The sequence below is a fragment of the Triticum aestivum genome, chromosome 5D, assembly GCF_018294505.1.
Source record: "Triticum aestivum cultivar Chinese Spring chromosome 5D, IWGSC CS RefSeq v2.1, whole genome shotgun sequence".
NCBI classification, from domain to species: domain Eukaryota; kingdom Viridiplantae; phylum Streptophyta; class Magnoliopsida; order Poales; family Poaceae; genus Triticum; species Triticum aestivum.
In genome coordinates this window covers 359147370-359219458 of record NC_057808.1, presented here as the reverse complement: position 1 = coordinate 359219458, position 72089 = coordinate 359147370, and the positions used below count along the sequence as shown (strand labels likewise).

Sequence of the window (72089 nt, the reverse complement as noted above, 5' to 3'; positions counted from 1 at the left end):
GATAAAAAGATGGGGTTTATATCATATTGCATGAGTTTATCCCTCTACATCATGTCATCTTGCTTAAAGCGTTACTCTGTTCTTATGAACTTAATACTCTACATGCATGTTGGATAGCGGTCGATGTGTGGAGTAATAGTAGTAGATGCAGGCAGGAGTTGGTCTACTTGTCACGGACGTGATGCCTATATACATGATCATACCTAGATATTCTCATAACTATGCTCAATTCTATCAATTGCTCGACAGTAATTCGTTTACCCACCGTAATACTTATGCTATCTTGAGAGAAGCCACTAGTGAAACCTATGGCCCCCGGGTATATTTTCCATCATATTAATCTCCCAACAACAAGATATTTCTAGCGCCGTTTATTTTGCTTTCTTTACTTTTAGTCTTTATCATAAAAATACCAAAAATATTATCTTTATCATCTCTATCATATCTCACTCTCGTAAGTGACCGTGAAGGGATTGACAACCGCTTTATCGCGTAGGTTGCGAGATTCTTATTTGTTTCTGTAGGTGCGTGGGACTCGAGCGTGGTCTCCTACTGGATTGATACCTTGGTTCTCAAAAACTGAGGGAAATACTTACGCTACTTTACTGCATCACCCTTTCCTCTTCAAGGGAAAACCAACGCAGTGCCCAAGAGGTAGCACATGCTATCATGGAGCGGCATCAACATGTCGTGGTACAAATTTTGTCCCATTTGGGGCAGGTTTGGGTATATGCTTCTCACAAACCGGAGCTTCTCACAACAAGCATGATGGTTTTCGGTAGGGAACGTCCCACCTTTGGGGACGAAACGATATCCACTGCCTCTTATTGCTTTCAAATTTTTTTCTCGTGTTAACATAGAACAACAGGAGTGTTGTGTGATTTTTTGTGATTTTTCGTGGTTCGTTCGGACATTTTTATGCATTAACTGAGTTTTCAATGCATTTTATGTGCATAATTAAAATTTGGAGTACATAAACATCCTCCAGTGCATATAAATTGGTTGAAAAATCAAATATGTGTCCTTGGGTGCATGCTTAGGTCCCATGCAAGAAATGGGAATGAATTTCAAACACCAGGGCACCGTTCATTGCCGGCAAAACATTGAGATGCCTGGTTTTTAAATTCTAGTAAATACAAAACTCGTCTGAAATTCATGAAACTTGGCATGCAATCATGGAGCGGCATCAACATGCCGTGGTACAAATTTTGTCCCATTTGGGGCAGGTTTGGGTATATGCTTCTCACAAACCGGAGCTTAACACAACAAGCATGATGGTTTTCGGTAGGGAACGTCCAACCTTTGGGCACGAAACGATATCCACTGCCTCTTATTGCTTTCAATTTTTTTCTCGTGTTAACGTAGAACAAAAGGAGTGTTGTGTGATTTTTTGGGGTTCATTTGAACATTTTTATGCATTAACTGAGTTTTCAATGCATTTTATGTGCATAATTCAAATTTGAACTGCATGCACATGCTCCAGTGCATATAAATTAGTTGGAAAATCAAATATGTGTCCTTGGGTGCATGCTTAGGTCCATGCAAGAAATGGGAATGAATTTCAAACACCGGGGCACCGTTGATTGCCGGCAAAACATTGAGATGCCTGGTTTTTGAATTCTAGTAAATCCAAAACTCGTTTGAAATTCATGAAACTTGGCATGCTATCATGGAGCGGCATCAACATGCCATGGTACAAATTTTGTCCCATTTGGGGCAGGTTTGGGTATATGCTTCTCACAAACCGGAGCTTCCCACAACACGCATGATGGTTTTCGGTAGGGAATCCCACCTTTGGGGACGAAACGATATCCATTGCCTCTTATTGCTTTCAATTTTTTTTTCTCGTGTCAACATAGAACAACAGGAGTGTTGTGTGATTTATTGTGATTTTTTAGGGTTCGTTTGGACATTTTTTATGCATTAACTGAGTTTTCAATGCATTTTAGGTGAACAATTCAAATATGAACTAATGCACATGCTCCAGAGCATATAAATTGGTTGAAAATCAAATCTGTGTCCTTGGGTGCATGCTTAGGTCCCATGCAAGAAAGGGGAATGAATTTCAAACACCGGAGCACCGTTGATTGCCGACAAGACATTGAGATGCCTGGTTTTTAAATTCGAGTAAATCCAAAACTCGTCTGAAATTCATGAAACTTGGCATGTTGTCATGGAGCGGCATCAACATGCCGTGGTACAAATTTTGTCCAATATGGGGCGGGTTTGGGTATATGCTTCGCACAAACCGGAGCTTCTCACAACAAGCATGATGGTTTTCGGTAGGGAACATCCCACCTTTGGGGACGAAACGGTATCCATTTCCTCTTATTGACTTCAAATTTTTTTCTCGTGTCAACATAGAACAACAGGAGTATTTTGTGATTTTTCGGGGTTCGTTTGGACATTTTTATGCATTAACTGAGTTTTCAATGCATTTTATGTGCATAATTCAAATTTCAACTACATGCACATGCTCAAGTGCATATAAATTGGTTGAAAAATCAAATATGTGTCCTTGGGTGCATGCTTAGGTCCCATGCAAGAAATGGGAATGAATTTCAAACTCCGGGGCACCATCGATAGCTGGCGAAACATTGAGATGCCTGGTTTTAAATTCTAGTAAATCCAAAACTCGTCTGAAATTCATGAAACTTGGCATGCTATCATGGAGTGGCATCAACATGCCCTGGTACAAATTTTGTCCCATTTGGGGCAGTTTTGGGTATATGCTTCTCAGAAACCGGAGCTTCTCACAACAAGCATGATGGTTTTCGGGAGGGAACATCCCACCTTTGGGGTTGAAACAATATCCATTGCCTCTTATTGCTTTCAACTTTTTTTCTCGTGTCAACATAGAACAACAGGAGTGTTGAGTGATTTTTTGTGATTTTTCGGGGTTCGTTTGGACATTTTTAGGCATTAACTGAGTTTTCAATGCATTTTAGGTGAATAATTCAAGTTTGAACTGCATGCACATGCTCCAGTGCATAAAAATTGGTCGAAAAATTAAATCTGTGTCCAAGGGTGCATGCTTAGGTCCCATGCAAGAAATGGGAATGAATTTCAAACACCGGGGCACCGTTGATTGCCGGCAAAAGATTGTGATGCCTGGTTTTTAAATTCTAGTAAATCCAAAACTCGTCTGAAATTCATGAAACTTGGCATGCTATCATGGAGCGGCATCAACATGCCGTGGTACAAATTTTGTCCCATTTCGGGCAGGTTTCGGTATATGCTTCTCACAAACGGGAGCTTCTCACAACAAGCATGACGGTTTTCGGTAGGGAACGTCCCACCTTTGGGACGAAGCGATATCCATTGCATCTTATTGCTTTCAATTTTTTTTCTCGTGTCAACATAGAACAACAAGAGTGTTGTGTGATTTTTTGTGATTTTTCGGAGTTCGTTTGGACATTTTTATGCATTAACTGAGTTTTCAATGCATTTTATCTCTATAATTCAAATTTGAACCACATGCACATGCTCTAGTGCATATAAATTGATTGAAAAATCAAATCTGTGTCCTTGGGTGCATGCTTAGGTCCCATGCAAGAAATGAGAATGAATTTCAAACACCAGGGCACCGTTGATTGCCGGCAAAACATTGAGATGCCTGGTTTTCAAATTCTAGTAAATCCAAAACTCGTCTGAAATTCATGAAACTTGGCATGCTATCATGGAGCGGCATCAACATGTCGTGGTACAAATTTTGTCCCATTTGGGGCAGGTTTGGGTATATGCTTCTCACAAACCGGAGCTTCTTACAACAAGCATGATGGTTTTCGGTAGGGAACGTCCCACCTTTGGGGACGAAACAATATCCATTGCCTCTTATTGCTTTCAAAAAAAATTCTCGTGTCAACATAGAACAACAAGAGTGTTGTGTGATTTTTTGTGATTTTTCGGGGTTCGTTTCGACATTTTTATGCATTAACTGAGTTTTCAATGCATTTTAGGTGAATAATTCAAATTTGAACTACATGCACATGCTCCAGTGCATATAAATTGGCTGAAAAATCAAATCTGTGTCCTTGGGTGCATGCTTAGGTCCCATGCAAGAAATGGGAATGAGTTTCAAACACTGGGGCACCGTTCATTGCCGGCAAAACATTGAGATGTCTGGTTTTTAAATTCTAGTAAATACAAAACTCGTCTGAAATTCATGAAACTTGGCATGCTATCATGGAGCGGCATCAACATGTCGTGGTACAAATTTTGTCCCATTTGGGGCAGGTCTGGGTATATGCTTCTCAAAAACCGGAGCTTCTCACAACAAGCATGATGGTTTTCAGTAGGGAACGGCCCACCTTTGGGACGAAACGATATCCATTTCCTCTTATTGCTTTCAAATTTTTTTCACGTGTCAACATAGAACAACAGGAGTGTTGTGTGATTTTTGTGATTTTTGGGGTTCGTTTGGACATTTTTATGCATTAACTGAGTTTTCAATGCATTTTCGATGAACAATTCAAATTTGAACTACATGCACATGCTCCAGTGCATATAAATTGGTTGAAAAATCAAATATGTGTCCTTGGGTTCATGCTAAGGTACCATGCAAGAAATGGGAATGAATTTCAAACACCGGGGCAGCGTAGATTTCCGGCAAAACATTGAGATGCCTGGTTTTTAAATTCTAGTAAATCCAAAACTCGTATGAAATTCATGAAACTTGGCATGCTATCATGGAGCGGCATCAACATGCCGTGGTATGAATTTTGTCCCATTTGGGGCGGGTTTGGGTATATGCTTCTCACAAACCGGAGCTTCTCACAACAAGCATGATGGTTTTCGGTAGCGAACGTCCCACCTTTGGGGACGAAACGATGTCCATTGCCTCTTATTGCTTTCAATTTTTTTCTCGTGTCAATATAGAACAACAGGAGTGTTGTGTAAATTTTTGTGATTTTTCGGGGTTCGTTTGGACATTTTTATGCATTAACTGAGTTTTCAATGCATTTTCTCTGCATAATTCAAATTTGAACTACATGCACATGCTCCAGTGCATAATAGTTGGTCGAAAAATCAAATCTGTGTCCAAGGGTGCATGCCTAGGTCCCATGCAAGAAATGGGAATGAATTTCAAACACCGGGGCACCGTTGATTGCCGGCAAAACAATGAGATTCCTGGTTTTAAATTCAAGTAAATCCAAAACTCGTCTGAAATTCATGAAACTTGGCATGCTATCATGGAGCGGCATCAACATGTTGTGGTAAAAAATTTGTCCCATTTCGGGCAGGTTTGGGTATATGCTTCTCACAAACGGGAGCTTCTCACAACAAGCATGACGGTTTTCGGTAGGGAACGTCCCACCTTTGGGACGAAACGATATCCATTGCCTCTTATTGCTTTCAAAATTTTTCTCGTGTCAACATAGAACAACAGGAGTGTTGTGTGATTTTTTGTGATTTTTCGGGGTTCGTTTGGACATTTTTATGCATTAACTGAGTGTTCAAGGCATTTTAGGTGAACAATTCAAATTTGAACTACATGCACATGCTCTAGTGCATATAAATTGGTTGAAAAATCAAATTTGTATCCTTGTGTTCAAGCTTAGGTACCATGCAAGAAATGGGAATGAATTTCAAACACCGGGGCACCGTTGATTGGCGACAAAACATTGAGATGCTTTGTTTTTAAATTCTAGTAAATCCCAAACTCGTATGAAATTCATGAAACTAGGCATGCTATCATGGAGCGGCATCAACATGCCGTGGTATAAATGTTGTCCCATTTGGGGCAGGTTTGGGTATATGCTTCTCACAAACCGGAGCTTCTCACAACAAGCATGATGGTTTTCGGTAGCGAACGTCCCACCTTTGGGGGCGAAATGATGTCCATTGCCTCTTATTCCTTTCAAAAAAAATTCTTGTGTCAACATAGAACAACAGGAGTGTTGTGTCAATTTTTGTGATTTTTCGGGGTTCGTTTGATCATTTTTATGCATTAACTGAGTTTTCAATGCATTTTATCTCTATAATTCAAATTTGAACTACATGCACATGCTCCAGTGCATACAAATTGGTTGAAAAATCAAATCTGTGTCCTCGGGTGCATGCTTAGGTCCCATGCAAGAAATGAGAATGAATTTCAAACACCGGGGCACCGTTGATTGCCCCCAAAACATTGAGATGCCTGGTTTTTAAAATCTAGTAAATCCAAAATTCGTCTGAAATTCATGAAACTTGGTATGCGATCATGGAGCGGCATCCACATGCTATGGTACAAATTTTGTCCCATTTGGGGCAGGTTTGGGTATGTGCTTCTCACAAACCGGAGCTTCTCACAACAAGCATGATGGTTTTCGGTAGGGAACATCCCACCTTTGGGGACGAAACAATATCCAATGTCTCTTATTGCTTGCAATTTTTTTTCTCGTGTCAACATAGAACAACAGGAGTGTTGTGTGATTTTCTGTGATTTCTCGGGGTTCGTTTGGACATTTTTATGCATTAACTGAGTTTTCAATGCATTTTAGGTGAACCATTCAAATTTGAAATACATGCACATGCTCAAGTGCATATAAATTGGTTGAAAAGTCAAATATGTATCCTTGGGTTCATGCTTAGGTCCCATGCAAGAAATGGGAATGAATTTGAAACACCGGGGCACCGTTGATTGCCGGCAAAACATTGAGATGCCTAGTTTTTAATTTATAGTAAATCCAAAACACGTCTAAAATTCATGAAACTTGGAATGCTATCTTGCCGCGGCATCAACATGTCGTGGTATAAATTTTGTCCCATTTGGGGCAGGTTTGGGTATATGCTTTTCACAAACCGGAGCTTCTCACAACAAGCATGATGGTTTTCGGTCGGGAACATCCCACCTTTGGGGACGAAACGATATCCATTGCCTCTTATTGCTTTCAATTTTTTTTCTCGTGTCAACATAGAACAACACGAGTGTTGTGCGAATTTTTGTGATTTTTCGGGGTTCGTTTGGACATTTTTATGCATTAAATGAGTTTTCAATGCATTTTATGTGCATAATTCAAATTTGAACTACATGCACATGCTCAAGTGCATATAAATTGGTTGAAAAATCAAATATGTGTCCTTGGGTACATGCTTAGGTCCCATGCAAGAAATGGGAATGAATTTCAAACACCGGGGCACCGTTGATTGCCGGCAAAACATTGAGATGCCTAGTTTTTAAATTCTAGTAAATCAAAAACTCGTCTGGAATCCATGAAACTTGGCATGCTATCATGGAGCGGCATCAACATGCCGTCGTACAAATTTTGTCCACTTGGGGTAGGTTTGGGTATATGCTTCTCACAAACCGGAGCTTCTCACAACAAGCATGATGGTTTTCGGTAGGGAACGTCCTACCTTTAGGGACGAAACGATATCCATTGCCTCTTATTGCTTTCAATTTTTTCTCGTCTCAACATAGAACAACAGGAGTGTTGTGTGATTTTTTTTATTTTTCGGGGTTCGTTTAATCATTTTTATGCATTAACTGAATTTTCAATGCATTTTAGGTGAATAATTCAAATTTGAACTACATTCACATGCTCCAGTGCATATAAATAGGTTGAAAAATCAAATATGTGTCCTTGGGTGCATGCTTAGGTCCCATGCAAGAAATGGGAATGAATTTCAAACTCCGGGGCACCGTTGATTGCCGGCAAAACATTGAGATGCCTGGTTTTAAAATTCTAGTAAATCCAAAACTCGTCTGAAATTCATGAAACTTGGTGTGCTATCATGGAGCGGCATCAACATGCCGTGGTACAAGTTTTGTCTCATTTGGGGCAGGTTTGGGTATATGCTTCTCACAAACCGGAGCTTCTCACAACAAGCATGATGGTTTTCGGTAGGGAACGTCCCACCTTCGAGGACGAAACGATATCCATTTCCGCTTATTGCTTTCAAAAAATTTTCTCGTGTCAACATAGAACAACAGGAGTGTTATGTGATTTTTTGTGATTTTTCGGGGTTCATTTGGACATTTTTATGCATTAACTGAGTTTTCGATGCATTTTATGTGCATAATTCAAATTTAAACTACATGCACATGCTCCAGTGCATATAAATTGGTTGAAAAAACAAATCTGTGTCCTTGGGTGCATGCTTAGGTCCCACGCAAGAAATGGAAATAAATTTCAAACACCGGGGCACCGTTGATTGCCGGCAAAACATTGAGATGCCTGATTTTTAAATTCTAGTAAATCCAAAACTCGTCTGAAATTCATGAAACTTGGCATGCTATCATGGAGCGGCATCAACATGCCGTGGAACAAATTTTGTCCCATTTGGGGCAGGTTTGGGTATGTGCTTCTCACAAACCGGAGCTTCTCACAACAAGCATGACGGTTTTCGGTAGGGAACGTCCCACCTTTGGGGACAAAAACGATATCCATTGCCTCTTATTGCTTTCAATTTTTTTCTCGTGTCAACATAGAACAACAGGAGTGTTGTGTGATTTTTTGTGATTTTTTGGGGTTCGTTTGGACATTTTTATGCATTAACTGAGTTTTCAATACATTTTATGTGCATAACTCAAATTCGAACTACATGCTCATGCTCCAGTCCATATAAATTGGTTAAAGTCAAATCTGAGTCCTTGGGTGCATCCTCAGTTCCCATGCAAGAAATGGGAATGAATTTCAAACACCTGGGCACCGTTGATTGCCGGCAAAACATTGAGATTCCTGGTTTTAAATTCAAGTAAATCCAAAACTCGTCTGAAATTCATGAAACTTGGCATGCTATCATGGAGCGGCATCAACATGCCGTGGTACAAATTTTGTCCCATTTGGGGCAGGTTTGGGTATATGCTTCTCACAAACCGGAGCTTCTCACAACAAGCATGATGGTTTTCGGTAGGGAACGTCCCACCTTTGGGGACGAAACAATATCCATTGCCTCTGATTCCTTTCAAAAAAAATTCTCGTCTCAACATAGAACAACAGGAGTGTTGTGTGATTTTTCAGGGTTCGTTTGGACATTTTTATGCATTAACTGAGTTTTCAATGCATTTTAGGTCAATAATTCAAATTTGAACTACATGCACATGCTCCAGTGCATAAAAATTGGTTGAAAATATAATTTGTGTCCTTGGGTGCATGCTTACGTCCCATGCAAGAAATGGGAATGAATTTCAAACACTGGGGCACTGTTGATTGCTGGCAAAAGATTGAGATGCCTGGTTTTTTAATTATAGTAAATCCAAAACTCTTCTGAAATTCATGAAACTTGGCATGCTATCATGGAGCGGCATCAACATGCCGTGGTAAAAATTTTGTCCCATTTGGGGCAGCTTTGGGTATATGCTTCTCAAAAACCGGAGCTTCTCACAACAAGCATGATGGTTTTCGGTAGGGAACATCCCACCTTTGGGACGAAACGATATCCATTGCCTCTTATTGCTTTCAAATTTTTTTCTCGTGTCAACATAGATCAACAGGAGTGCTGTGTGATTTTTTTGTGATTTATCGGGGTTCTTTTGGACATTTCTATGCATTAACTGACTTTTCAATGCATTTTAGGTGAACAATTCAAATTTGAACTACATGCACATGCTCAAGTGCATATAAATTGGTTGAAAAGTCAAATATGTATCCTTGGGTTCATGCTTAAGTCCCATGCAAGAAATGGGAATGAATTTCAATCATCGGGGCACCGTTGATTGCCGGCAAAACATTGAGATGCCTAGTTTTTAAATTATAGTAAATCCAAAACTCGTCTAAAATTCATGAAACTTGGCATGCTATCTTGGAGCAGCATCAACATGCCGTGGTATAAATTTTGTCCCATTTGGGGCAGGTTTGGGTATATGCTTCTCACAAACCGGAGCTTCTCACAACAAGCATGATGGTTTTCGGTCAGGAACATCACACCTTTGGGGACAAAACGATATCCATTGCCTCTTATTGCTTTCAATTTTTTTTTCTCGTGTCAACATAGAACAACACGAGTGTTGTGTGAATTTTTGTGATTTTTCGGGGTTCGTTTGGACATTTTTATGCATTAACTGAGTTTTCAATGCATTTTATGTGCATAATTCAAATTTGAACTACATGCACATGCTCCGGTGCATATAAATTGGTCGAAAAATCAAATTTGTGTCCTTGGGTACATGCTTAGGTCCCATGCAAGAAATGGGAATGAATTTCAAACACCGGGGCACCGTTGATTGCCGGCAAAACATTGAGATGCCTAGTTTTTAAATTCTAGTAAATCCAAAACTCGTCTGAAATTCATGAAACTTGGCATGCTATCATGGAGCGACATCAACATGCCGTGGTACAAATTTTGTCCCATTTGGGGCAGATTTGGGTATATGCTTCTCACAAACCGGAGCTTCTCACAACAAGCATGATGGTTTTCGGTAGGGAACGTCCTACCTTTCGGGACGAAACAATATCCATTGCCTCTTATTGCTTTCCATTTTTTCCTTGTGTCAACATAGAACAACAGGAGTGTTGTGTGATTTTTTTATTTTTCGGGGTTCGTTTAGACATTTTTATGCATTAACTAAATTTTCAATGCATTTTAGGTGAATAATTCAAATTTGAACTACATGCACATGCTCCAGTGCATATAAATTGGTTGAAAAATCAAATATGTGCCTTGGGTGCATGCTTAGGTCCCATGCAAGAAATGGGAATGAATTTCAAACTCCGGGGCACCGTTGATTGCCGGCAAAACATTGAGATGCCTGGTTTTAAAATTCTAGTAAATCCAAAACTCATCTGAAATTCATGAAACTTGGTGTGCTATCATGGAGCGGCATCAACATGCCATGGAACAAATTTTGTCCCATTTGGGGCAGGTTTGTGTATATGCTTCTCACAAACCAGAGCTTCTCACAACAAGCATGACGGTTTTCGGTAGGGAACGTCCCACCTTTGGGGACAAAAACGATATCCATTGCCTCTTATTGCTTTCAATTTTTTTTCTCCTGTCAACATAGAACAACAGGAGTGTTGTATGATTTTTTGTGTTTTCTCGGGGTTCGTTTGGACATTTTTATGCATTAACTGAGTTTTCCATGCATTTTATGTCCATAATTCGAATTTGAACTACATGCACATGCTCCAGTCCATATAAATTAGTTAAAATCAAATCTGAGTCCTAGCGTGCATGCTCAGTTCCCATGCAAGAAATGGGAATGAATTTCAAACACCGGGGCACCGTGATTGTCGGCAAAACAATGAGATTACTGGTTTTAAATTCAAGTAAATCCAAAACTCGTCTGAAATTCATGAAACTTGGCATGCTATCATGGAGCGGCATCAACATGCCGTGGTACAAATTTTGTCCCATTTGGGGCAGGTTTGGGTATATGCTTCTCACAAACCGGAGCTTCTCACAACCAGCATGATGGTTTCGGTAGGGAACGCCCCACCTTTGGGGACGAAACAATATCCATTGCCTCTTATTGCTTTCAAATTTTTTTCTCGTCTCAACATAGAACAACAGGAGTGTTGTGTGATTTTTCAGGGTTCGTTTGGACATTTTTATGCATTAACTGAGTTTTCAATGCATTTTAGGTGAATAATTCAAATTTGAACTACATGCACATGCTCCTGTGCATAAAAATTGGTTGAAAATCAAATTTGTGTCCTTGGGTGCATGCTTACGTCCCATGCAAGAAATGGGAATGAATTTGAAACACCGGGGCACCGTTGATTGCTGGCAAAAGATTGAGATGCCTGGTTTTTTAATTATAGTAAATCCAAAACTCGTCTGAAATTCATGAAACTTGGCATGCTATCATGGAGCGGCATCAACATGCCGTGGTAAAAAATTTGTCCCATTTGGGGCAGCTTTGGGTATATGCTTCTCACAAACCGGAGCTTCTCACAACAAGCATGATGGTTTTCGGTATGGAACATCCCACCTTTGGGACGAAACGATATCCATTGCCTCTTATTGCTTTCAAATTTTTTTCTCGTGTCAACATAGATCAACAGGAGTGCTGTGTGATTTTTTGTGATTTATCGGGGTTCGTTTGGACATTTCTATGCATTAACTGAGTTTCAATGCATTTTAGGTGAACAATTCAAATTTGAACTACATGCACATGCTCAAGTGCATATAAATTGGTTGAAAAGTCAAATATGTATCCTTGGGTTCATGCTTAGGTCCCATGCAAGAAATGGGAATGAATTCAAACACCGGGGCACCGTTGATTGCCGGCAAAACATTGAGATGCCTAGTTTTTAAATTATAGTAAATCCAAAACTCGTCTAAAATTCATGAAACTTGGCATGCTATCTTGGAGCGGCATCAACATGCCGTGGTATAAATTTTGTCCCATTTGGGGAAGGTTTGGGTATATGCTTCTCACAAACCGGAGCTTCTCACAACAAGCATGATGGTTTTCGGTCGGGAACATCCCACCTTTGGGGACAAAACGATATCCATTGCCTCTTATTCCTTTCAAAAAAAAATTCTCGTGTCAACATAGAACAACACGAGTGTTGTGTGAATTTTTGTGATTTTTCGGGGTTCGTTTGGACATTTTTATGCATTAACTGAGTTTTCAATGCATTTTATGTGCATAATTCAAATTTGAACTACATGCACATGCTCCAGTGCATATAAATTGGTTGAAAAATCAAATATGTGTCCTTGGGTACATGCTTAGGTCCCATGCAAGAAATGGGAATGAATTTCAAACACCGGGGCACCGTTGATTGCCGGCAAAACATTGAGATGCCTAGTTTTTAAATTCTAGTAAATCCAAAACTCGTCTGAAATTCATGAAACTTGTCATGCTATCATGGAGCGGCATCAACATGCCGTGGTACAAATTTTGTCCCATTTGGGGCAGATTTGGGTATATGCTTCTCACAAACCGGAGCTTCTCACAACAAGCATGATGGTTTTCGGTAGGGAACGTCCTACCTTTCGGGACAAAACGATATCCATTGCCTCTTATTGCTTTCCTTTTTTTTTCTTGTGTCTACATAGAACAAGAGAGTGTTGTGTGATTTTTTTTTATTTTTTGGGTTCGTTTAGACATTTTTATTGATTAACTGAGTTTTCAATGCATTTTAGGTGAATAATTCAAATTTGAACTACATGCACATGCTCCAGTGCATATAAATTGGTTGAAAAATCTAATATGTGTCGTTGGGTGCATGCTTAGGTCCCATGCAAGAAATGGGAATGAATTTCAAACTCCGGGGCACCGTTGATTGTCGGCAAAACATTGAGATGCGTGGTTTTAAAATTCTAGTAAATCCAAAACTCATCTAAAATTCATGAAACTTGGCGTGCTATCATGGAGCGGCATCAACATGTCGTGGAACAAATTTTGTCCCATTTGGGGCAGGTTTGGGTATATGCTTCTCACAAACCAGAGCTTCTCACAACAAGCATGACGGTTTTTGGTAGGGAACGTCCCACCTTTGGGGACGAAAACGATATCCATTGCCTCTTATTGCTTTCAATTTTTTTCTCCTGTCAACATAGAACAACAGGAGTGTTGTGTGATTTTTTGTGATTTTTCGGGGTTCGTTTGGACATTTTTATGCATTAACTGAGTTTTCAATGCATTTTACGTCCATAATTCGAATTTGAACTACATGCACATGCTCCAGTCCATATAAATTGGTTAAAATCAAATCTGAGTCCTTGGGTGCATGCTCAGTTCCCATGCAAGAAATGGGAATGAATTTCAAACACCGGGGCACCGTTGATTGTTGGCAAAACATTGAGATTCCTGGTTTTAAATTCAAGTAAATCCAAAACTCGTCTGAAATTCATGAAACTTGGCATGCTATCATGGAGCGGCATCAACATGCCGTGGTACAATTTTTTTCCCATTTGGGGCAGGTTTGGGTATATGCTTCTCACAAACCGGAGCTTCTCACAACCAGCATGATGGTTTTCGGTAGGGAACGTCCCACCTTTCTGGACGAAACGATATCCATTTCCTCTTATTGCTTTCAATTTTTTTCTCGTGTCAACATAGAACAACAGGAGTGTTGTGTGAATTTTTGTGATTTTTCGGGGTTCGTTTGGACATTTTTATGCATTAACTGAGTTTTCAATGCTTTTATGTGCATAATTCAAATTTGAATAACATGCACATGCTTCAGTGCATATAAATTGGTTGAAAAATCAAATATGAGTTCTTGCGTGCATGCTTAGGTCCCATGCAAGAAATGGGAATGAATTTCAAACACTGGGGCACCGTTGATTGCCGGCAAAACATTGAGATGCCTGGTTATTAAATTCTAGTAAATCCAAAACTCGTCTGAAATTCATGAAACTCGGCATGCTATCATGGAGCGGCATCAACATGCCGTGGAACAAATTTTATCCCATTTGGGGCAGGTTTGGCTATCTGCTTCTCACAAACCGGAGCTTCTCACAACAAGCATGATGGTTTTCGGTAGGGAACGTCCAACCTTTGGGGACGAAACGATATCCATTGCCTCTTATTGCTTTCAAATTTTTTTTCTTGTGTCAGCATAGAACAAAGGGAGTGTTGTGTGATTTTTTGTGATTTTTCGGGGTTCGTTTGGACATTTTTATGCATTAAATGAGTTTTCAATGCATTTTATGTGCATAATTCAAATTTGAACTACATGCACACATGCTCCAGTGCATATAAATTGGTTGAAAAATCAAATATGTGTCCTTGGGTACATGCTTAGGTCCCATGCAAGAAATGGGAATGAATTTCAAACACCGGGGCACCGTTGATTGCCGGCAAAACATTGAGATGCCTGGTTTTTAAATTGTAGTAAATCCAAAACTCGTCTGAAATTCATGAAACTTGGCATGCTATCATGGAGCGGCATCAACATGCCGTGGTACAAATTTTGTCCCAATTGGGGCAGGTTTGGGTATATGCTTCTCACAAACCATAGCTTCTCACAAAAAGCATGACGGTTTTCGGTAGGGAATGTCCCACCTTTGGGGACGAACCGATATCCATTGCCTCTTATTGCTTTCAATTTTTTTCTCGTGTCAACATAGAACAACAGGAGTGTTGTGCGATTTTTTTTATTTTTCGGGGTTCGTTTGGACATTTTTATGCATTAACTGAGTTTTCAATGCATTTTATGTGCATAATTCAAATTTGAACTACATGCACATGCTCTATTGCATATAAATTGGTTAAAATCAAATCTGTGTCCTTGGGTGCATGCTTAGATCCCATGCAAGAAATGGGAATGAATTTCAAACACCGGGGCACCGTTGATTGCCGGCAAAACATTGAGATGCCTGGTTTCAAATTCAAGTAAATCCAAAACTCGTCTGAAATTCATGAAACTTGGCATGCTATCATGGAGCGGCATCAACATGCTATGGTACAAATTTTGTCCCATTTGGGGCAGGTTTGGGTATATGCTTCTCACAAACCGGAGCTTCTCACAACAAGCATGATGGTTTTCGGTAGGGAACGTCCCACCTTTGTGGATGAAACGATATCCATTTCCTCTTATTGCTTTCAAAAAAAAATTCTCGTGAGAACATAGAACAACAGGAGTGTTGTGTGAACTTTTGTGATTTTTCGGGGTTCGTTTGGACATTTTTATGCATTAACTGAGTTTTCAATGCTTTTATGTGCATAATTCAAATTTGAACTACATGCACATGCTCAAGTGCATATAAATTGGTTGAAAAATCGAATATGTGTCCTTGGGTGCATGCTTAGGTCCCATGCAAGAAATGGGAATGAATTTCAAACACCGGGGCACCGCTGATTGCCGGCAAAACATTGAGATGCCTGGTTTTTAAATTCTAGTAAATCCAAAACTCGTCTGAAATTTATGAAACTTGGCATGCTATCATGGAGCGGCATCAACATGCCGTGGTACAAATTTTGTCCCATTTGGGGCAGGTTTGGGTATATGCTTCTCACAAACTGGAGCTTCTCACAACAAGCATGATGGTTTTCGGTAGGGAACGTCCCACCTTTGGGGATGAAACGATATCCATTGCCTCTTATTGCTTTAAATTTTTTTCTCGTGTCAACATAGAACAACAGGAGTGTTGTGTGATTTTTTGTGATTTTTCGGGGTTCGTTTGGACATTTTTATGCATTAACTGAGTTTTCAATACATTTTAGGTGAATAATTCAAATTTGAACTACATGCACATGCTCCAGTGCATATAAATTGGTTGAAAAATCAAATATGTGTCCTTGGGTGCATGCTTAGGTCCCATGCAAGAAATGGGAATGAATTTCAAACACCAGGGCACCGTTGATTGCCGGCAAAACATTGAGATTCCTGGTTTTTGAATTCTAGTAAATCCAAAATTCTGTTAACCATTCACGTGACGCCACGTGTCTTGGTTTTAATGGTTGTAGGAGGTGTCGTGCGGATAGGTGCTTGACCTTGACTGAACCAGAGGCGTGCGAGTGCCGTCTGGTGTGCAGGCTGACCGAGAGGCGTGCAAGCTGTCCTTGAGTGCGCAGGCTCACCGGGAAGCGTGCGAGCTGTACGCTGTGCAGGCTCACTGGGAAGCGAGCCCTTTGACTTCCATGGCCGCCCGCCTTGCTCGCATTTTTTCCATTAATGGCGCCCAAGCCGCAGTTTAATTCTCTTTTTAAATATAAAACAGTCATCGCAAACATTTTAGTTAGAACACCCGTATGCAAACCGACAGCTACTACCTCTTGAGCACTGCGTTGGTTTTCCCTTGAAGAGGAAAGGGTGATGCAGTAAAGTAGCGTAAGTATTTCCCTCAGTTTTTGAGAACCAAGGTATCAACCCAGTAGGAGACCACGCGCGAGTCCCACGCACCTACACAAACAAATAAGAACCTCGCAACCAACGCAATAAAGGGGTTGTTAATCCCTTCACGTTTACTTACGAGAGTGAGATCTGATAGATATGATAAGATAATATATTTGGTATTTTTATGATAAAGAGTAAATAAAATGCAAAGTAAAATAAACGGCGCCAGAAATAGCTTGTTGTCGGGAGATTAATATGATGGAAAATAGACCCGGGGGCCATAGGTTTCACTAGTGGCTTCTCTCAAGATAGCATAAGTATTACATGGGTAAACGAATTACTGTCGAACAATTGATAGTATTGAGCATAGTTATGAGAATATCTAGGTATGATCATGTATATAGGCATCACGTCCGTGACAAGTAGACCGAAACGATTCTGCATCTACTACTATTACTCCACACATCGACTGCTATCCAGCATGCATCTAGAGTATTAAGTTCATAAGAACATAGTAATGCTTTAAGTAAGATGACATGATGTAGAGGGATAAACTCATGCAACATGATATAAACCCCATCTTTTTATCCTCGATGGCAACAATACAATACGTGCCTTGCTGCCCCTGCTGTCACTGGGAAAGGACACCGCAAGATTGAACCCAAATCTAAGCACTTCTCCTATTGCAAGAAAGATCAATCTAGTAGGCCAAACCAAACTGATAATTTGAAGAGACTTGCAAAGATAACCAATCATACATAAAAGAATTCAAAGGAGATTCAAATATTGTTCATAGATAATCTTGATCATAAACCCACAATTCATCAGATCTTGACAAACACACCGCAAAAGAAGATTACATTGAATAGATCTCCAAGAAGATCAAGGAGAACTTTGTATTGAGATCCAAAGAGAGAGAAGAAGACATCTAGCTAATAACTATGGAGCCGAAGGTCTGAGGTAAACTACTCACACATCATCGGAGAGGCTATGGTGTTGATGTAGAAGCCCTCCGTGATCAATGCCCCCTCCGGCGGAGCGCCGGAAAAGGCCCCAAGATGGGATCTCACGGGTACAGAAGGTTGCGGCGGTGGAAATAGGGTTTCGGCTCCGTATCTGGTGTTTCCAGGGTATATGAGTATATATATGAGGAAGAAGTACGTCGGTGGAGCAACGAGGGGCCCACGAGGGTGGAGGGCGCGCCCCCTGCCTCGTGCCTTCCTCGTTGGTTGCTTTACGTAGACTCCAAGTCCTCTGGATCACGTTTGTTTCGAAAATCACGTTCCCGAAGGTTTCATTCCGTTTGGACTCCGTTTGATATTCTTTTCCTTCGAAACACTGAAATAGGCAAAAAAAACAGCAATTTGGGTTGGGCCTCCGGTTAATAGGTTAGTCCCAAAAATAATATAAAAGTGTATAATAAAGCCCATTAAACATCCAAAACAGAATATAATATAGCATGGAACAATCAAAAATTATAGATACGTTGGAGACGTATCAACAGCTTCCCCAGGAAGCCAATAGAAAATGTGCCGAGCAGGATTTCTGTAGCTCTTGATCGCAAACGTTTTAGATAGAACACCCGTATGCAAAGTGAGAGCAGCGCAGGATTTGTGCATCCCTTCAACACAAACGGTTGTTTTGGATGACCCGTGTGGAACCACGTACAAACAATTTGGTAAGATTTGTCAATCATTGTAACACTGCGATTTGTCAAAATATGAAGCTAAAAATCACTAGTAGTATCTAATTTTTGCAACTAAAATTCAGTAATTAAGCATAGATTTCATTCATAGATTAAGCAGTCGTTCTTAATTTATACAAGCAGTTCAACTCGACAGCTGAACCGACCAAACGTTTCCCCAATTTTTGCCAACCACGTACTAAAATAGCTAGTTCAACTATATATACTAGCTAATTTTAAGTACGTTCTACAGTTCCACCACATCTATAGTCAGATGAATTGAACAAAATAGCCCCTAAATACTACTACTACTGCGGAGGGGCTTTGTACTACTTCCGGCTGCCTCTCCTCTGCTGAGCGCGCTCAGTAAGAGGCGGAGGAGGAGGAGCCTACCGACGAGCTGGGAAACCGCAATGCGGTGTCTGCCGCTAATGCGGCTTCAGCGACGCTCGCCTCGAACGCCCTCTGCCGCTCCAGACGACCCCTCTCGAATCGGTGGTTCTCCTCGTAGATCTCCTAATTCCTCGCCTCTGAGGCGGCGTGTGCCGCTGCCACTACGGCGGTAAGGCTCTTTGCGTGCTCGACGAGGCGCTCCTCCTCCTCCCACAGGAACTCGGTTAGCGCGCAAGGTCGCTGTCGCACGTGCGGGCATCCACCTCCGCCTCCCGCCTTCAGGCGGCGGTGGCGGAGTGGGTGATGACCCCGGCGGTCGATGGTGGGCTAGCGGCCACGGCGGCCGACGACGGGGTGGCGGCCATGACCACCACCTCCCGCCTTCGGGCCGCGGTGGCGGAGCGAGTGATGGCCACAGTGGCCGGCAGTGGGGTGGCGGCCACGACGGCCATCTCCCGCCTTCGGGCCGCGGCGGCGGAGCGGGCGATGGCCCTGGCTTTCGACGGTGGTGTGGCGGCAATGGCGGCCGGCAACAGCTGCCGACGGGCACCGGCGGCGGAGCGTGTGGTGGGTGTTCCGCGCACACCCAACAGGGACGCCACACGCACTATACTACACCGGGGACTGCGCCGCCGCCGCGGTGTAGCCTCCCAGCTGGAGTTGTCCTCTGATGATGGCGGAGTGGCTGAGCGACGACGACAGACCGGTGCCATTGGCGAATGTGGGAGAAGCACACGATATAAGCTACAGGGATGGAGGGGAAAATCCCATGCAGGACACGCCGGTCGTGAGGGTTTTTATAGCAGGCCGGTAAGCATTGGGATTTTGGGGGATTTCACTGAGTCGGGCGGGAAGCCTGCGCGGGAACGGGCTCACCGATGATTCATTAGCGCCACCGTTTGGCAAAAAGAACGCCCCCACGCGCTGCGCAAGCTTGCGCTGTAAGCCATCTGCGGCAGCGGGGTGACAAGACGTGCGAGAGGAGGACGAAAGGCCACGTACACATACGGTTAATAAAAAAATATTTGTGATTTAATTACCTACTATACCACCGTCCTGGTTTATAAGTATGATTTAACTAATAAAATACGAATGCATGTCGCCAAAGATTATATAGTTGGATTTGTATTGAACATAGTTTCCAATTATATAATTTTTTAAACATGCATTAACATTTTGTTGGTTAAATTTGAGGGCAAAGTATGGCACGAAATATAAAGGAGACTATAGACTAGACGGAGGTGGTACCACACGGCCGCTCTCTACGCAGCGACGCAACTGTCGGCCGGCTTGTAGGCGACCATTTCCTGCGTGTTCAACTGCTCCATGCGTGTGGTTGCTTGCGGTTCAGGCGGCCGCGGCGTGCTCTGCTCGCGTCCTGCCACACGCGCTCTGCTCTCGCGTCCCTCCGGGTGCTCTGCCCTCGTCCCTCCATGCGTGTTGCCAGTGTTTTGGGCCGGCGCACGATCACGCACGTTCGTGTGCAAGCGGTTGCACCGGGCGCGGCGCGACGATGCAGTTACCCGCTGCAAAAACTGCCATGCGGACGCGCCGAGAATCCACGCCGCCCGGCCCCCTTTTATTCCTGCGGCCATTTACCTTCATCTCTCGTCTCACATGACACAATAAGCACACCCACGAGGACAGATACAGAGAGGACATCCAGTGGTTCCAATGGCGCTCCCCATGGCTCCAATGGCGCTCCCAGCGGCCGACGATGACAACGGCGGGCAGTTCACAACGCATCACGTAGTGGACACCCACGTGATGGGGAAGGCCCTCTCGGTGGTGTACATGAAAGATCTGGTCTCGGTGGAGAGCTCCATCCAAACTATGGAGCATTTCCTTGCCGAGGACAAGTACCGAGTGGTCGGCTTCGACCTCGAGTACACCATCGGTCGTGCCGGGCACGATCAGAAGGTTGCCCTCGCCCAGTTGTTCATGCGACATGATGTCCTCGTCTACCACTTCCACCTTGCCACAAGGCCTTGCGAGCGTTTCTCCAGGTTTATCAAGAGCTCCGACTACAGTTTCTCTATGGTGGACACCACCAACGATCTAAAAGCGCTCAAGGTTTCGGACTTGAAATGCCTGAATCTTGTCAACATCCAGCACCACTACAAGGTCTGGGGCACCGACAAAAGCAAACTGAACTCCCTGGTTGACCTCGCCTCAGCCATCATCGACCCCTACTACGCGAAGATGAAGCAAGAGAGCAATAAGGACAAGAACGCCTGGCACAGTGTGTGGCATAAGAGACTGGATTAACATGTCAAGTACGCGGCCATGGACGCGTACACAAGCTACGAGATGTACAGGCGGATCGTTGACATGAGGAACTGTCTTCTTCCTGAGCCAGACGAGGGATCGAGCCACATAGCAGTGGCGGGAGCGTCACAAGAAGTAGATGACTAGACGATCGTTTCTCCTACTTTAGAATGCATGCAATTGTTTATTAAGGTGTGTGCGAATGATCTGTATAGTCACTTATGTAATTGGATGTTTGTTTTAGTTATATATATATATATACATGTTATTCTACTGTAGACAGCAATTCACACGGCTTATTAGCAGCAATCGTTTGTGTTATTATTGCTTTTCGCACACATTTCAGATTACGGACCTGTTTGCCGCGTATCACACACATCTTGTTCAGTTGAACCGTTTCCATTGTGTTGCCTAATCACACACAGTTCATCCCAGTGAACCGTATTCTTTATATCGCACATGCCTTCATCTGGCTGCCTGTTTCTTTTGTGCCTCCTCATCCCAAACAGTTAATTGAGCTGAACCGTTTGCCCTGCATCGCACACGCAACTAAATTCTAAACCATGTTTGATGCATCTGTCATCGCAAACATTTTGCACCTTTTTTGACGGGTTTTTTACACCACCATTTGCGATTATGGCATCGCACACAGTTTCTCGAAGGTTCTCTGATCGTAGTGTCGCGTTTGGACCATCCTGCAGTAGTGCATGTCTATGCTGTTGTAGATAGATGGCCAGTGATGTTGTTCCGTTGAATTTTAATGCGTTCCTAGAGAAAGCTAAGTTGAAAGATGATGGTAGCAACTACACGGACTGGGTCTGTAACTTGAGGATTATCCTCATTGCTGCATAGAAGAATTACGTCCTGGAAGCACCGCTAGGTGCCAAACCCGCTGCAGGAGCAACGCCAGATGTTGTGAACACCTGGCAGAGCAAAGCTGATGACTACTCGATAGTTCAGTGTGCCATGCTTTACGGCTTAGAACCGGGACTTCAACGACGTTTTGAACGTCATGGAGCATATGAGATGTTCTAGGAGTTGAAGTTAATATTTCAAGCAAATGCCCGGATTGAGAGATATCTATACCTACTAATAAAGAGGCTATTGCTTCTTACCACCGTAATTTCGTCCGTTTTTCGCCCGTCGTCCAGCCGCTAAAATTGTATGTATATCCGAGGTGGTACTAAAATAATGTGTGTGCCTCATTGTTTGTCCGTTTGAAAACTAAAACTACATGCGTGTGTTGCGGTCGTCCAGTGTGGCTTTTAGCCCGTCTTCCACGATCATCCTACGATGTGGGCCAATGAAGGTACGATATGGCCCAACGAAGAACGGCCTAGTGCAGTCCATGGAGGGAAAAATAATTGCCGGTTTTCTGATTCGAACTCGCGACCTCATACCATACAACTAACGTCGTGACCAACTGAGCTACTTCACGTTATGTTATCTATTTCTAAGGAAAGCTTGATTCATCTATTAGTCCCATGTCGCTCGCTTACATGCAATCATATTAACTTATATACGTCTTTTAATTTTCTGGGTATCAAGGAGTTATCTCATGAATCAATAAGAAAGGAAAGAAGTTGTCGTAGGAAGGAAGCATAATTGAATTGCTAAAGGGAGGAAGAAGGTTGTGATAGAGTAAATATTATAAGGAAGGAAAATGTGAGGAGGGGAGCAGAATCGAATCATGATGCTGAAATTTAGGAAGGCCAAAGGGAGGAAGAAGGCTGGCTGCCTGGATGTCGTGCGTGCTCTAGCACTTTGCATGTTGTTGGTGGCACTGGGAGCAATGCACAACATCCAGATGCTCCTTTTTGTGTATTTATTTGTCTTTCGAAAAATGCTAGCTTTGATCAGTTTAGGTATGATTTACCTAGAGGAGGGTTGTACGCTGCGCGAGGCAAATGAACGACACAAATGAAAAATAGGAGGGCGCTAGAGCTGGATTGTTGGCGCTAGGGCATGCTTGAGTATAAAGGCATCCCAATCATGGGAATAGACCGGACCATATATATTTACTGAAGGTAATCAATCGTAAAGCCTGCATGTTATATCTTTGAGTATTCAGTGTTTGTATAAAGGCATGTTAATAATGTGCATGTGTGGACAATTGAGCATCTGCACAAAAATCTCCCTTATAATCACTATGCACTCAATGTCTCCTTTTTTTCCTTTGGTAGTATTTCTCATCAAAGATAAAAACAAACGGTGCATGTTTCGATACTAATATATTGATAGGTACATTTTTAAAATAAATTAATCTGCAAAATTACCAATATTAACACCTCACTTTTTTATGTTTCCCTAACTAACAAGCATGTGCAAATAAAATATAGAATCTAAGTGTCACATGCACTGACACGAAGGCGCTTCGCTACCGAGTTCTTCGACCCGACCAACCCTGGTTCGTGGTGACTAATGTTTACTATGCGAGTTTCTAAAGTTCACCATCTATCCAAGCATCACAAAATAAAAGGTGAGCATTATTATTCAAAGGAATTAATAATTAACCTGCTAAATTTATTAAAGGAATGAATAATTTTGAACTGACCAGCCACGCTCAAATTGAGTTGAGTATATGTGGAGAAAAAAATCTCCCGTTGCAACGCACGGGCATGTGTGCTAGTGAAGTCTCCAATAAGTTCTACAGCTGCTAAATGGAGGAGAATAGTTCTGTCAGTGAGCACATACTCAGAATGTCTGGGTACCACAATCACTTGACTCAGCTGGGAGTTAATCTTCCAGTTGATAGTGTCATTGACAGAGTTCTTCAATCACTGCCACCAAGCTACAAGAGCTTCGTGATGAACTATAATATGCAAGGGATGGATAAGACGATTCCCGAGCTCTTCGCAATGCTGAAAGCTGCGGAGGTAGAAATCAAGAAGGAGCATCAAGTGTTGATGGTCAACAAGACCACCAGTTTCAAGAAAAAGGGTAAAGGAAAGAAGGGGAACTTCAAGAAGAACGGAAAGCAAGTTGTTGCTCAACTGAAGAAGCCCAAGTCTAGACCTAAGCCTAAGACTAAGTGCTTCTACTGCAAAGGGACTGGTCACTGGAAGCGGAACTGCCCCAAGTATTTGGCAGAGAAGAAGGATGGCAAAGTGAAAGGTATATGTGATATACATGTTATTGATGTGTACCTTACTAATGCTTGCAGTAGCGCCTAGGTATTTGATACTGGTTCTGTTGCTAATATTTGCAACTCGAAACAAGGGATATGGATTAAGTGAAGATTGGCTAAGGACGAGGTGACGATGTGCGTGGGAAATGGTTCCAAAGTCAATGTGATCGTCGTCGGCATGCTACCTCTACATCTACCTTCGGGATTAGTTTTAGACCTGAATAATTGTTATTTGGTGCCAGCGTTAAGCATGAACATTATATCTGGATCTTGTTTGATGCGAGACGGTTATTCCATTAAATCAGAGAATAATGGTTGTTCTATTTATATGAATATTATCTTTTATGGTCATGCACCCTTAATGAGTGGTCTATTTTTACTAAATCTTGATAGTAGTGATACACATGTTCATAGTATTGAAGCCAAAAGATATAAGTTTAATAATGATAGTGCAACTTATTTGTGGCACTGGCGTTTGGTCATATTGGTGTAAAGCGCATGAAGAAACTCCATTCTGACGGCTATGAATCACTTGATGCTTGCGAACAATGCCTCATGGGCAAGATGACTAAGACTCCGTTCTCCGGAACAATGGAGCGAGCAACGGACTTATTGGAAATAATACATACTGATGTATGCGGTCTGACGAGTGTTGATACTCGCGGCGGGTATCGTTATTTTCTTACCTTCACAAATGATTTGAGCAGATATGGGTATGTCTACTTGATGAAACATAAGTCTGAAACATTTGAAAAGTTCAAAGAATTTTAGAGTGAATTGGAAAATCATCGTATCAAGAAAATAAAGTTCCTACGATCTGATCGTGGAGGAGAATATTTGAGTTACGAGTTTGGTCTTCATTTGAAACAATGCGGAATAGTTTCGCAACTCACGCCACCTGGAACACCACAGTGAAATGGTGTGTCCGAACGTCGTAATCGTACTTTACTAGATATGGTGCGATCTATGATGTCTCTCACTGATTTACCGCTATCTTTTGGGGTTATGCTTTAGAGACGGCTGCATTCACGTTAAATAGGGCACCATCTAAATCCATTGAGACGACACCTTATGAACTGTGGTTTGGCAAGAACCCAAGTTGTCGTTTCTTAAAGTTTGGGGCTGCGATGCTTATGTGAAAAAGCTTCAACCTGATAAGCTCGAACCCAAATCGGAGAAATGTGTCTTCATAGGATACCCAAAGGAGACTGTTGGGTACACCTTCTATCACAGATCCGAAGGCAAGATATTTGTTGCTAAGAATGGATCCTTTCTAGAGAAGGAGTTTCTCTCGAAAGAAGTGAGTGGGAGGAAGTAGAACTTGACGAGGTAATTGTACCTACTCCCTTATTGGAAAGTAGTTCATCATAGAAATCAGTTCCAGTGATTTCTACACCAGTAAGTGAGGAAGCTAATGATGATGATCATGAAACTTCTGATAAAGTTACTACCGAACCTCGTAGGTCAAGCAGAGTAAGATCTGCACCAAAGTGGTACGGTAATCCTATTCTGGAAGTCATGTTACTTGAACATGATGAACCTACGAACTATGAGGAAGCGATGATGAGCCCAGATTCCGCAAAATGGCTTGAGGCCATGAAATCTGAGATGGGATCCATGTATGAGAACAAAGTGTGGACTTTGATTGACTTGCCCGATGATCGGCAAGCCATAGAGAATAAATGGATCTTCAAGAAGAAGACTGATGTTGGCGGTAATGTTACTGTCTACAAAGCTCGACTTGTTGCGAAAAGTTTTCGACAAGTTCAAGGAGTTGACTACGATGAGACCTTCTCACCCGTAGCGATGCTTAAGTCTGTCCGAATCATGTTAGCAATTGCCGCATTTTATGATTATGAAATTTGGCAAATGGATGTCAAAACTGCATTCCTTAATGGATATCTTAAAGAAGAGTTGTATATGATGCAACCAGAAGGTTTTGTCGATCCAAAAGGTGCTTACAAAGTGTGCAAGCTCCAGCGATCCATTTATGGACTGGTGCAAGCCTCTCGGAGTTGGAATATACGCTTTGATAGTGTGATCAAAGCATATGGTTTATACAGACTTTTGGAGAAGCCTGTATTTACAAGAAAGTGAGTGGGAGCTCTGTAGCATTTCTGATATTATATGTGGATGACATATTGTTGATCGGAAATGATACTGAATTTCTGAATAGCATAAAAGGATACTTGAATAAGAATTTTTCAATGAAATACCTCGATGAAGCTGCTTATATATTAGGCATCAAGATCTATAGAGATAGATCAAGACGCTTAATTGGACTTTCACAAAGCACATACCTTGACAAAGTTTTGAAGAAGTTCAAAATGGATCAAGCAAAGAAAGGGTTCTTGCCTGTGTTACAAGGTGTGAAGTTGAGTCAGACTCAATGCCCGACCACTGCAGAAGATAGAGAGAAACTGAAAGTCATTCCCTATGCTTCAGCCATAGGTTCTATCATATATGCAATGCTGTGTACCAGACCTGATGTGTGCCTTGCTATTAGTTTAGCAGGGAGGTACCAAAGTAATCCAGGAGTGGATCACTGGACAGTGGTCAAGAACATCCTAAAATACCTGAAAGGACTAAGGATATGTTTCTCATTTATGGAGGTGACAAAGAGCTCGTCGTAAACGGTTACGTCGATGCAAGCTTTGACACTGATTCAGATGACTCTAAGTCACAGACCAGATACGTATTTTTATTGAATGGTGGAGCTGTCAATTGGTGCAGTTCCAACCAGAGCGTCGTGGCGGGATCTACGTGTGAAGCGGAGTACATAGCTGCTTCGGAAGCAGCAAATGAAGGAGTCTAGATGAAGGAGTTCATATCCGATCTAGGTGTCATACCTAGTGCATCGGGTCCAATGAAAATCTTTTGTGACAATACTAGTGCAATTGCCTTGGCAAAGGAATCCAGATTTCACAAGAGAACCAAGCACATCAAGAGACGCTTCAATTCCATCCGCGGCCAAGTCAAGAAGGGAGACATCGAGATTTGCAAAGTACATACGGATCTGAATGTTGCAGACTCGTTGACTAAGCCTCTCTCACGAGCAAAACATGATCAGCACCAAGACTCCATGGGTGTTAGAATCATTACAATGTAATCTAGATTATTAACTCTAGTGCAAGTGGGAGACTGAAGGAAATATGCCCTAGAGGCAATAATAAAGTTGTTATTTATGTTTCCTTATATCATGATAAATGTTTATTATTCATGCTAGATTTGTATTAACCGGAAACTTAGTACATGTGTGAATATATATATATATATATAAACAAACAGAGTGTCACTAGTATGCCTCTACTTGACTAGCTCGTTAATCAAAGATGGTTAAGTTTCCTAGCCATGGACAAAGAGTTGTCATTTGATGAACGGGATCACATCATTAGAGAATGATGTGATTGACTTGACACATCCGTTAGCTTAGCACGATGATCGTTTAGTTTGTTGCTATTGCTTTCTTCATAACTTATACATGTTCCTATGACTATGAGATTATGCAACTCCCGAATACCGGAGGAACACTTAGTGTGCTATCAAATGTCACAACATAACTGGGTGACTATAAAGATGCTCTACAGGTGTCTACGATGGTGTTTGTTGAGTTGGCATAGATCAAGATTAGGATTTGTCACTCCGATTGTCGGAGAGGTATCTCTGGGCCCTCTCGGTAAAGCACATCACTATAAGCCTTGCAAGCATTGTAACTAATGAGTTAGTTACGGGATGATGCATTACGGAACGAGTAAAGAGACTTGCCGATAACGAGATTGAACTAGGTATTGAGATACCGACGATCGAATCTCGGGCAAGTAACATACCGATGACAAAGGGAACAACGTATGTTGTTATGCGGTTTGACCGATAAAAGATCTTTGTAGAATATGTAGGAACCAATATGAGCATCCAGGTTCCGCCATTGGTTATTGACCAGAGATGAGTCTCAGTCATGTCTACATAGTTCTCGAACCCGTAGGGTCCGCACGCTTAACGTTCGGTGACGATCAGTATTATGAGTTTATGTGTTTTGATTTACCGAAGGTAGTTCGGAGTCCCGGATATGATCACGGACATGACGAGGAGTCTCGAAATTGTCGAGACATAAAGATCGATATATTGGATGACTATGTTTGGACATCAGAATGGTTCCGAGTGAGTTCGGGCATATACCGAAGTACCCGGGGGGTTACCGGAACCCCCCGGGGAGTATATGGGCCCTAATGGGCTTTAGTGGAGAGAGAGGGGCAGACAGGGCAGGCCGCGCGCCCCTTCCCCTCTGGTCCGAACTGGACTAGGAAGGGGGGGCGGCGCCCCCCTTTCCTTCCTCCCTCTATCCCCCTTCCTTCTCTCCTAGTCCAACTAGGGAAGGGGGGAATCCTACTCCCGGTGGGAGTAGGACTCCTCCAGGGCGCGCCATAGAGGGCCGGCCCTCCCCCCTCCTCCACTCCTTTATATACGGGGGAGGGGGCACCCCATAGACACACAAGTTGATCATTGATCTCTTAGCCGTGTGCGGTGCCCCCCTCCACCATAATCCACCTCGATCATATCGTTGCAGTGCTTAGGCGAAGCCCTGCGCCGGTAGCTTCATCATCACCGTCATCACGCCGTCGTGCTGACGAAGCTCTCCCTCGACACTCAGTTGGATCGAGAGTTTGTGGGACGTCACCGAGCCGAATGTGTGCAGATCGCGGAGGTGCCGTACTTTCGGTACTAGGATCGGTCGGGTCGTGAAGACGTACGTCTACATCAACCGCGTTGTCATAACGCTTCCGCTTATGGTCTACGAGGGTACGTGGACTACACTCTCCCCTCTTGTTGCTATGCATCACCATGATAGATCTTGCGTGTGCGTGGAATTTTTTTGAAATTACTGCGTTCCCCAACAGCAAGAGCCTTGCAACCCGGTGTATTTTGTTGTGGGGATCAACGAAAGGGCTTTGAATTGACGTTCTGTATGTGTGACCACGAGGTCGACCTTGATTCCGACCACAAGGAAGTCATGGAGGAGTCTAGCAGTGAGACCGAGGAGGCTGATCCCAACGCCTTCGAGCTGGTCATTGCAACCGAGATGACAAAGCCTCGGGTTCTAGTGCCGTCGAACAGGACCCACCGAATGACATTGGGCGGGAGAAGTGCCAGAAGGTGCACAGGTCGAAACTTCCACGTCAAGCCGGCGTCTACCTATAAGTATTTTCACAGCCGAACTGCCAACTATAACTGCCTTTAATCCTTATTCATTTTCAACGCGTCTTGTACTGCAGGCCGCCGCGCGATCTTGGCACGGACCTGCCTGGCACCCCTATAGGAACATCCATCGTGTCTCTCGACACCACCCACCATACAGACATGGGAGCCTTGATAGCCAAGCTAGTCGCTCAGGCTCCTCCACCTCCTCCGGACTTCACCTCCATCGTTGTGGCTACGGAGGAGGATGACACTAGAGAAGCCAATCAGCCCGCCGATGACTTGATGCTGCTGCACGGTACCATTTCAAACCCGCTTGCACCTGAGGAGGATAACGCTGGAGAAGCCAACCAGCCCGCTGATGACTTGATGCCGCTGCACGGTACCATTTCAAATCCGCCTGCACCTAAAGCAAGGGCCTCCGGAGGTTGAGGCCGAGACCAAAAAAATGCCAGGGAAGTAAATTCCCCGGTATGACAAACAGAAGGTCCAAACCTTCCATCGCCTCCATCCACTACGGCTGATCTGGCTTCACAGTCAGGACTGCCCACCGATCTTGTTATCACCAAGGCTAAACCGCGGCCGTCGGCGGTCCTGATGACCCACAAGTATAGGGGATCAATCGTAGTCCTTTCGATAAGTAAGAGTGTCAAACCCAACGAGGAGCAGAAAAAAATGGCAAGTAGTTTTCAGCAAGGTAATTTTGGCAAGGACTGAAATTGTCGGTAACAGGTAGTTTGATAGCAAGATATTTTGTAATGGACAAGTAACAATAACAATGAAGTGCTGCAAGGTAGCCCAATCCTTTTTGTAGCCAAGGACAGGCCAAAACGGTCTCTTATAATAAGCAAAGCGTTCTTGAGAGTACACGGGAATTTTATCTAGTCACTTTCATCGTGTTAGTTTGATTTGCGTTCGCTACTTTGATAATTTGATATGTGGGTGGACCGGTGCTTGGGTGTTGTTCTTACTTGAACAAGCCTCCCACTTATGATTAATCCCCTCGCAAGCATCCGCAACTACGAGAAAAGTATTAAAAATAAAATCTAACCATAGCGTTAAACATATGGATCCAAATCAGTCCCTTACGAAATAGAGCATAAACTAGGGTTTAGGCTTCTGTCACTCTAGTAACCCATCATCTAATAGCTACTCCACAATGCATTCCCTTAGGCCCAAAGATGGTGAAGTGTCATGTAGTCGACGTTCACATAACACCACTAAGGAAATCACAACATACATATCATCAAAATATCGAACACATATTAAATTCACATGATTACTTGCAACATGACTTCTCCCGTGACCTCAAGAACAAAAGTAACTACTACAAATGATATTCATGCTCAAGATCAGAGGAGTATTAAATAGCATAATGGATCTAAACATATAATCTTCCACCAAATAAACCAAATAGTAATGAGCTACAAGATGTAATCAACACTACTAGTCACCCACAGGTACCAATCTGAGGTTCCGGTACAAAGATTGAACGCAAGAGATGAACTAGGGTTTGAGATGAGATGGTGCTATTGAAGATGTTGATGGAGATTGGCCTCCCAAAGATGAGAGGGTTGTTGGTGATGACGATGGCTTCGATTTCCCCCTTCGAGAGGGAAGTTCCCCCGGCGGAATCGCTCCGCGGGAGGGAAAAAGTGCTCCTGCCCAAGTTTCGCCTCGAGACGGTGGCGCCCCGTCCCGAAAGTCCTCTCCTTATTATTTTTCTAGGTTAAAAGACCTTATGTACCAGAAGATGGGCACCGGAGATGGGCTGGGCTGCCCACCACCCACCAGGGCGCGCCTGGGGGTCCTGGCACGCCCTGGTGTCTTGTGGGCACCAGGCAGCCCCCTCTCGTAGTTATTTGCTCCATATTTATTATATATTCTAAAATAATTTTCCGTAAAATTTCAGCTCATTTGGAGTGTGCAGAATAGGTATCTCTAACGTAGCTTTTTCAGGCCCAGAATTCCAGTTGCCGGTATTCTCTCTTTTTGTGTAAACCTTGCATGTTATGAGAGAAAAGGCATTAGAATTACTCCATAAATCATTGTTATGCATAAAAACATTATAAATAACAATAGTAAAACATGATGCAGAATGGACGTATTAGGTCCCCAGCACCTCGGCTAATGTTGTCATTGTTCAGAGGCCCCTCGACAACATACTTATGATTATACCCTCTATGCAAGCATCCACAGTTAGTCAAATGCACAAGAGTAATTAACATAACTTATGGGTTCGAAACAACCTATTATGTAATAGGTCATAAAATTAGGGTTTGGTAATATATGTCACTCAAACCATCCATCATATATAAACTAATCACACAGTGCGCCCTTACGGTGAAGTGATGTGGGTTCAACGTTCGCACACCACCACTAGAGAATTTCACCAGAACATAATATCAAGACATTGAACTTTATTCAACTTCACATGATTACTAGTAACAAGGCTTATCCCATGTCATCAGGAACGTAACGGACTACTCACAAGCCATCATACAAATCATGATCAGTGGAGATGATAATATGAATAACAATTTGAACATACGAATATTTCATCAACAAACCTTTAAGCGGCAACTGGAAGAAGTAATCAACACCAGAAAGTAATTTCAATGAAGGATCCAAGGTATAGTTCATAGACTGGAGGCTAGGGTTGGAGATGGATGACGATGTTGGTGAAGATGGTGATGGAGATGAAATCGCAATGATTATCGGAGTGTTAGTGTGACGATTTTGCCCTCCCGAAAGGATGATTTCCCAACAGATAAGCCTGCCAAAGGAAAAAAAAAATATGCTCCTTGCTGTTCCACCTTCAGTGAAGGAAAAAACCCATAAAATCAAGAGCAGAGGTTTTAGTACTACCTCCATTCAGAAATACCCCCTCCGTCCGAAAATACTTGTCCTAAAAATGGGTAAAATGTATGTATCTATAATAAGTCTAGATATAACCATTTCTAAGACAAGTATTTCCGGACGAAGGGAGTAAGTGATTCGAACTAAGTCACTTATTTGCAAATGAAGGGAACTCTGTGAGATCCACGCTCTCCTAGCTTGCAGGGCAACTCGCGGCCCCGCGAGCTAGGGCCGCATGCACCCCACAGGCCTCTCTCCGGTAGGTGCCCGGCATGTTACATGGTTCTATACTCCCACTAGTGCCAGCGCGTACTTTCTTGTGAGGTAACATGAGAGAGTACGACATGTCGAAAGAATAACATGAGAGGGTATGACACCGGCGGCTGAGAGCGAGGAACTCGCTATAAAAAGAAAAGCTCACTCACCCTTCGAACACTGGCCAGCGGTCAGACCACGAACGGACGCAGGACAGCGATCGACACTGGCCAGTGATTCGGCGAAGCCTGTGGTGGCAGGGAGGTCAAAGGCGGCGACGACAGTGGGAATATACCGCTCACGGTGGATCCACAGCGCCCCTCCGGTTGCTGTCAAATGCCCGGTCCCCGAATCCAGCTTGCCATTAGCTAGCCTGGAGAAAGATATACTACTAGTACTAGCTAGTACTTCTTGCTGGTTAGTAGATCTAGCCGGGAGGATCCCGTGCAGCAAAGCGTCGAGAGATTCCTCACCGCAGCACAGCTATACGGAGCTCGACTAGATTAGCTTCTTTCGGAAGGTTGGGGTAGTTAATTGCTGCAGGTACCATCTGCATGAGAGAAAAGGGTACCCACATGCATGGGAGAATATAGCATCGCTTCTTTTGTTGACAGCCATGCATGAGAGAATCATGGCTTCTCTCTATGTTGATCGCACGGACGGCGCAGCTTTATGCCTTCTTGATGTCGATTCGTAGGGTTTTTTCTATGTATCTGACAATTCTTTCTCGAGTTCATCTGCAATAAAAATCATGCGGAAGAGTTGCATGCATGCGATAACAATGAGTACAACTACATCAACATAAAATGACGCTACCCAAGCAATTCACCGCCCTTATATTGTCTAGACGCGCGCGCGACCGAAAACAACATGAGAATTCAAGACAACCTAGACTAGAGCAAATGAATAGCACAAGGCATGAGAAACGAGAAACATCCACTGCGAGAACCTCAAGAACAGCCAGCCACCAACCCAAACACGACTACTACGACGACCACCACCATAATGGTAATTGGAGCTCAAGCATCCCCGGGACAAAACCACCAACGGCGCAGTGCCAACACCACTTGCGCGCCAGCGAGCAACAAGACCACACCGCCGCCAGTCCACCCACCGCCCGCGCCATAGAAGGAAGGCAAGAAGGTGGACAACACAAATCAGAGGGGAGCAGGAGGGCGCTCACGAGCACTGAAGGTGAAGTCAACCATGACCGACTACCAGGGGTCCCGCCGAGGCAAAGAAGAAATCACCAGAGGAAGGAATGGAGGCCCTCGCGCATGCAAAACACGACCACAAATCAATCATTCGTTTCTTTAGCCTGCATGGGCCCTCCTCGGCCTGCACGAACCCGGCCCAAATACCCCTCCTAGTCTGCACGAGGAGAGAACGCCCCAACACTCATTCGCTCCTCGGCATGCTTCGCTTGAAGGATCCCCACGCCCCAAAGAGGCCTACTAGGGTTACCTCTCCTCTCCATTTCTCCTCTCGCTCTCAAGCTCCCTACCAGCCATGAGAGACACCCAGCCGCACTCCACCCTTCTCCTCGATGGCAACCTACTCCGGTGATTCCTTTGGCAACTAACCCGCTCCCTACCAAACAAAGTCTTAGCTCAGCATGTTCCAGCACATACATCACTACCAAACAACAACAGATGCATGTACTCAATATGTCGACACTCAGCATGTCTTAGAATGTTGCCAACCACACCCTTATGTTGTCAGAGACAATAACACAGTAGCACTCCGAAGAAGAGAAGGCAATGCACAAACTTTATTCCAGTGAAAAGGAAATACACGTCACACGTTTTTCTTTGCTTTCTAAAACTATATACACATCACACATGAAATGGAATACAATGAACGAGGAATACAAATCAAGAGAAAGTTCATTCATATAAACAAGAACTCTGTACCCATCCAGCATGTTGCGCTTAGTTTCGCTTAACGGTGACCGTCCCTGCAGCGTGCAGCTTGTTGCCGATCCCCGGGCTGTGCCCAGGCGCGGTTCCACGGCTGTCGGTGGTCGCCATCTTCCACGTCGCCTCCGCAGTACCACTAGCAGTACCTTGCACGGCACGGCACCCAGCTGACATGCATGCCTCATCGCCGTTGATCTTCGCCGACGCCGCCATCAGCCTCCTCGCCTCGCACGGGCACGACGCCAGGTGGCTCGACACGACCAACATGATCAGAATGCAGGTGCACGACGAGACATGCTTGGAACCCGCCATGTAACTGAAGAACCAACAACTAAGGTGGTCTTTTGGAGGCACAGACAGGGTTTTGCGGCACTAGACACTGGTATGCTGCTACTCCTCTTGCTTGGGCTTATTAGCTTGATTTGAGAGCTTCGCGCCCAGCGTCAATTTATAGGAGAGGAAGTGCTATGGCATTGCAATGTATATTTTCGAAAAAGAACGATACCAGCCAGGACACTAGCCCATGCCCCATGGCGGCATATTTTTGTAGTAGAAGATGCAACCTGAGCAACCGCTGGATCGGAGGAACCTGGGTGGGCAGCGTGCGCACCCGCAGAGCTTACCAACAGAGCGGCGCTCTGTTCTCATATGGCGTGCAATATTTTAAGTAATAGGCAAGACCTATCTTAAAGATCCAAGGAGTATACAAACTACTAGAAAGGTAGCCAGCCCAGCTCCGTGCAATCTGAGGGCTCCTCAAAACCCAAAAGGCCACATGAAGAAGCAACCATGAAGTACACCATTGCCATGGTGCACCAAACACCATGCATGTCATTTTCACCAGAGTCCAATTTTTTCACATGCCTCTGCCACAGTCAAGAAACTAAATGTTCATCTTGTAAACGTGCACATTTGACTATGGGAGATTAGTGCAGAAAAAGGAAGAGTACTGAACTGATGCATGGACAGATGCAGAGGATGCAGTCTGTTAAACTCAATTTGTTTTTGCATTCTCATGGAGGGAAAAGTAACTAACATCATCAGAAAGGAAAAGTAACCCACTTAAGAGTTGAGAAACACTTACTGCGAGGATCTCGGAAAAGGGCAGCATCGTTTGCATGGCATAATCTGGGAATCTTCGTTGCTTGGACACGCATCGATCGAGAGACACAGCTTTCGACCAGCCAAGCACATTAGCTGGCTCCCCGGAACAAGGAGGGGTCACCTTTTGATCATAAACTTCATATGTAGCCTATGACTAGAGAAGAAATATATTTCATGTACGGTGTACGGGCAATGGCTCAGATCAACGGTTTAGAGCACTCAAGCGGTGCAGGCCGCTAACATGAAAAGTCTACGGGTTTGAAGAAATGCTTGCCAGATTTGCCTTTTCCCCCAAAAAACCTATGGTCGATCTAATGTAGCATTGTGGCACCACCAACCAAGGAACTCCCATGACTGGCTAGAAGAGCTCCAAGATTTCTAGTTAATTGAACATATTTTGCTACCATCCACTTGGATTCCGAAATCCCCAATTGTATCAGCTTTAAAACTATAGCTATATTTATGTGTTGATGGAAAATTTGTGTTTCCAAAAGTTGACAGTTATACCTACTTCACACTGCGAATTGTTGGTCGTTGATCAGATCTTTTGGTGCTCAAAATTTGATGGGTGATGGTTACAGATCACCAATCTAGGGATTGAGTGGTCGAGAGCACATGCTTAGCCCCGCTTTGAAAGGCTACCCACCCGTAGTATCCATATCAAAATATTCAGTTCCAGCCATCCTGCAGCCCACGATGTTGCCCCTTGGATGCTGCAATGTTAACAAATCCAACTTGGCAGAGTATAGTAGTATACCAGGATCACAGAATAGTGCCACTACAGCATTTCACAAAAAAAAAAAAAAGCGCATTGCAAGAAAGTAGTGATGAGTTTGAACTTTCAAACTAAGCTAAAAGGTACTCAATCACAGAAGAGCCTGTTGCCCTGGAAAGCGTGTGCTCCAATAAAAATGAACTGCTTTGAGTTAGTGAAGCGCTTTGCTATTTATTTATCCAGTCTGTCCATGCTGCAAACCCTATAAGAATTAGATGTCTCTTTGACAATTCCCAACAGCAGTATCTCAAGAAGTACCAAAGGGTAAAGCGTTCTTCTTCAAAAGGCATCTCACTTGCTTGATACTCATTACCCAAAGCAGAGATAGGTTTAACTACTTCTACGTACAAAGCGAAGCGAAATCGTACCAGGTACTTGTGCCATGCAGCCCGGCGGCTATCTCTTTATTCCGAATGTCCCGCCGCATGGTCGGTCTGAAATCCTTCAGAACTCATCGGCTGACATAAAACCAGTGGAATCGATAACACAACAGAACACTAATTAAATGCTTAGTTTTATTTAAAAGAACATTTGTATTTACATATCAATAAAGCCATCGGCGCCTGACATTATCAAGCTATAGCAGTCAGTATGCCTCACTACACATTTATTTAACTACATTACAGTGCAACTTCAACAAACATATCAACTAATTGGTGACTGGTGTATGTCATGCAGAGAAAATAAAATCTCTGGCAGAGCATTGACACAAAAGAGATCGGACTTCATTTTGGTGATCTTGCTTGGCGAATTTGCTTTTCATCAGACAACAGCTTTGCAAATCTGGAAATAAGGTGCTTATTAGCTCATAAGTAGATGCATACTGCAATTACAGTAACCTGATAGGTGGTCGCAAGCTCACCTCTTGAGTGCTTCCTCATTGGTCTCCTCTGTGTCACTACAAGCAGGCACCATCTGGCCAGTCTCCAAATTTGCCCGTGAGACAGGTTTCTTTAGCAGCATCTCTCCAACATTGACAAGTTTCTCCAAGTTATCCTTGGTGGCAACATCAACTGAAGAGAGTGTCCCCCGTAGTTTATCATCCTGTCATGTAGAAATGGTATTCTCTGAGTAAAAGGAAGCTGATTTATTGGTTACTTTGTACAGTACAAATAAGGTGCCTGCATTTACTTACTTGAATTCTCAGATAGTTCTGCTCCGAATGTAAGGCTTTGAAAACAGAAGCAATGTGAATATCCACCATATCTGCACTTGCCCGTGTGAAAATGTCTACTAATGGTGTAGATCCACTGCTAAGTAACCAATCCAACACTCCCCATGATTTAGCCTTTTGTGCATCGTACTTCTCTTCAAATTTTGATGAGCCTGTGCCAAGTGAAATGACCAAAAACCGGCCATAGTCCATAGGTTTTATTGGGAAGAAATCTGGATCTTGCTTGAATATCTGCTTGCTTACTTCTCCAATGGCAACTAAGGCCTAAACACAACAAAGACAGATATTAGGTCTATTTCAAAATTTCAAGATTTTTCTTCAGTCAAATCAAGCACATGCTGCATGCTGTATGTTATGCAAAACTACAGGCAGCTATAGTACCGGATTATTGGCAGCTACTCCCCCATCAATAAGATTAAACTCCTTGATGTTTCCATGAGAATCTTCAGTCTTGAAGTAATGCGCAGGCAAATAAGTTGGAGCAGCGGACGTGCTGATGCAAATATCTGATAACAAAGCATTCATTGTGTTCTTCTTCTTCTTCTTAACCTGTCACATGATAATAGAAAGTTCATTTTTGTGCAAAATCTCCATCATGGAGGATTAATGGAAGTTCTCGACCTCTCACTACTGCCTCATATATATGTTCTCCCTTTGAAGTAAATTTACAGAGAAAACAAAGAAATACACATTTTAGTAGCATGTGTTTCTTGTGCCATTAAAATGAATTGGTTCTCGCTTACTATAACTAGCATCCAATACAAAGAAACATGTACCATATTTTACAGGTGCTCAAATTAGGACTCCTGAAAGATTTGAGAGAGGGAAAGAGGGAAACCTCATACGACGAAAAAATGGTTGGTTGCAGCCGCTTGATGTCGAAAGTTGGTATTACCACATTTGTTAACGTCTGATGCAGCCTGGCACTTCCTAACTTCTTTCTCACAACTTCATGAAGGTACTTACCATCATAATAAGGTCCTGACAATGAGCGAAGTATCCTCATTATCCTACCAAATACACCCCTAAAAAACAGACAATATGTGTTACTGGACAAGTTCACAATCAAATCAACAAGAAGTCAAAAACCATAATTTATCGTTCACCTGAGCTGTGGGAAAATCCTGGGAGCATGGTTCATATAAAATGCTTGAATATCCTTCGCCGCAAAAAGTGGTCTTCTCTTCTTATTTGGTGCAGTGAGCATCGCAGTCACAAGTCCCCCTGTGCTGGTCCCAGCAATGACATCAAAGTAGTCTGCTAACCGGGCTTCCTCTCCATCAAGTTTCTTTAGAAGTTAACATAACAGTTTCAGTGGGATGCAATCAAGAGCGTCAATTGAAAATTAATGCGTTTCTAAAGAAAGGAGCATATGCTGGGGCAGATGGAAACAAAATCATTGTTACACATCAAGTATATTCAGTCCACCAGTCCAGTAGAGATAAAAGAACCAGAAATACAGAACTAGCATTAGCAGAATATTGAACTGATGTAATACAAAATATAAATCCAATTTTCCAAGAATTTGAATCTTCTGCACGACTGCAACTGCTCAACATCTACATGTGCATAAATAACAATAAAAGAGTAGGGAGCAGACAACAACAAGACAGCACCCTAATTGCGACACTAATGCAAACTTTAAGATTTACTTGGCTTATGGAAGTAACTTTACAGTTAAAGTTAATAAGATATGGTTAGTGAATTGAGTTAAACCCTGAGAGTTTGAACTTTAAACAAACCAAAAAACCAAATTGCAAGCTTATTTCATCTGATGCGACATATGGAACATGGAGTTCTAATCTATTATATTTCTCACCAGGTAAGTGTTGCCTTGTCAAATTGCCAATATCACAAGATATGAAAATCAATCGTGCTACATAACTACAGGTTTACCTGCAACTCTGATTCTAGAAAGGCAAGAGCAACAGCTGGAATGATTCCTCGAATCCCTCCGCCATCGATCGAGAGAATTGTGATGAGGTTGCCATAAGTTGGTGGTTGTCTGCACAAGATATGTTTTCCAGTCTCCATATCTCTGCACTCTTCAAGGGTAGGTTGCACAGAATTGTAGTTCTCCAAGGACGGCAATTTTGAGTCCTCAAGTTAATGTAGAGCACACGTATTAATAGACTTTGGATGAGAACTTTCGTGGTAATGCAGGTAGTGTAGGTCTATAACATTCAGGAATAGTCATTACGAATAACTTAAACGTGCGATAATACGATCTTAATAATCTTCATTCATGAGAAGATGTGTAGAATTAAAGTTGCAAAAGTGCACGCTTTATTTTCTGTTGAAAATATGAGGTTCGAATGCAAGAAGGACAAATGTCTCTTTCTCAGTTGCCCTTGGACTAGGGGCTATTCTAGTGCCCTGAAGGCGCTGCCAGGAAAAGAGAATTTCCATGACCCAAGTGTTGGTCCTGTTAGAAAGTTGGCCTAAACTTGCATGGAGCTAATAAATCTTAGCTTTGTGCTCTGTCACAATATGGCCATACTTGCGATGCACGCAATCTAAATAATATGATGAACAATTTGTGTACTAGTACGAGTTGATTGACTTAAATGGGATGTCTTAGGCATGCCCTTTGAGGATGATATCGAGGAACCTGCACTGCTGAAGCATTTGAATTTTAGGCAGTATGCAGCAATGGGGAAAAAACATGGTGGCATTCAATTTGTGCCAGTTTACTTTTAGCTGGACGGTTGTTGCATCATTGATTACGTATTCTCATCCACGTTGTACCCAAATGATATCCTAGTTAAGTACATAAGATTGTTGTCTAGATCCGACGAACTTATGTAAGTCTTCAATTATTTTATTTTATTTTTGAGAAATGGTGTAACGTTCAGCTTTGGCTAGGTAAAATGTGTAAGGAAAGGTGATGTAGCCAGTCAAGTAAGATATCATGTGATAATTTAAAATATCATATTGTGAAAAACAATTAGATTTAAGATCCCGTGAACAAATAAATATTAGAATATTCGTTTGATTCCCAGAGGAAGAAAACGTAGGAATGGTAACGATGGAAAATATTTATCACAAATCCAGAGTAGTTAATTCAAGAACAATCTATTTTGCATCAGATACATACTATTCTTTGTCTCTTGCAGAAAAAAAAATCAAAACAACAAATTATCTACCAAATTCAAATAAACCTAACTTACTTCGCTTCATCACCGAATAACCTAGTTTCCAGTCACGCTTTCTCTGATTCATACATGGAAGATGGAGAACAAAAGTTAAAACAATTCATTGTGCAAACTTATATGGGCGCAACCATGCAATTGCAGTCAGATAAAACAATGTGAAGTTACTGCATAGCTTTTCCTACATGGGAGGTGAAGACTAAATATTAAAACAACTGATACTGCTAGCTTATATGGACGGAACTGTAGTCAGATAGAGCCATGGAAACTCACTGCATAAATCAAGATAAACAGATATAATGCATGGCATGCCAGTAATAGTTAACGTGAATATCCTTAGCATTGTTGTGGGTTCTCTGGAAGATGAGAAATGATTTACATATTTAGATAATCAAGTGGTCTGTCATGGAGGTAGCATGGCAGAAACTCTTCAGCATGCTCAGAAGCTGGAAATGAGTATGCATGGCCTCCAAGATGCCACTGATGATTCATTTTCTTTCTTTGGGCCTGAGGATGTTGGAGATGTCGAGAAGTACCAATCAAGAGAAAGACATCACATGGATTTTTCAGAACACTGGAAGAGTAGAGGCTCCCAGAAAATATTGATGATATCACCCATCTTGCTGAGTTTGGATCATGCGATGTACAGAAAAGTGAGCTGTAGAACTAGTTCCAGCCAGTTGCTACTAGCAGTACAATTTTTCATTACCGATGCCATTAAGGATTATCAAATCTTGCTTTTGTAGCCAGAGACCCTTGTACATATTGTAACTCTTCTTTTAATATAAGTATGTGAGGCTTTTGCCTATTCGTTTCAAAATAAATAAATAATGGCACTTCAAAGCCACATAAGGAGAAGTCATCATGTCAGTACTAAGTAGTTAGTTCTGTAATGAGGCAAGTGACTACTTCGAAGTAGGTTGATATGTGTCCCTAGAAAATTATGCATCCTTACAATCAGCAGCAAGTAGTTAGTTTTGTAAATTAGCCAGGTGATTGCTTCAAAGTAAGGCCAATATATGTATCCCAAGAAAATTATACATCCTCACATAATTCACAAGAAGGTATGCAGCAGTTACCTGGCATGCTAGTGCTGACTACATTTCAGTTCAGTCTGTTGTCTGGCTGCTGGCACCATTGACACTGAAGACCCCTCTTGTCATGCAGGTTCTTTTCATAAAAACCTTGCTCGACTCGTGAAAACATATTAATGCAATATCAATATGTGTAAACCTGCAAAGATAAACTAAGTCGCTGTTATATTAGTCTTCAATTTCTTTCAATGTACTGGTTATGCAATACAGTATAATATTTCCTGCATACCGCAAATAGCTTACTAAAGCAGTATTACCTTTGCAGTTGACAGAGGAAACTGCAGTTGGTCAATGACACAGCAATGATGCAAGAAGTAAAGGAATCACTGTGCAACGCCCTGATGCGGCAGGAAATGTAGGAAAAGGTTATCCAAGACATTATCCATGCCTTGAACAATGACATTTATAGCCATTTGCTGGGCATCTCTTGCGAGTACGATCGAACATGAAGGTACTCAAGAAGTGCTGCAGTATGCCTTACATCTATTGGTTGTATGACTGATGGATCGTCATAGTGGTCATGGCCTGCTTGACCAGCACCACTGTATCAGCGACATTTTCACAGTTGCTCAATAGGATTGCACTTTTAAGAGAAGCCTTACATCTCTTAGTCTGCCATGTCATGCAATGAAATAACATCAGAAGGAATGTCCAGCAGAGAAAGCTTAATGATTATCTTTTGATTAAAGCCTGAACTGCTAGCCGAAATGGAAAAACATATATTATGCAGCATCCCAACCAGACATTTTTAGCCACAAATATAAATAGGAAAAGGCTTTTTCCAAGATGATGATTCAGGCTCGAACAAGTAATTCCCTTTTTATTCTTGAGAAAGCCAAGCTCCTCCTACTGCAATTTGAGAACTTCATAATCATATCTTAGCAGCCTAAACCCTTTCAAAGTACTCCCTCCGTCCCGAAATACTTGTCGGAGAAATAGATGTTTCTACACATATTTTATTTTAGTTCTAGATGCATCCACTTTTATCCATTTCTCCGACAAGCATTTCGGACGGAGGGAGTACAAATTTATAATTGAACAGAATGGCAAACTAGCTGGTTTGATTTGAACTCCAGATGATAGTAAACTGAACATATACTGAAGAACAGCTACAAACATGTCTTAAGCAAAACTCAAAACTTCCTAGTGTACAACAATAGCCAATTCAAGAACATTGCCTTGGCCATGTGAATGAGTGCAGAATGGAAGATCTCATCGGTGGCCCAAAAACTCAGCGATGACGCGGACCTGTGCTTCCGCCTGGGCGCATGTCGGCCGGAAGAGATGGAAGCCGTGACCCTGCCCATCCGCCTCCCAGATTTCCACCTCACCTTGCCACCCACCCCCAATCAATTTCTCACGGTACAGCCTTCCCCTTCCCCTCATGGCGTCCTTGCCCCCAACGCATACCAGAGCGCGCTTGCACCCCAGCCCGGCCAGGCTGGGCGCTCCCTCCGCCATCGGGTTGATCCACGGGTCGTCGCACCCACTGGTCCCCGGGCAGACCACCGGCCAAAGCCGCACCAGCTCGTCGAGCAACGCCATGCCCATCTCGTCCGACTCAGAGCTGTCGCCCCCCAAGAAGTAGGGATGGATCAGCACGAGCGAGCTCACCTTCACACCGTGGCCCAGCTCCTCGGCACCGGCACGCATTGCGGCGTGGTGCGCGATGTTGGCGCCGGCGCTCTCGCCGCCCACGTGGACGCGCCCGAAGTCCGCGTGGTTGGTCAGCCAGGGCTCCGCGCCCTGGCCGCCCTCGTGCGCGGCCACCCACTGGAGCGCCGCCCAGGCGTCCCCGTAGAGCGCGGGGACGGGGTGCTCCGGCGCGAGGCGGTACTCCACCGACACGACGATCGCGCCTGCCCGCGCGGCGAGCTGGTTGGCGTGGCCGTACGCGGCGGCGTCGAACGCCGAGCCGAGGCAGAAGGCACCACCATGGAAGAATACGAGGACGGGGAGCTTGCCCTGTTGGCCGCCGGCGGGGGCAGGCGGGAGGTAGATTCTCGCCGACACGCCGGCTCCCGGGAGGATGGTGAGGTCCTTCGAGGAGACGCCGGTGGCGGCGTCGGTACAGGGCGGGGCGAAGTCGATCCGCAGGAAGCGCTCGACGCGGCCGCTCTTGTAGACGCGAATGAAGCCGGGGGCGTCGTGGATGACCTCGTCGCCGCCGGCGCCCGTGTCGGACATGGCGTGGGGAGATCGGGGGGACGGGGTGAAGGAAGGAATTCGGATGTCCACGGAGTAGAGGAGAGATCAGTGAACTGCTGGAGTCCTTTCGTTGTGTCTGCCTGGTTCAGGCCTTGGATCTGGAAAGATCTACTCTATTATCTGACCGTGGGGCGATGAGCTGGTGACCGGCAGAGCGGCGGCGGGTGCTCCAGCCGCGGCGGCGCCCGGGCATCAGTGAGGCTGCGAGGGATGCAAATCATAATGTAGAAGAATTCGATGGTTCCAATGGAAAATGGCCTTTAGGAAAAATGTAAAATCACCGGCTACAACTTCAAATGTACTCCCTCCGTCTGGAAATACTTGCATCAAAATAAATAAAAGAAGATGTATTTAAACGTATTTTAGTTCTAGAACCCTTTTTATCCAAGTATTTTTGGACGGAGGGAGTAAAACGGAAAAGCACAATATTTCATATGTCACGTAACTACCCATTCTTACGAAATCACATATTTGTTTTTACACAGACGCTCGTACATATGCATATATATTCACCCATATGAACGCACGCACACTCTATCATATGAGCAATTTCGAAAGACTGAGCTGGCACATCATGTTGAGGTAGATAAATTCACCACAGACTTTCGATAGAAATGTCACCTCCCGCTGAACGTACAACGCCAAAGGTCTGAAATAAATTTTAAAAAATATGATCGTAGTGCCAAGTCTAGAACTTGAACTCTAATAGGTTGGTTCTACCACAACAAATCTAACCATCTGCGCTTTATTTAGATCGTATAAACATATAAATACTTTCTCGAAAGATAACAAGATGCACACGAGGTGTTCTAAACCTTTCACATGGTTCAGCAATCAACATATTTACACTTGCTGGGCGGTGATGGTGCATGGTAGCAATGTGTATAGGGACCTATAGACAAACTCATTCTTGTAATTAGCTACTCCCAACTATGTGCAAGGTGATATATTTGGTGGAAACCACTTTGCGCCAAAGTCACGACAAGAGTGGAGTTTCTGAAGGGGGAACATTGTTCCTTGGAGGACAATGCTAGTGCTCACCAACTCATGTGTATGGTGTGTTTTCTAGCATTCCAACGCATGTGATGGGCATATTAATTCTATTAGACATGTTCAATTAGATAATTTTGTATTCCACTTGTTGAACAGAGGGGACTTGGGATCCTCACCTCCAATATCGTGGGCATTAGTTTCGGAGCAAAATGGATTAGGAAAAATCTCAAAATAAACGAGAACTCTAGAGCCTATATGAATATAATTCATGCACAGTACATGAACACCACAGACTTTTTTCAAGCTTATCCCACAAAGGAACTAATTTCTAGAACAACATCCAAAAGATCAAACACATTTTTAAAGATGGCAAGGCGCACAAATTTGAATTTGTAAAACGTACTTCGTTTTAATCCGTTTGGTGGAGCGGCCAAGCCGTCCCACATGGACATATCCCTCTTTTTTCATTTCTACGCGGACCTTGAACTCTCAAGGCAAATGTGGGTAATTCATGCATGATGTATGTTAGAAGATATTTTGCCAAGCCGAGGTTTGGTCCTTTCGCAGTGGGATGCCCTCCATTAGAGAGAGTGGGGGCTATAGGATCTTGCATTTCTAGATTTGTTATTCTTTTTTTGCGGGCGTAGACTTGCTATTCTCTCTCCTTGTCTCTTGAGGCACATGAGGGGGCGGTCTGTTTTCTATGCTCAAACTTTATCAACATACTTCAGTGATGCATTTTATGGACGTTCAATGGCGACGACCTAGGCACAGCCCCCCTCCCTCTGACCCGCACCGGTCAACCTGCTTCCTCGCCTCCGACCGGGACATCGCAGCCCGCTGCGTCGTCCCTGTCTCCGGCCTGGTCCTGGCTTGGCCTTGCCTGGGCCACTCCTCACGCAGGCCCGTCTTCGGCCTCATCCCAGAATCGAGTGACCCGAGCTAATTTTTCAGATACCTGAGAAATAGCAAACATGGGTTTATTTTGTCCCATGGCATCCATGTTTAGCCACAACTAACGCAAACAAAAGGATTGATCACTTATGAATCATAGTCGTTCATTTTCCTCCAATATTCACCTACTAGATTTGCCTTCGAATGTCTTAGCCCTTTAAGGGCTCATTTGGTATGCAAAATTCAAAAATTTGAGGAATAGAAAAACATTGAAATATGATATGAATGCACGTGCAAAACAGACGAATCGTAAACACATGAATTATGTCAAGTTGGCCTTGGTTCACAGGAATTGAAAAAACACATGAATCCAAATAAACATGATCAAATTAAAGTCAAACCACATGAAAAAATATGCCATTAAGGTTCTTAGTCTTGTTCTTCGTGTATAAGAATTTAAAAAGAGCTCAAAATGGATGTTAGAATCCCTTTGCTTTTCCTTTGAAAGTAGGTTCAAAGGAAAATGAAGAAAAATTTCCTTTGAACCAAACACATGAATAGTAGCATCATAGAGAAGAAACTTCACTTTCACTATGAGCCAAAGGAGCCCTAAAGTCAAAATCAACTCCACAAAAATTCAAGAAGGCGAGAAAAGGTTGTTCGGATCCAACTACTACACTAACGTGGCCCAAGCCCAACCATAGGAAGTCAAGTTTTTTTTTTTTTTTTTGAGACATGGGAAGTCAAGTTGCAGAACCACTCGTCCGCCAACAACTTGGGCTTCAACAAACAATCCACCGGCGGCACCGCGGACACAGAGCTCCCGTCGACCCATGGCCGGCTCCGGCGCCAGCGACGACGAGGTCGCCCTGGAGATCGAACACTGCATCCGAGTATTCAAGAGCGGCCGCGTGGAGCGCTACTTCGGGTCCGACCCCGTCCCGGCCTGTACCGACGCCGGCACCGGCGTCGCCTCGAAAGACCGCACAATCTCCCCCGACGTGGCCGTCCGCCTCTACCTCCCGCCCCTCGCCACGGAGGGCGGCGACGAAAAGAAGCTACCCGTCCTCGTCTACTTCCACGGCGGCGGTTTCGTCCTCCACACCGCCTTCAACGCCGTCTTCCACGCGTACCTCACCTCCCTCGCCGCGCGCGCCCGGGCCATCGTCGTCTCCGTCGACTACCGCCTCGCGCCCGAGCACCCTCTCCCCGCCGCCTACGATGACTCGTGGCGGGCGCTGCGCTGGGTGGCGTCCCACGCCCCCGGCGGCGCCGGCGAGGAGCCCTGGCTCACCGACCACGGCGACTTCTCCCGCCTGTCGCTCGGCGGCGAGAGCGCGGGCGCCAACATCGCGCACCACCTGGCGATGCGCGCCGGCGCCGAGGGCCTGCCCCACGGCGCGACGATCAGCAGCGGCATCGTGCTGGTCCACCCCTACTTCTTGGGCCACGGCAAGGTGCCCTCCGAGGACAGCGACCCCGTGATGGCCGAGAACGTGGTGAAGATGTGGCGCGTGGTGTGCCCCCAGACCACGGGCGTCGACGACCCGTGGATCAACCCGCTGGCCGCCGGCGCGCCGACGATGCGCGGGTTGGCGTGCCGGCGCGTGCTCATGTGCCTCGCGGAGACGGACGTGGTCCGCGACCGCGGCCGCGCGTACTGCGATGGGCTCAAGGCGAGCGGGTGGGCGGGGCAGGTGGACCTGCTTGAGGTGGCCGGGCAGGGCCACTGCTTCCATCTCGGCAACTTCACCTGCGACGATGCCGTCAGGCAGGATGACGCCATTGCCAGGTTCCTGAATCTGTAGAACAATATCTCGCGGACACGGGCATTTTCAGACCGCATGTTGCACCTGCGTCTGAACTTCTGTATTTTTGTTGTTGATGCATTTGGGGAAGAAGATTGATCGGTCACGGCTAGGTTCGTGCCCGTTGTGCCGAATTGGATTTGATGATATACAGCATTGCCTGTTACTTGTCCTCTTGGATTTTATTGACTAAAAAAAAATGAAGCATCAAACATATAGCAGTACAAACATAACAAGCACACAGCCGGCCTCTACATTGTTAGAATATACACAGCCAACATCAACAAACACACATGAATAAAACACGCCGGCAAATAACAAAATCGTATATGACCAAAACTATGCCTAAAGCGAGGAAAAGGGAAAAAGACCTCAAGGGATCAACAATGATCCACAAACTACATCAACAACCTTGTTCACACCAATCATATATTGACCTTATAAGAACGAAAAAGTTCTTCAACAACAACGCCTTCAGAAAGAAAGTGACGCCTTTCAGCGGATCTGACTATCAAAGACTAGATTCTAGGTTTTCATCATGAAGAACAAGTCTGAGCATATCCGAGCAATGCCTTTAACATGGTAACAATGTAAAAAACAATGTCCTTGTGCAACTGAGGCAAGGTCCGTGCTTGGTCTGTTGCCTTACAGCATCCCCGCGAAGACCTACTGTCAGCTAGTGTATCGCCCCGCACTGCCCCGACGCAGCCTCCGACGAGCCGCCTGCCGCTTCCGCACCAGCCCCCACAGCTCGGTCAAGCCGCCCACGAACCGCCGCTGCCGCTCAGATGCGCATTGGCTACATTTCGTCCCCAAGGTACTCAGACAAATTTATTCACCCAAATTTTTTGTTTGTCCCAAAAAAACTCCCTGTGGAGATTGTGTGTGCTCATATTGTATGTCGTTGCTTGCATTCCAAATGAACTCTCATGTTGAGTAGTTTTTCAAAAACTCATCCTCAGACGGATGAAGAACTTGAAAAGATGATTGTTTTATGTGCAGACATGATAGCAAATAAGAAGCTAAAGTGGGGAGGTTCAATGCCTAACTTGTCATGACCGGGCACCCCTAAATTATGTTTTTTTAGTAAAGGAGGAGGACTCCCAGCCTCTGCATCTGGGCGATGCATGCGATAAAAGAATGGAATCCTAGAATTCCTCTTCGAGAAATTTTTGTGCCACTTTATTAATTATTCTCACAAGACCTTATAAAGTCATATAATAATAAGACTAAAGCCACCGTCTAAGCAACAACTGTCGCTACACCTATCCAATTGATGAAGGGGCGCTGATAGCCTGGGCCTAATATCAGACAGACATCGCAGCCAGACCTAAATCTAAGACCTGATGTCCCAACCAGGACGCCTGCCGGGTATGGGCACCCACCAGTCCAGCGTGCTCCTCGATGAGGACGCCTGCCGGGTATGAGGCCGCCGCAACCACTTGCCACCATTCCATCTTCAGAGTTGTACGTTTTTTTACACAAATTGTCAGGACATGTTTGATTGTGACATTTATCTCAGCCAGACTATGGGGATGCAATTTTGGCCTGTTTGGATGCATCTGTTTAATGTTGGGCCTGCATGGCATGGAGTTAATTAAAATAGTGCTGGACATGGATGAGTGAGGGGGTGTTTGGTTCAGGGACTTTTTAGTCCCAGAGATTAGAAAAAGTCCCTAAAAAGTCCCTAGGAACCAAACGGGAGGGACTTTTTCTACAGGGACTAGAAAAAGACTCTATTAGAGAGTCTTTTTTAATTAGTCCCTGGGACTAGAAAAAGTCCTAGGACTTCTGAACCAAACACCCCCTGAAACGCTCAAATCAACCGTTTCCACTCACTCAGTCAGGCTCGAGCAATGCAAGCGAGGGCATGTGGGTGGGTTTGGTGGTGCAAGCTGGTTCATGTATGCATGTTGGTTTGCACTTGTTCTACTCACCTTCCTTAATCCCCTTTAAATCTACATAACGGTGCTTTGATTCAAAATAGGCTCCACAAGAAAAAGATGCGCGTCGACTTTGTGATTCCATCCAGACGATCGATTCGTAGTTCTGTTGACTATATAAATCTTTAATTTCATGTTCATGCTTGGAGTTTTTAAAATGAATTTTGCCAAATTTGTTGCACATGATCGGCCGTTTGAGATTATCTTTGACCACTAGCTTCATCTTTTTGTTCCACACAACTCTCATGATGTACATTTTTTATTTCAACTGTCATAGACGATGTTCTTGAAATGTGGTGGCGTGAGATAAGATGACGTGGACGAAATGTGAGATCAAGCATCCATGCGCACCTAACCAGACAACCATCCCATGCTAGGAGAACATGCTTGTAACAAACAGTTGTGCATGTGTTTCTTCTCAGACAGACTGCACTGCAGCATACAAACAACCGAACTAGTGCAGTACATAGTTTTTGCATGTACTCCCTCCTTGCATAATATATATGATCATTTTTTACACTATACATCCAATAGAAAATCATTTTTGACACTGATGCCAGTGTCAAAAATGATCTGACGCCGGAGCAGGGAAGGCCTTAGAGATGCCCGCGACGGGGAATCTCGGATAAGCTTTATTTTTCGTAGACGAATAAAGCAGCTCAGCTCAAAGTTGTGCAACCAATCATTGCCCCGCCACAAACTGCTAGTAGTCAAATTAGAGCCGTGCGCTGCGGGCATACATCTGCCATTGAAAGATACGGATGTGAAAAAGTTGCTTAGAACGGTGTGATGGCCATAGATGACTTGAGGTAGCGTTCTGTTGGAGAGGATGGAATAACAAGTCTCCAGGTGTCGACGCATCGTCACCCTTGGAAAACAGCTTGGTACCACGTGGCGTTGTGGATTCGTCCGGTGCGTGCTGTATGGCAGCAGGTGTACTTTCCTGCGGTCGACTTTGTAGGTTTGTACTCTGCTCGTCACAGAAGCTTTACGCCTACTTGATAAACTGGGCTTCTCCTTCCCGTGAAGGAACGAATATGGCGTGGCATTAGTACAGTCGGCCCGGCGCAAACATGTTAGGCAAAAACGGACACGTCAGTGCACAAAGCTATAAATCAGGCAAGCAACACCTAGCCTGCCTAGATGTACCTACACACGAATTGGTAAAACTGCGCTACAACAAATGTACTGTACGTACTACAGGAGGAACGGCAGGTTGTATTACAGTCAATTTCGAAATCTCTTCTTATTGGAACACGCGAGTAGAAGCTTGCAACTGTATAAACATTTGAACCGTGGATGACCTGATTCAGTTGTCCAACCATCTTGACGCCCACTGGCTTGTGTCAACCACAGGAGGTTTCACCCGCAAAAAAAAAAGAAAACCACAGGAGGTTTCGGCTAGAGAGACAAGTGAACAACGTGCGTACCACGAGGTTTCACGCCACCTCACCTCGTCCGATCATACTAGATCTCCAACCGCTGAAATGGCCGATTCGGGTACTTTTCGAGGTCGACCAATGCGCCTGGCAACAGCCGGATCGGGGAAAGCATCGATGCCACGCACCTTCCGACTTACATCTTTCACCAAAGATCAACGGAGTTTCCGTATCCACGCACACTTTACCAGACTCGCCATGAACCCAACAATAATCGAAGCGCAAGCAAACAAAAAGCAACAGTATGTACCACTACAGTGATAGTTAATCGGAGTAGCTAATCAATCATGTACGGCGATCATCAACCAATCCTCGCGATCTCACGTGCACCGCTGCACTCACTGCACGACGATCCAATTCCAACCGACCCATCCCACCCCACCAACACCAATGCGTCCGTGTCCTACTCCCGGCTCAGGTACGCGGCCGCGAACGCCAGCTCCCTGGCGGACTTGGGGCTGGCGGGCTGGTCCAGGAAGTAGACGTGCCGCTCGCCGGCGGTCTCGTACCGCACCACCTCGCCGCGCCACCCGCTGCCGTTGAGCGCCGCGGCGTACGCCTCCCCGCGGGCCTCGAAGTTGTCCAGCCCCGACGTGGTCACCGCCACGCGGGCGCACGCCAGCCTCCGCAGCGCCGACGCCGGCGCCGCCAGCGGGTTGATCAGCGGGTCGTCGATGCCGTACCGCCCACCGCACACGAACGACCACGTCTCCTCGTACCGCCGCCGCGTCGCCGGGTCCCTCGTCTCCGCGCCCACGGGCCGCTTCCCCCAGAAGTAGGGGTCCAGGAGCAGCACGCCCAGGATGGCCGCGCCGCCCTCCAGCCCGCTCCCGCTCCCGGCGCGCATCGCCATGTTGTGCGCGATGTTGGCGCCCGCGCTGTCGCCCGCGAGGAAGAGGCGGGAGAGGTTCCCGCGGTCCCGCAGCCACGGCTCCGGCCCGGCGTCCGCGTTCCTGGCGGCCCAGTTGAGCGCCGCCCACGAGTCGTCGTAGGCGGCCGGCAGCGGGTGCTCCGGCGCCAGGCGGTAGTCCACGGACACCGCCACCACGCGCGCCCTGGCCACCAGCGCGTTCAGGTAGTCGTGGTACTTGGGCTCGAACGGCGTCATGATGACGAACGCGCCGCCGTGGAAGAACACCACGACCGGCAGGTCCTTCTCCTTCTCCTTCTTGCCACCGGCTGCCAGCTTCGGCGGCAGGTACATCCTGGCCCCGAGGCCGGTCACGTGGTTGATGACGACGTCCTTGGACGTCACCCCGGTGGCCGCGTCGACGCCGGCGGGGACGCGCGCGGTGCCGTCCATCCGGTGGACGCAGCCGCCCCTGTACTGGACGAGGAACGGGGAGAAGTCGAACGCCACGGCGCGGTCGGAGGAGCAGTTGTCCGCCGGGCCCGGGGGCGCCGCGGGGGGCGGCAGCGGCGCCGTGCGGCGGCGCGGGACGAGGAAGATGAGCAGCAGGATGGCGGCGAGGAGGAGGAGCAGGACGAGGAGCAGCAGGGCCACCTTGGCCAGCGTCGGGAGGCGCTTGATCTTGGACACCATCCTCGCGAGTCGCGACCGCTGCGCCCGTAACTATCCTGACGGAGAGGAGGAGAAAAAGAAGTGGGATTTGGGACTTGGTCGACGAAGCTGAATGAATAAACAATGTGGTGCTTTGGATAGGATAGAGCACGGGATTGCGAAGTTTGAGAATAGATGACGGGAGTGGATGTGGTGATGAACTGATGATGTTTCGGGACTCGGGAAGTAGGAACGTGAGGACTGAGCTGACCTTTCTCCGGCGTTGGTTCTGTATACCGGTGGAGTCTGGATGCTCGCTGCCCGAATGGGAAAATATCACGAGTTTAAGGTAGAGGATTGACAATGATTTACGCGAGCGAAATTGCTTTGCGTACGACTAATTACATCCCTTTCACCGGCCTCACCAAACCGACGGACTAGCATGTCCTGCGGGTCGTGCTCAGTTCCAGCGGAGTCTGTTTCTTCTTCGTGGACGCCGGCGTGTTTGAGAGCAACTACAGCAGATTTCCTGTAGTACTAAAGTGTTAAATTTGTTCCCTATTTCATTTTCCTATTTTTTAAACGAAAATCACTGTCCCACAGCTAGCAGATCCTCCCTGCATTTTTTTATTTTGTCAAATCCTAAACACGTTTTCAAGCTTACACACGTACTCCCTCCTATAGATGCATAGCGACAGGTAATTCTAGACGGAGGAAGTATTAATTGAGAACTTTTCTTTGGTGAAAGATATTTATTACGAACTTAAACAACACAATTGGAATACATAAGAAATTTAATGTTCTCGAACATAACAACTGAAATTGAAACACAACATCAGTCCAAATAAATTAAGAATTCAAATAAACATTATGCATGCACAATAATCAAATGCCACGGAGGCTCCAGTGATACTCAATAAGATATTCTCGAAGTCGACTATGAGCTTACTGGTTCATGATTCTTTCATGTGCTATCAGTCGGGCATCCATAAGCAAGCGACTCACACGGCTACTGTTATCTTCAACAACGGACTTACACTTGCTACTCCCGTCGCATTCCTTCTTAGTGCAAATCAAGAACCATGTTTTTCCACGGCTTTGACCTAATAGAGAACCACCTCGCGGCCTCCAAACCTCCTCCATAGCAACCATGACATCCACCAACTCAAATCATTGTATTCTTCCTCATCCGACCACGACGAATCGTCGAAGATCATCGCCGACAACCGCTTCATCTAGGCATGAGAAAATTAAATGGTTTATTTGAGATGTTTTTGATGAAACATTGAAGAAACACATGGATGCAATTTGACAAACACCCAATGTGTGCGACGGCCGAAGCGACGACTGTCGGTGTCAAAATCGGCGGATCTCGGGTAGGGGGTCCCGAACTGTGCGTCTAGGATCAATGGTAACAGGAGACGGGGGACACAATGTTTACCCAGGTTCGGGCCCTCTCTATGGAGGTAATACCCTACTTCCTGCTTGATTGGTCTTGATGAATATGAATATTACAAGAGTTGATCTACCACGAGATCGTAATGGCTAAACCCTAGAAGTCTAGCTAGTATGACTATGGTAATGAGTATTCTGATCCGGACTAAGCCCTCCGGTTTATATAGACACCGGAGGGATCTAGGGTTACAGAAGGTCGGTTACAGAGAAAGGAATCTTCATATTTGGTAGCCATGCTTGCCTTCCACGCCCAGGAGAGTCCTATCCGGACACGGGTGGAGTCTTTGGTCTTCGTATCTTCACAACCCATCAGTCCGGCCCATGGCTAACAGGCCGGACGCCCGAGGACCCCTTAGTCCAGGACTCCCTCAGTAGCCCCTGACCAGGCTTCAATGACGAGGTGTCCGGCGCGCAGATTGTCTTCGGCATTGCAAGGCGGGTTCCCTTTCCCGAATACTCCAAGATAGTCTTCGGACGCGAAGAATGTATCCGGACCTGTAACACAAGCACCACACACAGCCGCAGAGAGTATAATATTCCACGAGTCTAATCCGCTGACAACTTTTTCGTAATGTGACATCACATCCACCCGTCATTATTTCGAACCGTTTTCGTCTGCCGTTCCGCGTTTCGAGATGTGGTTCCCATTGGCACGTCTTGTCAAAGCAGAGATCGTGTCCCCTTATTGCGGGATTCTCATCAATACGGGCGTGGGTAACCCAACCGTGCCGTTTGCACAGCCCTTATGAATAGGCGAGTTTTAAGGCGAGTGGGAAGGCGCTTGATATTTACTGCCTTTATAAGGGGATAAGGGTTCCCTTCCTTCACCCACGCCTTCTCTCTCTCTCTGCCCTCCCATCCTTGAGCTCCAGCGCCCAAGCTCTCAACTTTTCCGCCTCAAGCAAGCGTTCAACCATGTCCGGATCCGGAGCTGGAGGCAAGTGGATGGCCTCCTCCGTCAAGAAGAAGGACATCAAGGAGCTCCGGGAGGCCGGATACCTAGCCAAGGAGATCGTTCATCGACTCCCGGCCATGGGACAGATCGTCCCTACCCCAGAGCCCCATGAGAGGGTTGTGTTTCTCACACATTTCGTCCGCGGGCTGGGATTCCCTCTCCACCCGTTTGTCCGCGGACTGATGTTTTACTACGGGCTGGACTTCCATGATCTAGCCCCCAACTCTATCCTCAACATCTCGGCATTTATTGTCGTGAGCGAGGCCTTTCTCCGCATCCCACCTCACTTCGGCCTATGGCTGAAGACCTTTAATGTGAAGCCGAAGGTGGTGAGCGGCCAACAAGCAGAGTGCGGAGGCGCCATGGTGGGCAAGATGCCCAATGTCACCTGGCCCGAAGGCTCCTTTGTGGAGACGGTGAAGGGGTGGCAGTCGGGGTGGTTGTACATCACCGAGCCGCGCGACACCAACTGGGCGGCGGCCCCCGAATTCCGATCCGGAGTTCCGATGCGGCTCACCTCCTGGCCAGAGAAGGGCATCACCTGGGGTTCTTCGGACGAGCTGACTGGGCTCCAGACGTGCGCCCAGAGCATGATAACCAAGAAAATCAAGCTCGTCAACGTGATCCAGGTTATGCTCATTCGCCGGGTCCTTCCATGCCAACGTCGGACTTGCTATTTGTGGGAGTTCGATCCGGCCAAGCACCAGACGCTACTAGAGCTCTTCGGCACGACGCACGAAGACATCTGGAAAGTGCTCTTCAAGGCTGGCGAGACACCACCGCCCACGACCGAGGATCGTGGGCTTAGCTTAAAACGCCAAGCTAATTCGGTAAGTTCTTTCATGTTTACAAGGTATACCCTTTACTGGCATATTTTGAGGAAGGAGTCTAAGCCTTTCTATCAATTTTTTTAGGCCTGGATAGAGACAGTGGGGCGGATTAACTGTCCGGCTCCGCTACCCGAAGACCAAGAAACCCCACTTCTAACGAAGATGCTGTTTCCGGCGCCTTATGAGGTGTCGGAGAAGAAGGCCAAGGGGGCCAAGAGTGGCCCTCGCGGAAAAGGTGCTTCGGACATGACGTCCGAAGACGAGTCTCACTCCTCCGCCACCGAAGATGACGACGAGGGGGAGGAGAACAAATCTCCCCCTGATGAGGGGAGGAAAAGGAGGACGGCCTCCACAAATCTGGAGGCGGAGGCGCCCAAGAGGGGGAAGCGCGCCCTCCCGGATAACTCCGTGTGGGACGTCGACAGCAGTCCGGAGCGACCCCCCCGGACCAAGCCCCGGGCCGCATCGTAAGTACCAAAAAACTCGTGCACGTCCATGTCTCCGCTTCATGGTACTAATATGTTGAATTATGCTATTACAGTTCGGCCCACGACAGCCCCCTGCGATCCTCATCAGGAGGTTCGCTAGATTCAAAGGCGATGGCCAGCGAGTCTCCGCAGGCCGCTCACTCTCCTCCGGCCAAGGGTGACGACGAGGTGGTGTCCCAAAGGACCTTCCCAGGCCAGGGAGAGGTTCAGGAGGCCGTCAGGGTGGCGCCAGAGGATGATTCCTCGGCCGCCGGACACATGGGGGAGAAAGCCCCCATGGGGACTGGCGATGGGGGCCATATACAATTCGGCCCCTAGCCGAATACCTTTTCGGAGACCCATACGGTTCCAGAGTTAGGCGAGCAGCCTTCCCCGAAAGGAGGAGGGATGCCTGCTCCGCCGGTGACCTCTATCCAACCAGAGGCACCGGATAATCTGCTGGAAGCGCTACGAGGCGCTTCCATTGTGGATGAACACCGTATCCTTATGGGTATGGTGATTGAGAAGGTCCAGTCCGCCAGAAGCGGACTGACCGAAGCCTGCACTAGCCTTCCAACAGGCTTTGAGGTAAGTAATGTAATTGTAAAAAGAATATCACAGTGTAGACAGTAGCCCCTGATGCTCTGTTCGGTGTTCGGAGAGAAAAAGCCGAACAGAGGATCAAAATAATTTTCGCAAGAGTCTAACATAAGATGTCTATGTGAATAAGCAGGCGTCGCTGCTGGCTACTGCCGCTCATACTGCGGAGGTCTCCGGACTGAAGCAGAACCTGAAGCGGGCCGAGGAAGAGCTCGGCCTCGTGAAGAAGCAGCTGGAGGACAGCCAAGGTATGCAGTAACCTGCTTGTATATTTAGGAAGGATGAATGATTCAATAGTCCGAACTTGCCAAGGCCCGCCAGAGCACACAAGATGCCCGAGCCGAAGCCCAGAGCGCCCTCTAGGAAATCCAGGCGGCCAAGAAGATCGCGGCGGGTAAGGCTTTCATTATGCGAAGCAAATCTGCAAAGGAAATGTTTTACTTACCCGAATTTGGAGCTCCCGAGGGGCGTTTACGGATCTGCCACGCAGCATATCAGATGTTGCAGAGTTTTATCGAGCCGAAGAAGGGAGCTCTACGGAGAAGCTGTTCTGGTCTCAATACCTTAGACCAGAAGATCCGGTGCCCTTTAGCGACCAGCTGAAACAGCTGGTCGAGCTGCACAAGGCGGCCGAACTAGCCATGAAGGACCTAATAGTCCGGCTATGGCCTGCCGAGCCCATGCCCGGCAGCTATTCGGACTCGTGAAGCGGCTTGTGAGTGCCTGCCCATGGCTTGAAGTCATAAAGCGGTCGGTCTGCATTGAAGGTGCGCGGATGGCCTTTCCCGTGCCAAGATGCACTGGGCGAAGATGGATGCCAAGAAGCTGATGACCGAGGGGCCGCCTGAGGGCAAGGAGCACCGACGACCCGAGCTATATTTTGATAGTGTCTTGGAGGGATCCCGTCTTGTGGCGGAGCAATGTGTGAAGGATGTGATCTTTGAATGAATACATTCATATTTGTCTCACCCTGTATTATGAAACAAAGACAATTTGTGTAATATAATGTTTTGTGTTAAATTTTTACCTCCTGTGCGGCCGTTTATTAAATCTGAGGGTTGGCCAGTCATCGGCTTCAGCCCCCACGTAGGTAGTACGGGGGTGTTCGGGATGAAATCTAAACACTCTTGATCCAATTGTTTGGTCCTTGAAGGAGGTGTTTAGTGCAACGAACAAGGCAATCGGACTATAACGCTTTATCACCCTCACTTAGCCATAGGAGTTTGACAATAAAAATGTAGGTGCAGCCCCTAGCATCCAAACTAGGGTGTTGTAAACACCTGATTGGGTAAGTACCGACCCTTCGCATAATGCGGAAAAAACCTCTATCGATTTGAAACCTCCGAACAGCTGACCGGCTCTCGCCACATCATGACAGTCAGTTTTCGGCTTTCTCTACCGAGGTGCTCATCCGGATGAACCGGGACACAATCGCAATAGTTCTCCCTTTACTACCCTAGCCGATATAGCAGAACGTAAGGTAGTAAGCACAGGAGCCGGGCAACCCAACTATTGACCAAAGACATGATTCGGAGCCAATGCATATAATGCTAAATTCGGGGTGCCGAACTATACTGTATAAGTGTTCGGACTTTGTTGCCGTAGTGCGGGGTGCTATGAAGCCCCTGGCAAATATGAAACGTACCAAAGTGTACGGGCGCTATGTGATAAGATTATCAACAGAAAACAAAGGAAAACAGGAAGAGAGCAAAGGTAATAAGCCGGGGCCTTCAAATTTTGGGCCGCAAACTGTTTCCATTATAATTTGGTAAATTCGTCAAGGCGTATTGATACAAATAGTGTGATAAGCAACAGGCTATTTAACATGCCATGACCAAGAGCGAGCTGCGTGCGGGTATGTAAAATAGGTATAGCGATCGTTAGCAGAGACCACCTGGGGATTCCCTTGTACGTCAAAGCTCCTTGCCTCCTTGGTGTATCCGTCCCGTGATCGGTCCGATATCAGGTTATCAGAAAAAGCCTCGAGAAGAGAAAAACCTGAAATGAAAAAGAAAAAGTGAAGGTGTGCGGATCCAGGGGTGGTTGAGCCGCATTATGGATCATGGTCTAGCTCTGCCTCCGTCCGTGCCCATGGTATTTTGAGTGCGTAGTTATGTACGCGGGGCACAAATGTCACCGCTTGATCGGGACTAGGACGGAGGCCGGATTGCTAGTCAAGCTCTTGACGAGCTGGACCGTCCTGCCGCAGAGTAGTTCGGACTCGCTTGACGGTGTCTGGGGGCTTTACTGCCGAATTGAGGTTCTGCCTAAAAAGGCTACTTTGTACTTCTACTGCAAGGGCCGCGGTGTGTTCCTCGGTACGGAGGGAGGGATCCGTATTTCTGTTGACCGTTATTACACCGCGTGGTCCCGGCATCTTGAGCTTGAGGTAGGCGTAGTGCGGCACCGCGTTGAATTTAGCGAATGCGGTTCGTCCAAGCAGTGCATGATAACCACTGCGGAAAGGGACAATATCGAAGATTAACTCTTCGCTTTGGAAATTATCCGGGGATCTGAAGACCACTTCCAGTGTGATTGAGCCCGTGCAACAGGCCTCTACACCTGGAATGACACCTTTAAAGGTGGTTTTTGTGGGCTTGACCCTTGAGGGATCGATACCCATTTTGCGCACTGTATCCTGATAGAGCAGGTTCAGGCTGCTGCCACCATCCATGAGGACTTGCGTGAGATGGAATCCATCAATAATCGGGTCGAGGACCAGTGCGGCTGAACCTCCATGACGGATACTGGTCGGGTGATCCCTGCGATCGAAGGTGATCGGACAGGAGGACCATGGGTTGAACTTTGGGGCGACTGGTTCCATCGTGTAGACGTCCCTGAGTGCACGCTTGCGCTCCTTCTTGGGGATATGGGTGGCGTATATCATGTTCACCGTTTTAACTTGGGGGGGGGGATTTCTTCTGTCCCCCCGTGTTTGGCTGCAGGGGCTCCTCGTCATCGTCCTCGCTCTGCGATCCCTTTTCCTTGTTCTCGGCATTTAACTTGCCGGCTTGTTTAAAAACCCAGCAACCTCTGTTGGTGTGGTTGGCTGGTTTGTCTGGGGTGCCATGGATTTGGTACGGACGGTCAAGTATGCGGTCCAAGCTGGATGGTCCCTGATTGTTTCTTTTATACGGCTTCTTCCGCTGACCGGACTTGGAGCCGCTGAATCCGGCGTTGGCAGCAGTGTCATCGATATTGTCGCCATTGCTTTGGCGTTTGTTTCTACTGCGTCGGAGCTTGCCGTTTCTGTTTTTGGCCTCGGAGGGGCTTGCATCGCTGGCCGTATTTTTACTATGGGCCAGCCAGCTATCCTCACCCGCACAAAAGCGAGTCATGAGTTTCGTGAGGGCTGCCATAGATTTCGGCTTTTCCTGGCCGAGGTGGCGGGCGAGCCATTCGTCACGGATGCTATGTTTAAAGGCCGCTAGGGCACATCCGGACAATCGACTATCTGGTTCTTTTTAGTTAGGAACCTAGTCCAGAATTTCCTGGCTGACTCCCCAGGCTGTTGAACTATGTGACTTAAGTCATCGGCATCTGGTGGCCAGACATATGTGCCTTGGAAGTTGTCAAGGAAGGCTTCTTCCAAGTCCTCCCAGCTGCCAATGGAATTTTCAGGCAGACTGTTTAACCAGTGCCGAGTTGGCCCTTTGAGTTTTAGTGGGAGGTATTTGATGGTGTGGAGGTCATCTCCGCGGGCCATATGGATGTGGAGAATAAAATCCTCGATCATACAGCGGGATCAGTTGTTCCATCGTATGAGTCGATATTTACGGGTTTAAACCCTTCTGGAAATTTGTGATCCATTACTTCGTCAGTGAAGCAAAGAGGGTGTGCAGCGCCTCTATATCGGGCCGCGTCGCGACGTAGCTCCGATGGAGTCCGTCTGCGGTTTTCGGCCCGGGCGTGACTAGGTTTGTCACGTCCGAATAGATAGCCGTCGTTGCGTGTCGAGGCACGCCCTCGCGATCCATAGATCGATCTAGTATGTCCTGCATTATTGTCCAATTTTTGCCGTAGGTCGTAGGTTTGTCCCCAAGCTGTTTTATCTCTACCCTTATGGTGAGGTGGAGCAGGCTGGTGTTCGGCTTGAGTTGCCGCTTTGTCCTGACCCCGTGGTGGTCGGTCAGCCGCATTGCACGATGATGGTATGGGCTCCATCGCCTCATCATCAAACTGAGGTAGCAATTTACGCTACGGGTAACTTTTGGCTGGGCGCTTAAGGCCATATTCTTCAGCTGCCTGGACATCAGTCCATTTATCATTGAGTAGATCTTGATCAGCTTGAAGCTGCTGCTTCTTTTTCAGGCTTCTTGCAGTGGCTATTAGCTGGCGCTTAAAGCGCTCCTGCTCGAGGGGTTCCTCAGGCACGATAAAGTCCTCGTTGCCGAGGCTCACCTCCTCCTCGGAGAGCGGATGATAACTACCGTCCTCCGAGTCTTCATTTATGGCCTGTTCATCAGGGATGACTTGCCAATCCTCCTGATTGTCCTGTTCGGCAGTTTGTTCGTCGTGGTCTTCTACGTCTTCGGCACCGTCCGGAGTGTTGTCATCTCCTGTGCCGGTGTTGCTGTCCTTGCTGCGGTGTGGTTTAGAGCGGCGCCGCTGACGCCGGCGCTTTGGTTTTGTCTTAGGGGGGGTCACCCTCCACTGGTTTTTCCTTGTCATCACCGCAATTATCTTTTGGCATATCCACCATGTATACGTCATATGAGGAAGTGGACGTCCATCGTCTGGTGAATGGCGTGGCTTGGGCCTCCTCTTCTCTGGCATCGTCGTCCATACCGTCGATGTCTTCGGAGTCATAATCGAGTGTCGGTTAAGTCATCGACAGTGGCTATGAAGTGGGTGGTGGGTGGGAAGCGAAATTCTCCATCATCAGCCTCCAGTTCGAACCGGACATAATTCGGCTGTGGGTCTCCCGCCAAGGACAGATTCTTTAATGAGTCTAGCACATCGCCAAAAGGCGAGTGTCGGAAGATGTATGCGGTGCTGAATTCAAAGATCGATAACCGATCAAGCTCGGCGTCCGCGGACGCACATGGTTTCGAACCTATAGCCGTAAACGAGTCCGGAGTTCCGGTGACACAAACATCACATCAGGCTAAGTCTGTGTGCGGCTCCAACGCCGCGGAATCTGCGGCCTCGGTGGCGGGGTTGAGCTTCCTGCCCTCGGATGCCGCGATTTGCTCTGGATCTAAGGCCAGAGTAGTTACAGGAGCTATCTCCTGGATGTGGTCCGATGACAGATTTAAGTCATGTTCATCGAGGTGACAGGGAGCGGCTGCCGCGGTCTCGAATCCGTCGAAGATCAAGTCTCCGCGGATGTCCGCGACATAATTCAAGCTCCCGAATCTGACCTGATGGCCAGGGGCGTAGCTTTCGACCTGCTCCAGATGGCCAAGCGAGTTGGCCCGCAGTGCGAAGCCGCCGAATATGAAGATCTGTCCGGGGAGGAAGACTTCCCTTTGGACAGCACCGTTGTAGATGATCGAAGGAGCCATCAAACCTCTTCACGACGGCACAGTGGAACTCTCAATGAAAGCACCAATGTCGTTGTCAAAACCGGCGGATCTCGGGTAGGGGGTCCCAAACTGTGCATCTAGGATCGATGGTAACAGGAGACGGGGGACACAATGTTTACCCAGGTTCAGGCCCTCTCTATGGAGGTAATACCCTACTTCCTGCTTGATTGGTCTTGATGAATATGAGTATTACAAGAGTTGATCTACCACGAGATCATAATGGCTAAACCCTAGAAGTCTAGCTTGTATGACTATGGTAATGAGTATTCTGATCCGGACTAAGCCCTCCGGTTTATATAGACACCTAAGGGATCTAGGGTTACACAAGGTCGGTTACAGAGAAAGGAATCTTCATATTTGGTCGCCAAGCTTGCCTTCCACGCCAAGGAGAGTCCCAACCGGACACGGGTGGAGTCTTTGGTCTTCGTATCTTCACAACCCATCAGTCCGGCCCATGGCTAACAGGCCGGACGCCCGAGGACCCCTTAGTCCAAGACTCCCTCAACGACAGCTGGCGATGGAGCTCTGTCTTGGGCACTAAGGCGACGGAGGAGACCATCGAAACTACATAGGTGGCTGCCCACACGATCCGTGGGAAGGAGGCGGGGAAATAGGTCGGCAGCAGCGACGACATAGGCAGTCTACTTCTCTGGTTCCGGCGGCATCAGCCGGCTCTGGCAAGAGCTGGAGCTTGCTACAACATCTTTGAGGTCGGCCTGTCCGATCCAGGGAGGAAAACTGCCTTCGGTGGCAACCTTGCAAAGCTTAGCGACGACAGGCTGGTCGGCGGCAGAAATGATGATTCCGGCAGCCTCAACGGACAGGAAGGTGAAGAAGAGGCTGGCGGTGCTGCACGATGGCCACGCCAATTGATTCCGCCGCGGGGGGAGGGGGATTGGGGGTGGGGGTCGATGAAAGCGACAATCGGGTGGGCAAAGCGAGGTGGGTGAAAAGTTGTATATTTAGGTATTATACGCTTTAGATAATCTGCTAGATAAGGCTAAATCAATAAAACCGACAAGTTCTGCTCAACTATGAGATGCTCTTACTCACCGTCCATCTCCTCTAGGCGTTGCCTACTGCCTAAAACGAAATTGTGCCTTATGAGTTTGAGAACTGAAGTTGAGAATGATATCTCCTTTATTAAGAGCATTTTCCATGGCTGCTAAGGACAACTCCAACGCATAACTCCAAAACAAACATTCGCTTTGTCTGAATTTAGTTCGTTTGGGTTACATAAAGGGTTGGCAAATCTAGCCGGTGCGCCCAATTGACAGCCGCATTTCATCCGGGCGTCATGATTTTTTTGCAAGAAAGGAAAAAAAAAACTGAAATAGCCCGCTGATATGTCTCCAACGTATCTATAATTTTTTTATTGTTCCATGCTATCATATTATCTGTTTTGGATGTTTAATGGGCTTTAATATGCTCTTTTATATTATTTTTAGGACTAACCTATTAACCGAAGGCCCGGTGCCAGTTTCTGTCTTTTTTGCCTATTTCAGTGTTTTGCAGAAAAGGAATACCAAACGAAATCCAAATGGAATGAAACCTTCGCGATGATCTTTCTTGGAACGAAAGCAATCCAGAAGACTTGGAGTTGAAGTCTGGAACTCCACGAGGTGGCCACGAGGTAGGAGGGCGCGCCCAGGGGGTAGGCACGCCCCCACCCTCTGGGCCCCACGGAGCTCCACCGACGTACTTCTTTGACCTATATATACTCTTATACCCTAAAAACATCAGGGGGAGCCACGAAACCACTTTTCCACCGCCGCAACCTTCTGTACCCGTGAGATCCCATCTTGGGGCCTTTTCCGGCGATCTGCCGGAGGGGTCATGGAGGGCTTCTACATCAACACCATGGCCTCTCCGATGATGTGTGAGTAGTTTACCACAGACCTTCGGGTCCATAGTTATTAGCTAGATGGCTTCTTCTCTCTCTTTGGTTCTCAATACAAAGTTCTCCTCGATGTTCTTGGAGATCTATTCGATGTAATACTCTTTTGCGGTGTGTTTGCCGAGATCCGATGAATTGTGGATTTATGATCAAGTTTATCTATGAATAATATTTGGTTCTTCTCTGAATTCTTATATGCATGATTTGATATCTTTGCAACTCTCTTTGAATTATCGGTTTAGTTTGGCCTACTAGATTGATCTTTCTTGCAATGGGAGAAGTGCTTAGCTTTGGGTTCAATCTTGCGGTGTCCTTTCCCAGTGACAGTAGGGGCAGCAAGGCACGTATTTTGTATTGTTGCCATCGAGGATAAAAAGATGGGGTTGATATCATATTGTTTGAGTTTATCCCTCTACATCATGTCATCTTGCTTAATGCATTACTCTGTTCTTATGAACTAGATGCATGCTGGATAGCGGTCGATGTGTGGAGTAGTTGATGTAGACTCGTTTTGGCCTACTTGACACGGACATGATGCCTATATTATGATCATTGCCTAGATATTCTCATAATTATGCGCTCTTCTATCAATTTCCCGGCAGTAATTTGTTCACCCACCGTAATATATGCTATCTTGAGAGAAGCCACTAGTGAAACCTATGGCCCCCGGGTCTCTTTCTTATTATATTGCATCTCTTTTATTTATATCGCATCTCGTTTTACTATTTTGCAATCTTTACTTTCCAATCTATACAACAAAAATACCAAAAATATTTATCTTATTATCTTTATTAGATCTCACTTTTGCGAGTGACCGTGAAGGGATTGACAACCCCTTTATCGCGTTGGTTGCAAGGTACTTGATTGTTTGTGCAGGTACTAGGCGACTTGCGTGTTATCTCCTACTGGATTGATACCTTGGATCTCAAAAACTGATGGAAATACTTACGCTACTTTGCTGCATCACCCTTTCCTCTTCAAGGGAAAACCAACGCATGCTCAAGGGGTAGCGAGAAGGATTTCTGGTGCCGTTGCCGGGGAGATCTACGCTCAAGTCAAGACAAACCAAGTACCCATCATAAACTCTTCTCCCTCGCATTACATTATTTGCCATTCGCCTCTCGTTTTCCTTTCCCCCACTTCTAAAGCGATTTTCAAAAACATTTGCCTTTTCTTCGCCTCTTTCTCGTTCGCCTCTTTTCGCTTGCTTCTTGTGTGCTTGTGTGTTGGATTGATTGTTTGTCATGATGACTCAAGATAATACTAAATTATGTGACTTTTCCAATACCAACGACAATGATTTTATTAGCACTCCGATTTCTCCTATTACCGATGCGGAATATTGTGAAATTAATGTAGCTTTGTTGAATCTTGTCATGAAAGATCAATTTTCTGGCCTTCCTAGTGAAGATGTTGCTACCCATCTAAACAACTTTGTTGATTTGTGTGATATGCAAAAGAAGAAAGATGTGGATAATGATATTGTTAAATTGAAACTATTTCCGTTTTCTCTTAGAGATCGTGCTAAAACTTGGTTCTCTTCTTTGCCTAAAAATAGTATTGATTCATGGAATAAGTGCAAAGATGCTTTTATCTCTAAGTATTTTCCTCCCACTAAGATCATCTCTCTTAGAAACGATATTATGAATTTTAAGCAACTTGATCATGAGCATGTTGCACAAGCTTGGGAGAGGATGAAATTAATGATACGTAATTGCCCTACACATGGTTTGAATTTATGGATGATTATACAAAACAATTATGCCGGATTGAATTTTGCTTCTAGAAATCTTTTAGATTCGGCCGCGGGAGGCACTTTTATGGAAATCACTTTAGGAGAAGCTAATAAACTCCTAGATAATATTATGGTTAATTATTCTCAATGGCACACCGAAAGATCCACTAGTAAAAAAGTTCATGCGATTGAAAAGATTAATGTTTTGAGTGGAAAGATGGATGAACTTATGAAATTGTTTGCTAATAAGAGTGTTTCCTCTGATCCTAATGATATGCCTTCGTCCACTTTGATTGAGAACAATAATGAATCTATGGATGTGAATTTTGTTGGTAGGAACAATTTTAGTAACAACGCGTATAGAGGAAATTTTAATTCTAGGCCGTTTCCTAATAATTCCTCTAATAATTATGGTAATTCCTACAACAACTCTTATGGAAATTTTAATAAGATGCCCTCTGATTTTGAGACTAGTGTTAAAGAATTTATAAGTTCGCAAAAGAATTTCAATGCTTTGGTTGAAGAAAAATTGCTTAAGATTAATGAGTTGGCTATATACGAACGTGGATAGAATTTCTCTTAATGTTGATTCTTTGAAACTTCAATCTATTCCACCTAAGCATGATATCAATGAGTCTCTCAAAGCCATGAGAATTTCCATTAATGAGTGCAAAGAAAGAACCGCTGGGATGCGTCGAAAAAAAGATTGCTTTGTGAAAGCGTGTTCTTCTAGTTTTCATGATAATAATGATGAAGATCTAAAAGTGATTGGTGTGACTCCTATTAAATCTTTGTTTTCCAATATGAATCTTGATAAAGATGGGACTGGAGATGAGTCAACTTTAGTTCAAAGGCGTCCCAATGATTCGGAGTTTTTAGATCTTGATGCTAAAATTAATAAAAGTGGGATTGAAGAGGTCAAAACTTTACATAGCAATGAACCCACTATTTTGGATTTCAAGGAATTTAATTATGATAATTTCTCTTTGATAGATTGTATTTCTTTGTTGCAATCCGTGTTAAATTCTCCTCATGCTTATAATCAAAATAAAGCTTTTACTAAACATATCGTTGATGCTTTAATGCAATCTTATGAAGAAAAGCTTGAACTAGAAGTTTCTATCCCTAGAAAACTTTATGATGAGTGGGAACCTACTATTAAAATTAAGATTAAAGATTATGAATGCTATGCTTTGTGTGATTTGGTTGCTAATGTTTCCATGATTCCAAAAACTTTGTATGACGTGTTAGGTTTCCGTGAATTTGATGATTGTTCTTTAAATTTGTACCTTGCGGATTCCACCATTAAGAAACCTATGGGAAGGATTAATGATGTTCTTATTGTTTCAAGTAGGAACTATGTGCCCGTAGATTTCATCGTTCTTGATATAGATTGCAATCCTACATGTCCTATTATTCTTGGTAGACCTTTCCTTAGAACGATTGGTGCAATTATTGACATGAAAGAAGAAAATATTAGATTCCAATTTCCCTTAAGGAAAGGCATGGAACACTTTCCTAGAAATAAAATTAAATACCTTATGAATCTATTATGAGAGCCACATATGGATTGCATACCAAAGATGGCAATACCTAGATCTATTCTTGCTTTATGCCTAGCTAGGGGCGTTAAACGATAGCGCTTGTTGGGAGGCAACCCAATTTTATTTTTGTTTTTTGCTTTTTGTTCCTGTTTAGTAATAAATAATTCATATAGACTCTGTTTAGATGTGGTTTTATGTTTTAATTAGTGTTTGTGCCAAGTAGAACCTTCCGGAAGACATGGGTGAAGTCTTTGCAATCTTGCTGTAAAAAACATAAACTTTTGCGCTCACGAGATTAGATGCCATCTTTTACTGGAGAGCGATTTTAGGTTGATTCGTTTTGAAGATGATTAATAGATGAATTCCTCACGTCCACCAATTTATTTCAGAATTTTTGGAGTTACAGAAGTATGCGTATGAATTAGATTGCTACAGACTGTTCTGTTTTGACAGATTCTGTTTTTCGTGTGTTGTTTGCTTATTTTAATGAATCTATGGGTAGTATCGGGGGGTATGAACCATAGAGAAGTTGGAATATAGTAGGTTTAATACCAATATAAATAAAGAATGTGTTCATTACAGTACCTTAAAGTGGTGGTTTGTTTTCTTATACTAACGGAGCTCATGAGATTTTCTGTTAAGTTTTGTGTTGTGAAGTTTTCAAGTTTTTGGGTAAAGATTTGATGGATTTTGGAATAAGGAGTGGCAAGAGCCTAAGCTTGGGGATGCCCAAGGCACCCCAGGGTAAAATTCAAGGACAACCAAAAGCCTAAGCTTGGGTATGCCCCGGAAGGCATCCCCTCTTTCGTCTTCATCTATCAGTAACTTTACTTCAGGCTATATTTTTATTCACCACATGATATGTGTTTTGCTTGGAGCGTCTTGTATGATTTGAGTCTTTGCTTTTTGGTTTACCAAAAGCATCCTTTCTGTACACACCTTTTGGGAGAGACACACATGAATCGGAATTTATTAGAATACTCTATGTGCTTCACTTATATCTTTTGAGCTAGATAATTTTGTTCTAGTGCTTCACTTATATCTTTTTAGAGCACGGTGGTGATTTTATTTTATAGAAATTATTGATATCTCATGCTTCACTTATATTATTTTGAGAGTCTTTTAGAACAGCATGGTAATTTGCTTTGGTTATAAAATTAGTCTTAATATGATGGGCATTCAGGATGGGTATAATAAAAACATTCATATAGAGTGCATTAAATACTATGAGAAGTTTGATACTTGATAATTGTTTTGAGATATGAAGATGGTGATATTAGAGTCGTGCTAGTTGAGTAATTTTGAAATTGAGAAATACTTGTGTTGAGGTTTGCAAGTCCCGTAGCATGCACGTATGGTAACCGTTGTGTGACAAATTTGAAGCATGAGGTGTTTCTTTGATTGCCTTCCTTATGAGTGGCGGTTGGGGACAAGCGATGGTCTTTTCCTACCAATCTATCCCCCTAGGAGCATGCACGCAGTGCTTGGTTTTGATGACTTGTAGATTTTTGCAATAAGTATGTGAGTTCTTTATGACTAATGTTGACTCCATGGATTATATGCACTCTCACCCTTCCACCATTGCTAGCCTCTCTTGTGCCGCGCAACTTTCGCCGATACCATAAACCCATCATTTACCTTTCTCAAAACAGCCACCATACCTACCTATTATGGCATTTCCATAGCCATTCCGAGATATATTGCCATGCAACTTTCCACCGTTCCGTTTATTATGACACGCTTCATCATAGTCATATTGCTTTGCATGATCATGTAGTTGACATCATATTTGTGGCATGGCCACCATTCATAATTTTTCATGCATGTCACTCTTGATTCATTGCACATCCCGGTACACCGCCGGAGGCATTCACATAGAGTCATATTTTGTTCTAGGTATCGAGTTGTAATTCCTGAGTTGTAAGTAAATAAAATTGTGATGATCTTAATTATTAGAGCATTGTCCCATGTGAGGAAAGGATGATTGAGACTATGATTCCCCCACAAGTGGGGATGAGACTCCGGACGAAAAATTAAAAAAAGAGAAAAAAAGAGACCATAAAAAAGGAGAAGGCCCAAAAAAAATGATGAGAGAAAAAGAGAAAAGGGACAATGTTACTATCCTTTTTCCACACTTGTGATTCAAAGTAGCACCATGATCTTCATGATAGAGAGTCTCTTATGTTGTCACTTTCATATACTAGTGGGAATTTTTCATTATAGAACTTGGCTTGTATATTCCAATAATGGGCTTCCTCAAATTGCCCTAGGTCTTCGTGAGCAAGCAAGTTGGATGCACACCCACTTAGTTTCCTTTGTTGAGCTTTCATACACTTATAGCTCTAGTGCATCCGTTGCATGGCAATCCCTACTCACTCACATTGATATCTATTGATGGGCATCTCCCTAGCCCATTGATATGCCTAGTTGATGTGAAACTATGTTCCTCTTTTTTTGTCTTCTCCACAACCACCATTCTATTCCACCTATAGTGCTATGTCCATGGCTCGCGCTCATATATTGCGTGAAAGTTGAAAAAGTTTGAGAATACTAAAGTATGAAACAATTGCTTGGCTTGTCATCGGGGTTGTGCATGATTGGAGCATTTTGTGTGACGGAAATGAAGCATGGCCAAACTATATGATTTTGTAGGGATGAGCTTTCTTTGGCTATGTTATTTTGAGAAGACATAATTGCTTGGTTAGTATGCTTGAAGTATTATTATTATTATGTCAATATTGAACTTTTGTCTTGAATCTTTCGGATCTGAACATTCATGCCACAATAAAGAAAATTACATTGAAAAATATGTTAGGTAGCATTCCACATCAAAAATTCTGTTTTTATCATTTACCTACTCGAGGACGAGCAGGAATTAAGCTTGGGGATGCTTAATACGTCTCCAACGTATCTATAATTTTTTTATTGTTCCATGCTATTATATTATCTGTTTTGGATGTTTAATGGGCTTTAATATGCTCTTTTATATTATTTTTGAGACTAACCTATTAACTGAAGGCCCAGTGCCAGTTTCTATTTTTTTTGCCTATTTCAGTGTTTTGCAGAAAAGGAATACCAAAGGGAATCCAAACGGAATGAAACCTTCGCGATGATCTTTCTTGGAACGAAAGCAATCCAGAATACTTGGAGTTGAAGTCTGGAACTTCGCGAGGCGGCCACGAGGTAGGAGGGTGCGCCCAGGGGGGTAGGCGCGCCCCCCACCCTTGTGGGCCCCACGGAGCTCCACCGACGTACTTCTTTCGCCTATATATACTCTTATACCCTAAAAACATCAGGGGGAGCCACGAAACCACTTTTCCACTGCTGCAACCTTCTGTACCCGTGAGATCCCATCTTGGGGCCTTTTCCGGCGATCTGCCGGAGGGGGGATCGATCACGGAGGGCTTCTACATCAACACCATGGCCTCTCCGATGATGTGTGAGTAGTTTACCACAGACCTTCGGGTCCATAGTTATTAGCTAGATGGCTTCTTCTCTCTTTTTGGTTCTCAATACAAAGTTCTCCTCGATGTTCTTGGAGATCTATTCGATGTAATACTCTTTTGCGGTGTGTTTGCCGAGATCCGATGAATTGTGGATTTATGATCAAGTTTATCTATGAATAATATTTGGTTCTTCTCTGAATTTTTATATGCATGATTTGATATCTTTTCAAGTCTCTTCGAATTATCGGTTTAGTTTGGCCTACTAGATTGATCTTTCTTGCAATGGGAGAAGTGCTTAGCTTTGGGTTCAATCTTGCGGTGTCCTTTCCGAGTGACAGTAGGGGCAGCAAGGCATGTATTGTATTGTTGCCATCGAGGATAAAAAGATGGGGTTTATATCATATTGTTTGAGTTTATCCCTCTACATCATGTCATCTTGCTTAATGCATTACTCTGTTCTTATGAAATTAATACTCTAGATGCATGCTGGATAGCGGTCGATGTGTGGAGGAATAGTAGTAGATGCAGAATCGTTTCGGTCTACTTGATACGGACGTGATGCCTATATTCATGATCATTGCCTAGATATTCTCATAATTATGCGCTCTTCTATCAATTGCTCGGCAGTAATTTGTTCACCCACCGTAATATATGCTATATTGAGAGAAGCCACTAGTGAAACATATGGCCCCCAGGTCTTTTCTTATCATATTGCATCTCTTTTATTTACATCGCATCTCGTTTTACTATTTTGCAATCTTTACTTTCCAATCTATACAACAAAAATACCAAAAATATTTATCTTATTATCTTTATTAGAGCTCACCTTTGTGAGTGACCGTGAAGGGATCGACAACCCCTTTATCTCGTTGGTTGCAAGGTTCTTTATTGTTTGTGCAGGTAGGAGGCGACTTGCGTATTATCTCCTACTGGATTGATACCTTGGTTCTCAAAAACTGAGGGAAATACTTATGCTACTTTGCTGCATCACCCTTTCCTCTTCAAGGGAAAACCAACGCATGCTCAAGAGGTAGTTGTCGGTGTCAAAACCGGCGGATCTCGGGTAGGGGGTCCAGAACTGTGCGTCTGAGGTCTATGGTAACAGGAGACAGGGGACACGATGTTTACCCAGGTTCGGGCCCTCTCTATGGAGGTAATACCCTTCTTCCTGCTTGATTGATCTTGATG

General features: G+C 44.9%; 3 protein-coding genes across 11 annotated transcripts; 1 reads left to right on the top strand and 2 right to left on the bottom strand.

Annotated features, from left to right (window-relative positions):
* Positions 1-36736: 36736 nt before the first annotated feature.
* Positions 36737-44219, bottom strand: LOC123121757 (patatin-like protein 2). Of its 9 annotated transcripts, XM_044541797.1 has the most exons (10): positions 41916-41985; positions 41644-41797; positions 40583-40625; positions 39309-39512; positions 38519-38700; positions 38251-38437; positions 37794-37961; positions 37374-37676; positions 37101-37282; positions 36737-37021 (listed from the first exon to the last, which is right to left on the bottom strand). In XM_044541797.1, exons 4-10 carry the CDS (start codon positions 39444-39446, stop codon positions 36964-36966), a joined length of 1218 nt encoding a protein of 405 aa, XP_044397732.1. In that variant the 5' UTR covers positions 39447-39512; positions 40583-40625; positions 41644-41797; positions 41916-41985; the 3' UTR covers positions 36737-36963. The 9 variants fall into 9 exon arrangements, 6 of the variants coding, with proteins under 6 accessions (XP_044397732.1, XP_044397731.1, XP_044397734.1 ...); XM_044541796.1 differs by having other exon boundaries at positions 39309-40625; XR_006459836.1 differs by lacking the exons at positions 36737-37021; positions 37101-37282; positions 37374-37676; ... (2 more) ...; positions 38519-38700; positions 41916-41985 and adding an exon at positions 42907-44218.
* A 2280-nt stretch (positions 44220-46499) lies between these two features.
* On the top strand, positions 46500-47773 carry LOC123124918 (tuliposide A-converting enzyme 1, chloroplastic). The gene has a single exon (XM_044545466.1). It carries the CDS (start codon positions 46587-46589, stop codon positions 47559-47561), a length of 975 nt encoding a protein of 324 aa, XP_044401401.1. The 5' UTR covers positions 46500-46586; the 3' UTR covers positions 47562-47773.
* A 3211-nt stretch (positions 47774-50984) lies between these two features.
* On the bottom strand, positions 50985-52938 carry LOC123121756 (probable carboxylesterase 2). Its single transcript, XM_044541795.1, has one exon. It carries the CDS (start codon positions 52484-52486, stop codon positions 51347-51349), a length of 1140 nt encoding a protein of 379 aa, XP_044397730.1. The 5' UTR covers positions 52487-52938; the 3' UTR covers positions 50985-51346.
* Between the last annotated feature and the right edge of the window lie 19151 nt (positions 52939-72089).

What these genes read in the sequence shown, in the direction of transcription:
- LOC123121756 (XM_044541795.1), bottom strand. Translation starts at nt 52,486, where the DNA reads ATGGTGTCCAAGATCAAGCGCCTCCCGACGCTGGCCAAGGTGGCCCTG.
- LOC123121757 (XM_044541796.1), bottom strand. Translation starts at nt 39,446, where the DNA reads ATGGAGACTGGAAAACATATCTTGTGCAGACAACCACCAACTTATGGC. An exon ending in CCATTTTTTCGTCGTATGAG is followed by an intron (nt 37,962 to 38,250) that starts GTTTCCCTCTTT and finishes ATCATGTGACAG; the next exon opens with GTTAAGAAGAAGAAGAAGAA. An exon ending in GAGTAGCTGCCAATAATCCG is followed by an intron (nt 37,677 to 37,793) that starts GTACTATAGCTG and finishes TGTTGTGTTTAG; the next exon opens with GCCTTAGTTGCCATTGGAGA.
- LOC123124918 (XM_044545466.1), top strand. Translation starts at nt 46,587, where the DNA reads ATGGCCGGCTCCGGCGCCAGCGACGACGAGGTCGCCCTGGAGATCGAA.